Source organism: Carassius carassius, chromosome 33 (assembly GCF_963082965.1).
Source record: "Carassius carassius chromosome 33, fCarCar2.1, whole genome shotgun sequence".
NCBI classification, from domain to species: Eukaryota; Metazoa; Chordata; class Actinopteri; order Cypriniformes; family Cyprinidae; genus Carassius; species Carassius carassius.
In genome coordinates this window covers 19005634-19077722 of record NC_081787.1, presented here as the reverse complement: position 1 = coordinate 19077722, position 72089 = coordinate 19005634, and positions in this window count along the sequence as shown.

Sequence of the window (72089 nt, the reverse complement as noted above, 5' to 3'; positions counted from 1 at the left end):
GCAAAGCCAGGGCTGGGTCTGCTTCTTCCAGGGGCAGCGCTTGCAGGTTCACCACTTGGTCTTTGAAGGGTGTAGTGGGAATCTTGGGCACGTATCCAGGCCGGGGCCTCAGGATTACCTGGGAGTTAGCCGGCCCAAACTCTAGGCACGAATCGTCGACCGAAAATGCATGCAGGTCCCCTACCCTCTTGATGGAGGCCAGTGCAAGCAGGAGCAGAGTTTTCAATGAAAGAAACTTTAGCTCAACTGAATGCAAAGGCTCGAATGGGCCCTGCTGTAATGATTTAAGCGGCAACCTGGACTTTGAGGGTGGAGGGAGACAGCCTTCGCTCCAGCCCTAGCTGCAAAAAGGAAAGCACGACTGCAATCAGGCACCTTCGGGGTCTTCTCTGCGAGAAGAACACCACTCGACGAACAGTCAACTTCAAGGCATAAGCGTGTCTCGTAGATGGTGCTCTTGCCGAAGTGATGGTGTTCACTACCTCTTTGGGTAGGTCACCTTGAACCTCCGCGTCCCGTCCAGGGACCAGACATGGACTTTCTAAAGGTCTGGACGCAGGTGCCAAATGGTGCCCCGTCTCTGAGTCGGTAGATCCTTCCTCAGAGGAATCGGCCAAGGAGGGGCTGTCGAGAGGAGCACTAGTTCGGGGAACCAGTTCCGAGTTGGCCAATACGGTGCCATTAGCAAGACTTGCTCCTCGTCCTCCCGGACTTTGCACAGTGTCTGTGCGAGAAGGCTCACTGGGGGAAACGCATACTTGCGCAGACCACCTTGTCGGTTGATGTACGCAACGGTCGCTGTGTTGTCCGTTCGGACCAGCACATGCTTGCCTTGTAAAAGACCTTTTAGATGGTTCAAGGCAAGGTGCACTGCTAACAACTCTAGGCAACTGATTTGCCACTGCAGCTGCCCGTCCAAACCTCTGAGACTGCATGCCCCTCGTACTTGGCCCCCCAGCTGGTGGTGGAGACATCCGTGTAAACCACAGCATGCCTGGAGATCTGCTCTAGGGGCAGCCCTGCCCGGAGAAATGCAAGATCTGACCACAGGGTGAGGGTTTGGCGACAGGCCGGTGTAACTTGGACCCGGTGTGTGCCGCGCTTCCACGCCCACCTCGGGACTCGGCCATAAAGCCAGTGCTGGAGCGGTCTCATATGTAACAGGCCGAATGGTGTAAATGCCACTGCAGCCGCCATATGCCCCAGGAGCCTCTGAAAAAATTTCAGTGGGACCGCTGTACTGCGCACGTTCCTCTGTGAGGCATGCTGTCTGTTCAACCGAGTCCAACTCCACTGTAGTGAAGCGGATACCGCGGAACTTGGGGGGACACCGGGCGAACTGAATCGCATAGCTTAGGCTGATGGTCGGTAGAAGCCAGCGAGATGGGCTGGGTAGCGCTGACCAGGCGCTTAAAAACCGTACAAGCAGGACCAGCGGAACCACAGCCGTACCCGCAGTGGGGCAGCGAGGTGGAACACAGGGGCCCAACTCGGGCGGCTTGTGAGCAGGCCAGAGTGTGGTGCGAGTGTGGGGTGCAGGGCTCACCTGGTTCCATGGGTTGGCAGAGGGTGCGTGAGTAGGGCCTTTGTTGACGCTCTCGAACCACCCACCGCTGCCATCTGGCGAAGGAGGAGGATGAGTGAGGTCCGGAGCTTGGCCGTCCGCAACTCTCCGTGCCATCCTGGGACCCAGAGATAAGGGAAACTGCTCTATTGTCGAGTATTTGGGTACCGAAAAAATGAAACAAAAGATTCTCCACCCGGCCCTCCTCCGGGGGAGGGAGTGGTGCGTTCACCATCTCCCGAAGAGCAGATCCCTCCATCTCTGGGTCACCTGTCTCAGGGCCGCTTGCTCTTTCGTTTACTGCCAGGTTTGGCAGAGGCCTGGACAGGTGGGGCAGCCCGCCCACGCCCGGCTCCACGGTGCTGCCTTGCTGGAGGCTGCTGCAGATGCGGCGCGGGAGCGGGGGCAGACGCGGACACAGGAGGCTGCCCTCGGCGATGAGCATGCTGGGTCACTGTGGCCGGCAGACGGGAGGAGGCAGAAGGCGACCGCCCTGGCAGGATGTGTTGTATCGCCTCAGTCTGCTTCTGGGCAACTGAGAACTGCTGGGCGAAGCTCTCGACTGTGTCGCCGAAGAGGCCGGTCTGGGACACAGGGGCATTGAGGAACCGGACCTTGTCAGTGTCCCTCATGTCTCCCAGACACAGCCAGAGATGGCGCTCCTGGACCACAAGCATGGACATCGCACGACCCAGGGAACTCGCGGTGACCTTCGTCGCTCGGAGCGCGAGGTCAGTGGCGGTTCGGAGTTCCTTTAGAACTTCTGGGTCATGACCACCCTCGTGCAGGTCCTTCAGTTCCTTAGCCTGGTGCACCTGCAGTAACGCCATGGCTTCCCCGCATGCCACATAGGCACTGCCGGTCAGACCAGGCGAGTGCCTACAGCAGCACCAGCATGCGCCACCCCGATAAAACCAATCATCCAGCCGCAAGGGCTCGGGACTCGGTGGAGGATTCCACTCGAGCTCTACCCTCTCGGAGGCCCGGGAAAACATAGCTGCTATTTCGGGATCCAACTCAGGCTTTGTCACCGTCCCAGAGGGCGGCAGCACAGCTGCGTCTTCATCCGACAGCTCTCCCTCCGATGCTGAGATCAACATTCGGTCAGGGGGAGGCCCATTGGATACCGCTGGTACGCTCCTTGAAGAGGGCCCTGCGCGTTCCATGGGTTGCTCCACTGGTGCAGGAGGAGCGGGGGTCCTCAGAGGGTTGGTTCCCTGCGGGGTTTGCCACCACTGTGACCCTCAAACCACCCGCGCTACTGCCGGAAGTGATACTCCTCTGTCGGCCGCCATAACAAGCTCCAGATCGCGGCAGCGGTAACGGGACTCCGCCCCCCTGAAGGTAGCGGAGCCTGGTTCTCAGCTCCGAGATGGTCATGTTCCCTCAGTGAGAACATGACACATCCACGAAAGCCACCTCAGCATGCTTGACGCCCAGACACGTGAGGCAGCGATCGTGACCATCAACCGGTGCCAGGTATAATAAAGCTGACAGGATTGCGCGATTCCCTCCGCATTTTCTGCATCGCGGAAATCATAGGGCCCTAGTTGTGGTATGCCAGCTCTATCTTGCAATGGATACACGCCACAACATTCTCTTTACGTTTGCCCGCACCATCAAAACGCTGCTGACTCCTTGAAGTTTGTGATTTCGGACGCAGCGCTTGTGTCTCCTTCCGCTTTGTGGGTGATGTAAACGCGTTGTGTCATATTAAAAAAATCATTGCGAAAGAACCTGACGTGAGATTTAAAATAAATTTAAAGAGGCTTCGAGGCAGAGGAATTTGCCTCGATCATTTTTTTGTAAACGAGTTACTCGAGGAATAGTTTCAGCCCTAGTGCATAGTGAGCGTTTTTTCAATAGAAAAAGCTCCGCTCTTGTTCATCTCTCTTCTGAAAGAAAAAGAAAAAGAAAAAAGAAAAAAAGGCAGCCATCTGCTTCCCGGGGTTCAGGACCTGTCGCTGCCGAGGCACAGAGGAGAATGAGCTCGTGAGAATACAGGTGGATCTGTCTGAGTGGTTTAAAGAGGGACTTTCCCTTTCGCGCTCGTAATGGCGGCGGACAAGAGAGAGCCTCGGGAGGATGATGTTATATCTTTAACACTTTCTGATACTGAGGTTAGTGCTCTGCTGGGTTTTTACCCAGGAAAAGCAGGAGATATTTGACGATGGTGAAGACACTGAGGCTGAGCCTTCTCAATTCTCCTGCCCTGTGTATGTAGAGCTGTTGGAGGTTATCTAGCTTTTTGATCATAGTCCTCCAGCTCAGGTGAGCCTTCCATTTCTGCATGATCTCCATACAGAGATCAAAAAAAAAAAAAAGAAAGATGCCGTTTTCTTCTCGCATCCATCGGTTTCGGCATGAAAGTAATCTGCCGACATCGAGGTGATGTGTGAAAGCGGCTATGAGGGGATGCCCCCTGTAGAAAGAGCTAAAAAAAAAATCTGCTTTTTTGCTGAGATGTTTGCTTATTTTAGCACATTTTAGGCACTTTGCTGTAGAAATAACACTTTACAGTCTCATGAGGATTTAAAATCCAAGGATCTTCTGCTGAAGAATCTTCTAGTTCAACAGAAAATCAAACTGAGCTCAAACACAGAGACTGTTTTAAAACCTAGTGGCAGGCCTCGCTGTCTGATGCCTACATAGGAATCTGCTTTTTTAAGGGAGCATCCTTGATAAAATGGAACCTTATAAGTGATTTGGATGAATCTACATACAGGCATGCAGCAATTTAAATAATGCTCCTCATGCCAAAGAAATAAATACTTTTATTCAGCAAGTTAATTTGATCAAAAGAGTAAAGAAATTTATAATGTTGCAAAAGATTTCTATTTGAAATAAATGCTGTTCTTTTGAACTTTCTATTCATCAAAGAATCAAGAAAAAAATATATATATCCTTGTTTTCATAAAGCAGCACAACGGTTTTCAACACTGATAATAATAAAAAATGTTTCTTGAGCTGCAAATCAGCATATTAAAATTATTTTAGAAGGATTGTGTGACACTGAAGCTGAAAATTCAGCTTGGTGTCACAGAAGCAAATTACATTTAAATATTTAAAATAGAAAAAATATATTTTAAATAGTAAATATATTTCACAATGTTAATGTTTTTACTCTATTTTTAATCAAATAAATGCAGCCTTGGTGTGACTTCTTTCAAATTGCTTGAAAAAAAAAAAAAAAAAATTCAACATTAGTGTTTTTTTGTTTTTATTATTATTATTAATTTTGACTAAAATTAGTCAAATCAATAACTAATCAAGCCAAAGCCAGCTTCCAGTTCACTTTCGCTGTAAGAAAAAAAAAATAAAGAAATAAAGAAATAAAGAAAAACACAAGGATATTGTGCAAAATAACTCATTCAGAGTTCAATGAAAATAAATAAACAAATAAATACAATACAAGACAATACAATAAAGTCTTTATTTGGAACATTACGAGCAACTTTCAACTTTTACCTTGTTGAGAGAAAGGAAGAACTGTGCAGTTGTGTGAGAGGATGAGTTCAGTTCATCTGGTGAATTTCCATTTCAGCTGAAGGGATGCAAAAAAGTGACCAACAGATGGAGACAAGCACAAGGACAGTCAGACAGAAAAGAGAGCCACTGAAAGCAGGGTTATTAAAATTACCAGCATATAAATAAGTGTCAGTAATGTACTGCAATATTAAAACTACATTTGTCTAAGGATTATTCAAAAGGGAAATGAGTTATGTACTTAAAATAACTGTTTTATGTATGCTGAGACAACGAAGGAATATATATTTTTTTTTTACCCTCACGCTTCTTCGAGATGAACCCGAGTCCAGCGAACATGACCTCTGCTCAAGTATCCCGACCTCCACTTGGCATCCACCTCTACACACAGATAGATAAGTGATATCTTTCAGAAAAACAAATACAGACCACCACCATTCACTCAATACTAATCCTATGTAATTGTGCGCCGCTGAAAGACTCCTTTACATGTTCGCGGCTCCCAGCATGCTCTCCAACATAAAGAACACATTTTCTAGAAGCTGGAGCACAGCGGTGAACTGCTCTAAGTGGCCACCTTTTGTTGGTTCTTTTAAGCTCACCTTTTCTCTATTGCTTTTTCTTTTTATTTTTGACCATCCAGGCAGCAGCGACAGGGAATCAATCCCTTAGAGACCCCTAGTAGGTAGAGCTCCCGCTGCCTGTCTCTCTCTCTCTCTCTCTCTCAGACTCCCTGTTGATCCGCATTCATCAGGCACATCAAAGGGCAGCTCAGGATGTTGCTGTGTCCCTGGTTTGCGGGCCCCTCCTGGTTGATTCTGCTGCCCATCAGGAAACAATCTCCCCTCTGCCGCACAGACTCATCTAATCAGTGTTGAGGTTTATGACTCTATGCGTTCCTATGAATCGTGCGAAAAGCTAAGGCCTGTGAGGTAGAAAGGGTCTTAGGAGAGAATGACTGCACATCGAGACTCGAGAGAGATTTCCACTGCATCGGATCCAACCCACGAAAAATCACCAGCTCTTTAGTCTCAGCTGTTTCTTCAAGACAGCATTGAGATCAAATTATCCTCAGATTTTTCTTCCGTCAACCTAGTAATGTCACATTTCTTTACTCAGATTTGCCAATAAAGCCTGCAATCAAATGTGTTAATATGAACTCTAGCAATCTGAGCAATCAATCAGTTTTTACCCTGGAAATGTATTTCTCGTAGGAAAACTTAAGGAAGAACATGCAACATATCAATTGTTAATCCTAGATAGCAAAAACTTACAAAAGAAACAGAGAGAGAAGAAAAAGCCAAAAACTAATCTCAAACTGTGCTTAAATCCATCAAAATGTGCAATTAAAACTCTGAGATCTCCATATGAGATAATGGGGTCATGAACTGAGAAATCAAAAATCACTTTGTCTTTTGACAGATACGAGTTCATTATAAAAACATCTTGTAAGTTTCAGAACTTACAATTTTCTCGTTAGTCTAAAAACAGCTTATATCGAAGCCAATCTGTGAAATGACAAGTTGTGGAATGTGACACTATGACATAATAGTGTGACCAAACCCTGCCCCACTGCAGAAGATCAACGCCTGCTTCTCCATCACTGTCCATTGTTTTGAACATGTAGTGGGGAATGCAGTTCTACACAGAAGTCAAACGATAAAGCTGCTCCAAATACATGATGCTATACAGTTGTGCAATAACAGTCTTTGCATTGCCTTCCTTCAGATCCCCACATTAGATACGAATAGATGAACATTATTTTTAAAGATGTTCCAAACCACTTCAGTAAGAACTTGGTCCTTTGATCACTTTATTTTACCACAGCTTCGTTTACATTTAAGAGAAACATATGAGTCAATATTGATCTCTGAATTAATGAAACATAACTGAAAACATCATTAGGTCTTCATCAAATTACTTGAAATTATTTTCTAATAGGGAAGCTTCAGAAAAAAAAAACAGATCCAAAAAATCTCTAGTTCCCTTTCGAGGGAACTTTGAACTGCGTCCTCTAGGGGTCGCTTTGGGGAACACCTCGTTATGACCCGTGTCTGAAGCATACATTGAAAAAACACCAACTTGTTGGCCGGCGACAGCCTCCGACAGCACTAACGCCACGACTATAAACAAGCACCAGGAGAGCATGTCATTCATCTTCTTCATCTTCACTGACTGTTTTGTTTGAAGCGTGCATCTGAAAGAACCGGTAAGAGGGATCTTTCTCTGTTTATCATGGCGACAACTAGCAAGCGTTTAGACAATGTGTGCATCCGTGTTGGCGTTATTTGACACCCGATGACACACGCGATCTTTGCGTCATTTGTTTGGGTGAAGAGCACGCACGCGATGTCTTTGAGGAGGCAATCTGCGTGCATTGTAGGGCTGTAGCTATCAAATATTTTAGTAATCGAGTATTCTACCAAAAATTCCATCGATTAATCGAGTAATCGGATAAAATGTGTTTTTACTTAATTAAAGTGCAATATCAATTATGCAAGAGAAAATACGAAAATAAAATGAACAACTAAGTATGCAATGCATACATCAAAAAATAAACATTTAATTATTACCCATTGTTTCTCTGTCTGTACCTGTACTGTAAACAATGACAATAAAGCTGACAGATAAATTAAGTACATTTAAGTGCCATTCAGTTGGGGTTTTAAATAAAGCATTTTCTGAGATGCACATTAAACATTAAACACATGAGACATTAATTTAATTTATCTTTTAATTATTGAAAATTAAGCAAACTTAACTTTTTGGTAAACAAAGGGGATTTACTATTAAAAATAAAACGTGAAATGAAGTGTGAAAAAAGAAATGTTGTGTGATTAAACCTAAAAAAATGTTTGATTTTTTTTTTTTTTTTGTAGTAGGCTATATACATTCTGCTGAACAACAGTAATACATATCTGGCAAATACTTGTCTTTAACCCTTTCACGCATGAATTATGATAACCTCGGTCAGGATTTTTTTCCTATGTGTTTTTATTGCTCTTAGGGCATGAAAAACAAGAATTGATTTTTATTTTATTTTTTTACAAATTTTTCAAAGAGATCTTCAGATGTCCACTTGAGTGGACAGCATGCGGTTGGTTTAAACTGAAGATATACTGTATTAAATATAAGACAATAATCAAACAGATAAAGTATGTGAATTTAACAAACTAATCAATGCAATTATATCAAATAATGTGAAAACTATAAAATATATGCAAAAAATATAAATGCAAAATATTGCAATGGCTTCATACAACTTCATACAAGTTGCACTTCGCGTATCTATGATATCAGAACATGAGGACGTGATTCCATCAGAATTTTCTACAGCCTGTCAAGGTACAACTGTGGAAACCACTCAGATGCTCCCTCCAGTGCACCAGAGTATGGAGATTTACCCTTATAAGCTGATAATTATGATTATGTTCAAGATGGGCATGCACATTTCTATCATAGCCCTCCTCTGAGAAAACCTAGCGATACTTTTTTTCAATCTCATCTGAAATGATCAGTGTTGGGGGTAACGCATTACAAGTAACATGCATAACCCATTCAGATTACTTTTTTGATGTTACAAGTAAAGTAATGTGTTACAAGTAACATGCATTACCTAATCAGATTACTTTTTGATCTAACAAGTAATTAACTACAAGTAATGTGCATTACCTAATCAGATTACTTTTTGATGTAACGAGTAAAGAAACGCATTAAATGTAACATGCATTACGTAATCAGATTACTTTTTGATGTTATTAGTAAAAAAACGCATTACAATAACATGCATTATAAAATCATATTACTTTTTGATCTAACAAGTAAAGTAATGCATTACAAGTGTCATACATTATGTAATCACATGACTTTTTTCGATGTCAATGAAAATGACATTCTAATAATACAAATACATTTATTTACAGTAGAAAAAGTCAATGCATATTAAGTTTTTAAATTTTAAATTTCAAAAACAATATTCACATTATAATTATGAATTGTAGCTGAAATATAGCCATTGCATGCATGACGTCCACTACAATGGACATGTGATTAATCAGAGTTTTCTCTCAATCTAAAATCAAAACTTGGAAAATTTTACTGTGATATGACTCATTAGATATTGCTTTATGCTGCAATATTTTTTTTACCTACAAGAGTCTCCCAGGATAGAAGGAATGGGTGGATATTCTGGAGCAACTTGGCATGTCTGACTGACCCTTGGCCATCTTGGTTTGGAGGGGGAAAAATCGAAACACAAAGGCTTGCCACTTGGTTGCAATTTATAGGATGATGCACCAGGGTCCAATGAAGAGATTGATGTGCAACTTTGCCATAAAAACCCGTGCAAATTCAAGAAAATGCTTTTTTAATAGCTGTCCACTGTAGTGACCACTATGCGTGAAAGGGTTAAAACTAAACAGGACTTTTATTTTGACGGGTTTATGTACCTTTACAGTTCAGTGTATGTGATGTGACGCTAGTTTTACTCAAATCAAACGGTCAAATGCTCATGAAGTGACTGTCAGAGCAGTTCTGGAGATGTTGTTCATGTGTTCACGTCCTTATTTAGTGAGACAGCAGACGCTGAAATCACTGCAAGCATCACGCGCGCTTCAGTGTGTGTGATAAAGCAAAATGTGCTTCTGCTCCATTCATTTACAGAGACACGCAGAACATGCAGGATTCATAATTAAATAGACTGTTCCAGCTATATCGTGATTTGATGTAAGTTCAATGACCTATTTTTGATAAATTAATTCATAATTTGGCAAATTTCCGTGCCATTCCGCGTTAAACTGTAAAATCTGTTTTTATGACTGGATTGCGCGATTCCCTCCGCGTTTTCTGCATCGCGGAAATCATAGGGCCCTAGTTGTGATATGCCAGCTCTATCTTGCAATGGATACACGCCACGTTCTCTTTACGTTTGCCCGCACCATCAAAACACTGCTGACTCCTTGCAGTTTGCGAGTTCGGACGCAGCGCTTGTGTCTCCTTCCACTTTGTGGGTGATGTAAACGCATTGTGTCACATTAAAAAAATCATTGCGAAAGAACCTGACGTGAGATTTAAAATGAATTTAAAGAGGCTTCGAGGCAGAGGAATTTGCCTCGATCATTTTTTTGTAAATGAGTTACTCGAGGAATAGTTTCAGCCCTAGTGCATTGTGAGCGTTTTTTCAATAGAAAAAGCTCCGCTCTTGTTCGTCTCTCTTCTGAAAAAAAAAAAAAAAAAGGCAGCCATCTGCTTCCCGGGGTTCAGGACCTGTTGCTGCCGAGGCACAGAGGAGAATGAGCTCGTGAGAATACAGGTGGATCTGTCTGAGTGGTTTAAAGAGGGACTTTCCCTTTTGCGCTCGTAAATGGCGGCGGATGAGAGAGAGCCTCGGGAGGATGATGTTATATCTTTAACACTTTCTGATACTGAGGTTAGTGCTTTGCTGGGTTTTTACCCAGGAAAAGCAGGAGATATTTGAGGATGGTGAAGAAGCTGAGGCTGAGCCTTCTCAATTCTCCTGCCCTGCGTATGTAGAGCTGTTGGAGGTTATCTAGTTTTTTGATCATAGCCCTCCAGCTCAGATGAGCCTTCCATTTCTGCATGATCTCCATACAGAGATAGAAAAAAAATAAATAAAAGATGCTGTTTTCTTCTCGCATCCATCGTTTTCGGCATGAAAGTAATCTGCCGACATCGAGATGATGTGTGAAAGCGGCTATGAGGGGATGCCCCCTGTAGAAAGAGCTAAAAAATTTTTTTGCTTTTTCTGCAGGAGAAACATCCTCTCTTAATCTCCCTCCTTGCCATTTAAGCCCCTTCACAAAAATCATCTCGCTTAAATGGCAAGGCATACGCAGTAGCAGGTCAGGCTATGGCTTTATTACACACGATGCTGGTGCTTCAAGCATATCAGACTGATCTGCTAAGAGACCTGGATAGAGGCAGGGGCCTTTTTTCTGATCAGATAGCTGAGCTGCGCCGCACCACGGATCTCTCTCCGTGCTACCAAGCAGGCCGCCTTCGCCATGGGCAGGATTATGGCGGCCATGGTGGCAGTGGAGAGACATCTGTGGATGAACCTGGCAGACATGGGGAGGAAAGAAAAGGCTTTCTTCTCAATGCTCAGGTTTCGCCTTCTGAACTTTTCGGTATTTCGGTTGAGACGGCGATTTGAGAAGTTCAGGGAGACGAAGGAGCGCTCTGCTGTTTTCAGATCCTTCATTACACGAAGGTCCAGGTCTGAGCCCGAACAACATAGGGGTCCTGGCCTGTCTCGATCTGAGGATCAAAGACGGGCACAGAAGGCTAATGTCGCAACTCACTCTCCTCCCTGACCTGCGGGCAGGGGTTAGAGGAATCGTGGGTCACGAGGAGGTAAACAGAAAGTCAAAGTCAGAAATCTGTATCTAAGTAGGAGCTTAACAACTTCTCAACAAAACCTTAAGAAAGCAATAATAATTTAATATTGTATGTCAGTTGTTTCTACCTGACAGCAATTAAATTAAATGATGATCAACTTGAGATTTTAGCTTAAGTCTTTCTGAGAAACTGTGTTCAGATTTGCCAAGACACCAAAGATTGCCATCTATGAACTCACATGCTTCTCATCAAATTATTTTAAGAACTAATGATCTGATTTTTAATTGCAGACTTTGATATCTACTGAGCTCGGGTGATCAGATAGCCTTATGTGTCTGTTTTTATTTCTAATTAGGACTTTAGGAGAAACATCTTTGTAAAGAAATAGCAACATCTGAACAATTAAACGTTGCTCTAGGAAGCCTTTTCTCACAGAAAATATGCGTATCTCTTATCTCAACTGTTTCGTCCTTGACAGCAATACGATTTAAAACGCAGAATCAAATGGAGATCTTACTTAAATCTCCTGAGGAAAATACTCCAAAAAATCTCAAAATGTGCTCAAATCACAGATCTTGATATGAGCAAAAATGCACTTTGGATATTGTATGTCAGTTGTTTCTCTCAGATAGCAATGATATTGAAAGGGATCAAATGTAGACTTTTGGGGTCTCCTGAGAAAAATACCCTGTGTAATCAATGCAATCAAAAAGAAAAAAAAAAACTGCAGTCCGAACTCATATTTCAAATGAAGTCATTTTAACATGAAATCTAAAAGCAGATTCATCCCAAAGATCTTAGCTGCTATTCTTATTGATTTATACCACTTTATATATCAAGAAGGCAATCGTAGGAGAAACATCTGAGACAAAGTTGATTTTGAGTTGAAACAGAACTAAGAGCTCAAGTCTCCAGAGCTATAAAAGAGCAACCTCTGAGCAATAAAACGTTTCTTTGGGGGGTCAGATAGGGAAACAGGTGTGTTGATTGATTGCAGGGTCATGAGATGGTCAAGTTAAGTAGGGATGAGGGTTGTGTAAGAGACTGACTTCATGCTGTGGTCATCTGACCGCGTTTGAGAGGGGAGGAGATCACTGTTCTGTGATCGAGAGACAAGCCGAGACAGAATAAAGCCTGAGAGACAGATTACGCTCAGCTCCAAGAGAAATGAGAAGAAACATCTGAACTCTATCTGCAGGGGCAAACAAAAGGAATGAAGGGATTAGAGCAGCCATGCAGCCCTTCTCTTTCTCTCTCTCTCTCTGTCACACACACACACACAACAAGTTTTTATACCTTGCTCAACCCTTAAAATAAGTTATTGAAAGCACAGAATGTTCCATATGGTTCCAAGAGGATTTGGTGTGTGTGTGTGTGTGTGTGAGAGAGAGAGAGAGAGGCTGACAAAATCAGGAGCGTTTATGCATTAAAGTGTGTTCAAGACATGTCTGTGGGAGTTTATTTATACTTTGGGGACAAATTTGTTCCCAGATGTGAGCTACATTTGAACAAATTTGCATCTAGGGACATTCCTATTTGTAAAAACAAATACGATTTTAATTAAGTATTTGAAGGAAGTGTCTCATGCGTATTTGTGCATATGAGTATATCTTAAAGGCACATATTAGTACCTAAATGGTACATATTAGTGGCTTATGAAAGGGCACAGTCCCAGTGACACCTTTTGGACTTTACTTCTGAAAATGTTCAGGTCTGTAGCACATACAGTGCAGGAATGAGGTTTTAATGAAAAAATATATATATATATCTTAGCAAGCACCACAAAAGACAAATTTAGCACTTATAAAACAAGCAGATAAAGAATTATTTAAAAACTTTTCAATTGTCTCTCAACTACACACCATACTATACCTCTCCCCTTTACTCCTGTCTATAGTATCTTAGCCATACTATAAAATTTTCCAATCTCCAAAAGAACTGCATTTTCAACGCTGTTCAGATAATGCTCTCTGAAGACAGTGGTAAAATACTGAATCTTGAGTTCCTGTTCACTGCCAGAGCATTTTTTTTTATCAGCATGCTCAAACGATCCGGTGTGGAATCTGCGATTGGGCCTCAGTTTGATCAATAATGCAACAGCACTTGCAATCCAGCCACCTTACAAATCAATTAAAACCCATTACTGGCTCCGTGTGCATTCACCCGCAGCTGTGTGTTTATTTAGGTCCGTCAGCTCATGCTGGGAGAGTCTGATCTCTTTGCAGTTTGTGCAGGTGGGACTGAGAGGAGACATGTGAAAAGGAGTCATTGTGCAGATGGGAAAGTTTGAGCCTGAAAAATTCCACAAATGTGCATTTCAACCACACTTCACAATCCACCCGCTTGTTTCGGCTGAGTTTGGTTTGGCCGATCACTTGCTGGTGGCCATGACTTACACACACCTTCCAGCAGGAGCTGTGATTGAGTCCAGGCCTCTCTCTGTTGTTCTCCCAACCATCCACAGGAGTGTCGGCTTTCCTGAGGGGAACGTGTTTGTAACTCTTGGCAGTGGCAAAAAGCCAGAGGCATTACCATGGACCGATGATCAAAACTGAACTCCAAACCACCCTTTAGACCATCTCTCTTGCTCACATGCGATTCACATACACAGGCTTTTTTTTTTTCTTGCATAGAATACCTGAATGACATTTACATTTATGCATTTGCCAGACACTTTTCATTTATCCTATAATGAAACATGCTCAATTTGGATTTCTATTTATATATATATAATTTATTTTTTATTTTTTTATTTTTTTGTAGACAGTCTACTTTAAACTGGAATCGTGTTGCTTCAAGCCTGGTTCAAACAGAGTGTTATACAGCGGTGACAGATACTATTTGAGGCAGAAGCCTGAATTATATTTAGTGTCTGACCTTCTTTTTGTGCTCAGAATATCCAGGCTAAACGTCCCTCAGCCAGACAGCCCAGGCAAATGAGCTAAAACAGTATTGACACTGTATAAACAGAGGAAATTCCTCCCACAATTTAGGTTACCGTTCTCTTAAGTTAGAGATGTTTTTATTTCTGAGCTCTTCAAGCAGTGTTCTCTCTCTCTCTTTCTCTCTCTCTCACACACACACAAAGCACTGATATACATCCCCCCCGCAGGAGATGAACATTGTGCTGGGCTCTCATGATTGACTGGCTGCCCATGTTACTCTGAGAGTGATTGCCATAAATATTTCATTACCAAAATTGCTTTGTGCCATAAATACACAGCAGAGAGAGATAGAGAGAGAGAGAGAAAGGACATACTTCCTCCTTATCACCTCAGACAATTAACACACTACTTCATACATCATTCTAGAGCCATTTAAGTGGACATTTCTCACTCTTGCCTTCCTTTCTGCTCGTTCACACTCACGTTTCCTTTAAAATACACAAACACAAAACACTTTTAACAGTCAAGCCTCGTTTACAAGCATGAACACAAAGGCGCAAAAGAATAAATTATTATTTATACTGCACCATAATCCATTTTAAAATGTCTATTTTATTTTAAATTATATTTAGAAAAATAATTAAATAAAAGTATAACAAAACAAATAGATATTTTCTGAACAATTAAACAATACATTTCTGCTCATTCACTCACGTTTCCTTTTATATGTACAAACACAACACGTTTAACATGCAAGTCATACATATAAAAAAATAAAATAAAAAATAAATAAATATTAACTATTAATATTAATAAACTAAGGTTTTTATACTGAAACTTAGTTTATTATTTTTTTAATGATTTTTTTATAATAATTTTTTTAGATACAAAAATATAATTCTCTATTTAACATTCTAATACAGAAACATAATAAAATAAAATAGTAAAATAAAATAACAAAAGTATTTTTTTTTATTAAATCTCAAATTTCCTTTTAATTACATAAGCAGAACACTTTAAAAAGCCAAGCCACACACACACACACACACACACACACACACACACACACACACATAATCCTATAGGAGAGTGTATATATATATATATATACATACATAAGAACACAAATGCACAAAAATATTTTGTTTGTTTGTTTGTTTTTTAGTGTTATATCATGCAACATAAACATTAACAACATTAACAAACATAACATTTTAACCGTGTACTTTATAAAATAATGAAGTAAATTATAAATTATTTACATAACTATTGTGAACAATTGCTCGTTCACACTCACATGTCCTTTTAATTACACAAACACAACACTTTTAACAGTCAAACCTGATATATGCATAAACATGAACATAAATGCACACAGACGTGTAGTTCTTCATTGCCACTTGACTAAAGAATAGAGCCTGACATATCTGCTCTCCGTAGCTCCTCTGGGTACCAGATACAGTCCTTGTGAGTTTATTAAACACATGAAATCTCAATGTCATAAAGCCAAATTATACTGTAAGTGTTCGGCTGAACGCCTACCAATAATCCTACTCTCAACTCTGGCGGAGGTCTGTCCAGCACTTGAGTTTGAGATAGAGACAATTCCATTTCCATACAGCTCTTGCTACATAGAACTGTCTCTGCAGCAATAAATGAGTTTAAAATTATGCTTTTTTTTATAACAAAATAATTAAAATTAATAATTAAAATAACAAAAGCCATCAAAATACATAACACAGTGTGACATCCCAGAGAAACACTTCAGTAACGATTCACATGTATGCATGCATTATAAAGAAATGCATAAAAAAGTCTTCATAATGCATTGCAATGAGACGTTCTTTTGAATAATCGAAACCACAGGTAAAATGCATTAAAATACATAAACATTATACATGTATTTTTTTTAATTATTATTATTATTTTTTTTTTACTGCAAAACAAATCATTTTATGTGAACCTTTTAAATACTTTTAAAAATTATAATATAATGTAATATGATATTTTTAATATTATATTATAGATAAAGCAATAGAATAAAATAAAAAAAAATGTTTGTTTACTCATTGAACAATTATTGTATGCTTGGAGCACATTTCATGCTTGTAATAGGTCAGTTTTTTGAGGAGACAGAATGCTAAATTCAAATGTTTTTTATGCTTCAAATGAATTTAGATTGTGCAACATTCTAATGCATAATAATTCTTATACTAATAAATCAGTTTAAGATTTGCTATGGATTACAATTAACAATGTTATAAAAAATATAAGTGTTTTTAATAATTTAAGTTCATATTAGATGAAGAAAAAGGAATTCTAAAGAGGATGCATTATTAGATATTAAACTCTAAATTAATGCATTAGATTGTGTCAATGTTGGGGGTAACGCTTTACAAGTAAAGCAAGTTATATAAACAGATTACTTTTTTCAGTGATTTAGTATTAATCAAAATAAAATGCAGACTCAGAATATGACGCAAACCTGCAACAATTAAATGTTAAATAACAGAAAAGTATCTAATCTCATTCTATTAACTAATGTCTTTGCTGCTGACCTTTGATTGTTTTTACATTTGCTATAAATAAAACTTCTTACATTAAAAACAATCAAGGACTACTCATATTTAAAAAGTAATGCAAAAGTAAAGCAAAAGTAATGTAACGCATTACTTTTCATAAAAAGTAATTAAGTAACGTGATTAGTTACTTTTTTAGGGAGTATCGCAATATTGTAATGCATTACTTTTCAAAGCAACTTTCCCCAACACTGGATTGTGTATTATAAAGCATTGTGCATGTCTTTATATAATGCCTTCAAGGAAAGTGTAACAGGGACCTCTAACACAATCATTACACAATGCAGGAGAGGAAAGTATCAGAACCATAAGGGAGAACCTCTACTAATACAGGGATTATCAAACTTCATAATCACAGGCAAACTGCACTCAACTCTGGTCAGCTATATTTGCCCAGGTGTGTTAATTTGATGTAAACTGCTTTGGTATACAAGGACAGCATTTAGTGAGTGTTTCTGAAGAACACAGCAAACTTCATCCACAGGAGCTACCTGAACACATGCTTTCATGTTTGTAAATAATTTGCATCATGCATTCAGCTCTGCAGCCACCAGGCAAATGACTATGAGCTTTAACACACACACACACATGATCTATTATGTATGGATCTTCTATTGTTTTACTGAGCTAATGGTATTTTCTATCCCCTAACCCTTCCACAAACTGTAGCTATCTAAGCTATCTTTTAGCTATCTAATTGGGGACATTCCATAGGTGTAATGTTTTTTTTATACTGTACAAACTGTATATTCTATCACCCTACGCCAGGGCTATTCAATTGGCGGCCCGCGGGCCACATGCGGCCCGGAAGCAACCTCCAAATGGCCCAGCCCGTGGTCCCGCCAAAAACGCACATCCCTATGTAAACTCATTCAGTAGTACAGACCACGTAGCCTAGCAACAACGCAAACAATGCAGAGCGCGTGCCGGTAATGTTAGTAGCCTAGATTACTATCAATATGTCTTTCTCAACACTGAAACGTAAAATTGCCAATGAAAACCGCCAGTTTAACCCTGCCTGGACTGACAAATACTTGTTTATTTTACCGCCACATCCAAACGCCAAACCGATGTGTTTAATTTGTAACGAGTGCGTCGCAGTATTTAAAGATTACAATGTGCGGAGGCACCACGTTGAGAAACACCAGACTTTCCGCACCAATTTTCCCGAGGGATCTCAAGAGAGGGCAGCAAAAGTGCAAAGTTTGATTGCATCTTACAACCGGAGCAGTACTACCATGGTGCGGTCATTTACTGCCCAAGAGAGAGCTACCGCAGCATCCCTTCGTGTTTCCTGGATTTTGGCAAAAAAGAAAAGGCCATTCACAGACTCTGAAACCGTGAAGGACTGTATGCTGGCTGTCGTGGATGAGGTGATAAATGACGATAAAATCAAAACGAGCGTGGTATCTGCTATAAAAAACGTACCCCTGTCAGATACTTCCAACATTCGTAGGGTTGAAATTCTTGCTGCAGATGTGTATGAAACACTGTTAGGAGACCTGGTGAAAGCTGATACTATGTCTATAGCAGTAGATGAGTCCACAGACAAAACTGATACTGCTCAGTTGTGCATATATGTCCGTTTTTTTGACAGCAAATGCTTCAGAGAGGAGCTGCTCTGCCTACTGCCTTTAGAAGGACACACAACGGGCGATATAGTCTTTGGGAAAATTTCTGCTTTTTTTAAAGACAATGGTCTGGATATGACGCATGTGTGCATGCTTGTAACAGATGGGGCTCCATCCATGACAGGGAAAGTGAATGGTTTGGCAGCACGTTGGTCCGCTGTTGCACCTCAGTTGATCTCGTTACACTGCATTGTGCATCAGGCGGTGTTGTGCGCAAAACTAAGCGGGACGCTCAAAACGATCATGGACAACATGATGGCTACAATTAATTTTATTCGCTCCACATCAAGCCTCCAACACCGCTTGTTCCGCATGCTGCTCTCAGAAATGTCTGCTGAGCACCATGACCTGCTTTTGCATAATGACGTGAGGTGGCTGTCAAAAGGCAAAGCACTGGAGCGTTTCTGTGGTCTCAGAGAGGAGATCATAACTTTTCTCCGCAACAGCAAGCAAAAAAAGGCAGAAACACACTTGAGTCGCATACTGGACGACAACTTCATGGCAGATGCCTGCTTTCTGAGCAACATATTCAAACACCTGAATGATCTCAATTTGGCACTACAAGGCAGAGACAAAACTGTAATCGACCTTGTGGAACAGATGCGCGCATTCCCAGTTAAACTGGACCTTTTCGCAACAGATTTGAGCACAGGCCGAATGCTGCATTTTCCGACACTCCGCAAATGCACCTCATCCCCCGCTCAAATCACGGATGTGATGACAGAATTCATTGCGAGGTTGAAAATGAACTTTGCTGCTCGATTGGATGGAATTGTTCTGCCCACAGAGATGGCAGTTTTTGTCAGAGACCCGTTCACTGTTGCAATAGAAGGGGACTTATCCGCCAGAGCAAAGCAACTGGTTCCTTCCATTGACGAGGGGAAATTCGCACTCGAACTTGTTGACATGCGGTCATCTGTAACCATGGCACAGGAGCTTTGCACTAACGGGCCTACAGTGTTTTGGACTAATGTCAACGTACATCAGTTCCCTAACGTTAAGAAAGTAGCGATCGTCATGCTCAGTATGTTTGGATCAACTTACACATGTGAGTCAAGTTTTTCACACATGAACTCCATAAAAAGCAACTCTCGTTGTTCCCTGACTGATCGAACTCTCCACCAATGCCTTCGGATTGCATTGACAACTTACGAGCCTAAAGTCACTGCTCTCGTTCAAAACAAAAATTGTCACTTCTCCCACTAAATTAGCTGGGTAATTGTAGCCTACATTAATATAATGTTGGATGTGTAACAAATGCATGCCTAATCACAAATGTGGTGATTTAAAATATGTTCCCTCAGTATGTGCAATATGTGCAGTAGTCCACCTTGTATTCATGTGTTAGTTTTAGCCTAGTCGTGAATACTGTGCACTTTTTATTTTATGCACTTTGTGATGTTCCTGGGTCAAATGTGAGCAAGATGAGTATTTTGTTTCAAAAGGAAACTTAATGTTATTGCTTATCTACTACTGTGCAGTATTTGTTTTTTGTTTTTTTACTTTTTTTTTTTTGCACTTTGAGATGTTCCTGGGTCAAATGTGAGCAAGATGAGTATTTTGTTTCAAAAGGAAACTTAATGTTATTGCTTATCTACTACTGTGCAGTATTTTTTTATGCACTTTGAGATGTTCCTGGGTCAAATGTGAGCAAGATGAGTATTTTGTTTCAAAAGGAAACTTAATGTTATTGCTTATCTACTACTGTGCAGTATTTTTTTTTTTGCACTTTGTGATCAGATAGGTCAGTTATGTAGCCTAGGTAGGCCAAGGCAAGAGATGCTTAGGTCAGTTTTGTTTTTTGTTTTTTTTGTAAGTGGAAAAATTAGGGGCTACCTCAGATTCTGTTCAGTTAGCTCTTTTATTGTATTTGTATGCACCTTTTGATATGCAAACTGACCAAAGTTAAAAGAGAAACAATGAATAAACCTTACATGTATTCAATACATTTGTTTGTGTTGGTTTAGAAATGTGTCATTACGAGTTTATTTCGCCGCTGAAATAACTGGCCCAGCTAACCTTCTTGGTTTGAAAATCTGGCCCAATTGAATTTGTAATTGAATAGCCCTGCCCTACGCCTAAACCTACTCCTCATAGAAAAACCTTCTACATTTGTTTATTTTATTTGTATACCAGTTTCACAAATGAAGACATCCCCAAAGGGACATTTTTTTAGATTTTTTTCAGGTTTAGCTCACTTTTGGGTACAAGTTTGTCCCCAAAATATGGCTAAGTAGGTACACGCTCGCACATGCACACACTCACAGCAGTCCATTTCGGGAGTAATGAGAAGAGGCTTTCAAATGAATTCAAAACAGGTGTGAATCTAATTCAGGAGCACAGGGGGGTGTTGATTAAGAGAGACAGAGCTTATGCCAGAGAATAGAGATGAAGTCATTTCTCTCTGTCTGTCTCTGCTGGTGTACCAGACAGAAGCTGGATGCAAGATGACACCATTACAGATAGTGAGAAAGAGCTACTCTTTCATAGTGAGATCATCATACAGAAAACACAAGCTGATACAAATGTTATATATACTTTCTATTGCAAAATAAAAAGTGCACGATTGAGATTTACAAAATCAGAATTGCATGATAAAAACTCTCAAAAGAAGTCCCCCCCCCCACCCCTCTTCAGGACTGAACTTTACAACTCTCAATAGTGAGTTTATTTCTCAAAATTCTGAGAAAGGAAGTCATAATTGCTGAATGCGAATTTAGAATTGCGAGAAAAAAGTCTTAAGTGTGAATATCAATTATTTTGCTTTTATCTTTTAAGAGTAAAAATTTTCTGGCGTGTTTTTGCCTAAAACAGTAAAGGTCAAAGGTCACTTTTAGCAGGGCAACAGCCCCTCTGAGTTAAAACACAGGAAAATACCATTACTGAAGACTTTCCCGAACTTAGAGGTGAACTGCTGCCTTTCAAAGAACAAATGAGACTTTTTGAATGCCGAGGGCTTAAATCAGCATACCGAGATGACCTTCCTTTCGTTATTTACAAGCCAGAGTGCAGCTGTCATCATTAATTAGTTCTTTTCATTAGTGAGACGATGGATACATACACTTTCCTCTCACCTTGTATTTTATTCTCTATCCTCTAGTGGTCTAATGAGAGCTAGATATAGAGACATCCATTGGGCTGTTTTTATATGCATAAGTAATGTCTGAACTGGTTTCAGATGCAGCTTTAATGATTTCAGCACAATAGGAGAAAAATAAAAAAAACAGAATCCAGAACTCCAGAGACATAAAGCCTAGTTGGAAAGTCCTTTTAAGTGTGTGTGTGTTCTGGAGGTGGCCTTTCTCAGGCCTGTGTCATTTATGGGTCGTAAGCAAAGAACCACTGCTCCATTAACTGTACAAACGCCCATATATTCTTGTGAAGGAAATGTCTGCTGTTTTTACATACATCTTCCAATGGTACCAATAACTCAAACACACAACACACACAAAAACAATTTCTCACAATTTACACCTGTTTTATTGGGCCAGTTTTGACACTAGTGTTCATGATGGATGGTTGTGTTTTCTTTCTGGCTTTCCTCTTTTTGGGGCTATAGTAAAGTGGGCAAGCCAAAAAACACGCACACATGGCCCTTTCCGTCCACCTGTTCTCAAACAAAGGAAAAGGAAGTGACTCAAAGAATGTGGAGGTTTAGTGTGTAACTGATAAGATGAAAGTACGCAGATAAGCATGAAACCGCTCTTAAGGCTCTTAATTTGTCATTGATACCTTGCAGCACTTCAACACGACAGCAGAGAATACCTCCAAATAAGAGTCTGATTGTCTAATTGGTCACTGTGAGTTCCATTAATTTGGTTTTAATTGCATGCAGTATCGGGTTTGATTCAGACTTATGAGGAATAATTACCATTTAAGACTTTGGGGGAGGAAAGTGATTTAATACAATTAAATATATATAAGATAAAATATTAAAACAAAATATAAAATGTGCCCGGATCAAATTTCTCTTGCCCACCTCTTCCAATCGAGCCAAGAACGTCTAAACGGAATTATCACCCTAGTCAAATGAACCAGGCTTTGGGGGTCAAACATGCTCCGGCACGGTTAAGATTGCCTAGTATGAGCACACCCTAATTATCCTCCCGGATATTTAATTTAATAACAGTAATGTTATATAACAGTTCTTATATGTTATATAATGTTATATATTTGTTCATATAACAGTAGGCCTACTTAAAAAAAAAGCACATTACACTGTTTTTGAATGCATAGTTAGTTTTGTGCATGACAATGCGATTCATTACGATTTAAGCATTTTTTTATTGTTGCCCATCACTATATAGATAGATAGATAGATAGATAGATAGATAGATAGATAGATAGATAGATAGATAGATAGATAGATAGCCTAGACATGATCTTGATAAACTCATAAAATATTCAGTGGTGTTTAATCCACAATTATAAATTTAAATGCTGACTCGCACAGAAACGAAACATTAAATCTAATTAGTTTGTCCTCTCTAGAGCATCGCATGTTTAATCTAATCATGCTTCAATGAGTATGATTATAAAGTTAAAAAGTTAAACATTCATTCTGCCATGAGTGTTTTTATTCTGAATCATGCATATGGGGCCTGAAATTTGAAATGCATCAATTACTGCAGTCTTTGCTAAACTGTTTATATTCTGCTCAATTCCAAATCCATGTAAACATCACAGACAATCAAAGACCTCCAGGTATTTCAAATGTTCAAGATTTCAACTCTTATCCGTACTGGATTGTACGATTGGATACGGCCTCCCAGCTTTGAGAAAACTAAGATGTGTCAGGCAGGTCTGAACAAGATAAAGGAAAGCTGGTTCTCTCCTCCTCGTTAGTGGAAAAATTTTAATAATAGCGCAGAAAACTGCAGGCCTCCCAGACCCAGTGACAGCCGTAGAAGAATGAATAATAAGAAGTTAATTTACAGTTCCTCCAACAGATGTATTAAGACAAACAGCACAAACACCCAGCTCTCAAAGTTCATTTTAGAGCCTGAAAGCCTCGGGGACCCTCCTCTTGTTGGAATGTCATGGTCTTGCATGCAGCAGGCAGCATTCAGGGATTTGCAAATAGATTCCCTTTGAGGCAGATTAGTGAATATGTATGTGCTCTCTCTCTTGCTTTCTTTCGTTCATCAATGCACTCTCCTCATTCAGCTCACTGTGCCATGGAAACACTGAAACCAGAGGAGGAAGCCTTGAACTGGAGGATGGCCGAGGTCACACCATTCAGTGGTGTTAATCTCCAGTCATTTATTTGTAAAGCAGAAATAAATGGGAAGAAAAATCATTATGTGTTCCCTATAACATGATTCCTTTTGAATGTTATCCCAGGGCATTTTCTTATCAAATTAGTAAGTGACACATGTCATTTCTTTAGCTGTAATTTTTAAAGTCAATGCAAATTATTGCAACTCATTGTACTCATACCGTACTGAAGCTTGTTTCTGCCGTCATCTATCTATCTATCTATCTATCTATCTATCTATCTATCTATAATCAGACTAATTTTGTGGACTCAATGGAGCTACGCTTTAATGCATTTCTGACTCAAATTCAATTCTTTCTTTCTTTCTTTCTTTCTTTCTTTCTTTCTTTTTTTTAGGTTTTGCAGAATTTAGTTTTGGGTTTAGATATCTGAGTGCACAATAGAATAGAATAGAACAATGTTTTTTTTTTTTTACCTCTTTTTTTACCTTGTATCTTCAACTGAGATTTTTAAAAGGATTGTTTGGAACAGAACATTTCTATTTCTATTTCATGATTCAGCATGTCCAAAATGCTGATTACTCATTTCATCCACATATTTCATGGTGCAGACAACCTCTTTTATCAATGAAATGCATAAGTCATTTACAGAATGAATCAAGAAAATGCAGAAATTCCAGAATAACTCCTCCTTTTGTGCTTTCATGAAAGCAAGCAATACCTTTGAATGACATAAGTAAATAATGAATTTAAAATGTGGGTGACCTATTCCTTTAAGAAGATGGTCCTGAGCTACATGATTGTGTCTCAAGGCATAAAGGACTTTATTCTCTATTGCTTCTGCCCCTGTGCCCCTTTCATTTTGTTTATTAAGTTCCCCTTGACAGCTGATGGGTCTCCCTGTATTTCTGAATCCCTCGGGAGATTCCTTTCTTTCAAGCTCAAATGTGAATGTTCAAAATCAAATGCTATTGGGGTCTGGAGCCAGCACTCAAACGCTCTTGGCGAGAGCATCGCAGGCATGGACTCAAGTCCACTGACAGCCGTGATTTGGTTTTGCAACTGCAGGGGGAAAAAAATGTAATTAATAAATGAAATCAAATCAGTCTGGAGTGGGTGAATCTGAATTATTCATGATGATCTCCTTCACCCTGTATAATTCCCCCAGTTTTTATGTCTTTCACAAAACAAAATGTGCCAACAGACTCAAAAATTCAGGGCATGATGACAACTGATAAAATATTAATTGCCTTTCAGTTGTTGCAGTTAGCTGCCATCCTCTTCTCCTCACTAACCGTCCCTGAGCTGAGGCAACCACTGCTTTATTTGATAGGTCATTTCAACAGTCAATGTTGGGAACATTACATCAAGAACTGGTGCATTACAATGGTGTATTAATGTAATTAACAAAGACTATGATTGTTGACAAGCTTTTTTCCCATGACTAAGGCCAGACGAAGAAGAGACGACAATAAGGTCAGTAAACAATAACTATGACTATATCAACATGCAATTCTGTTGACGAAATAAGACGAGACTATGATATACTATAATAAAAAAAAATATTAAATAAAAAAATAAAACTAACATAAACCTCTTTATTTTTTTCCAAAAAATGAGACAAAATGTTATTGTGGACTGCTCTACCTCTATACGCGAGCTTTCATGAGTGCGGTTGCCAAAAGTTCAAATCCCCGAATCAGGGCTTTGCTGTTACAAGTATACATTTTCTGCCTGGTGTTTTCTTTATTTGAAGCATTGCAGAAGTCCCACCACCAATGATCTGAAAACGCCGACAAGCAAGCTGAAGTTTTGCGATCTACATGAAAATGGTTAAAGTGCAATGCCTGAAATGCAAAAGTAAATTTCTCAAATGACAACAATCATTACGATTATAAATTTGAGCAAAATCATTTATATCAGTTTAACCATTATACAGCATGATGAAAATGTGACTAAGATTTGACTAAAACCTTACTAAAATCCTCATACATTTACATTTGCATTTAATCCTTTAGCAGATGCTTTTATCCAAAGCGACTTACAAATGAGAACAATAGAAGCAATCGGATCAACAAGAAAACAACAACAGTATGCTACAACAGTATACATTTCATTGACTTATACTTGACAAAACAAAAACAGGACAAGGTTGACTAAATGATATCTAACATTTACATTTGAGTAAGAATTAATAATAAATGGCTGCCAAAATTAATACTCCTGTACGGTTAATAATAATTAATTATTATTATTATTATATATATATAAAAAATATATATATATATATATATATATATAAGCAATTCCAGTCTCATTGGAAAAACATGCTTGTGGCATTATTTTGTAAAATTATCTAACATTGCTTCTTGCATGTTTTACAACATTTTAAAAGTGTAATGTCTAGTAAAATAAGCATGTAAAATTTTACAAAAATGTGGATCTGACAACATTTTATTACATTGGTTGTTGTACTAAAAGCTAAAAGGATATTGCTCTATCCCTTTCAAAAATAATGTACCACTTAACCTAAACTGTTTAACCAGTAAATTTATTGTGACTCATGTTTCATGCACTTACTCAAGTACTTCTCATTGCAAGTGAATGCTGTACCAGGTGAGCTATCAAGCAAGTTTACTGCATCAGAAAAGCCACACATAAAGAGATTGTTATTCAATACAGACATCATGTTGCATTAATTTACAAACATTGGGAAAGTGTCTTGAGGCCATAACATAAGACATAAAACATTTCTGACAACAAAAGGAACCACTAAAATAAATCTTTTCACACAAAAATATGATTAAAAGGCAGATTATTGATTAATAAAGGAGCTGTTCTACTGCTTAGTGTTAATTTAAAATGGAATGATACATTTTTATAATTAAAAATAAATAAAAAGAAAAATAAATAAAAAATATATATATATATATTATGAAACTTGTGTATTAAATAAATTCAATGCACACAGACTGAAGTACTTTAAAGGGTACGTGACATACACCATTTCACATAATCTCATGTTAATCATGAGTACCTATAGAGTAGTACTGCATCCTTCATATATACAAAAAAATCTTTAGTTTTATCATATTTATAAAAGAAAAATACAGCTTTCCGATCTTTTCCAGAAAAAGTAGAGTTCCTGGAGGCATGCCATGTGGGGAGCTACAATACTGATGTTTCGTGTTGTTTCCATTATCATATATTCACTTATGTGCTGATTTCCAACAAAAAAACAGAAATCTGATGCAATTGTACTTACAGTCATCAACTGCAGAATTTAAATCATATTATCACATTATATGTCATATTATCACACCTATTCAGTATTTTCAGCCATTTAATGCTTATTTAAAATTTCCGACATTTAATTAGCAAAACCATACATTTACAGTTTGTAAAATATACACTGATGTCTTTGGAAAAGGCAATAATGATCCATACAAATATAATCTGACGACATGTTTTTATTGATATCATATACAGATTTTGAAGGTAACTAAAGTTTACTCTGCTTTTCTCCCAGTTTACCGTGGGCTTACTTTTATGTGTTTTCGGGAGAAGAGGATGAATGTGCGTGTTGTGAATCCCACAGCTTGGATTCAGCGTGAACTAACATGGCGTCATCCATCACCCGGTATAGATCAACTATCCACACGGTCGATATAAAAGTGTTTCAGCTACCAAATATATTTACTTGCACATATTTCTGAATCGGAATATCAGAAATTTCATAATATAGTGGGCATGTTTTGGGAACATTTTGAATAAAACAGGAAAAACTAAATAAAAGCGATCCATATGTCATACAGATCTATTTTTGCTGTGTTGTGTCAAATGACAAGCATGACACGTCGCCATGTGACCAGAACACACAAAAACACTTGATACACTCTGTTGCTGCCCCAGAAACAAAAACAAAAACCCACCAATTCGCTGTCTCAACAAATTCGAACATTGTGACATGCCAATCAGCTAATCAACCCAAAACAGCTGCAAAGGTTTCCTGAGCCTTCAAAATGGTCTCTCATTTTGGTTCACTGGGCCACACAATCATGGGGAAGACTGTTGATCTGACAGTTGTCCAGAAGACCATCATTGACACCCTCCACAAGGAGGGTAAGCCACAAACATTCATTGCCAAAGAAACTGGCTGTTCACAGAGTGCTATATCCAAGCATGTTAACAGAAAGTTGAGTGGAAGGAAAAAGTTGCACAACCAACAGAGAGAACCGCAGCCTTATGAGGATTGTCAAGCAAAATCGATTCAAGAATTTGAGTGAACTTCACAAGGGATGGACTGAGGCTGGGGTCAAGGCATCAAGAGCCACCACACACAGACATGTCAAGGAATTTGCTGAATCACAGACAATGTCAGAGGCATCTTACCCGGGCTAAGGGCTAAGTTCTTTGAAGTCCAGTGTTAAGTTTCCACAGTGATGATTTGGGGTGCAATGTCATCTGCTGGTGTTGGTCCATTGTGTTTTTTGAAAACCAAAGTCACTGCACCCGTTTACCAAAAGCACTTCATGCTTCCTTCTGCTGTCCAGCTTTTTGAAGATGCTGATTTCATTTTCCAGCAGGATTTGGCACCTGCCCACACTGCAAAAGGCAACAAAAGTTAAATGACCATGATGTTGGTATGCTTGACCTGCCAGCAAACTCACCAGACCTGAACCCCATAGAGAATCTATGGGATATTGTCAAGAGGAAAATGAGAAACAAGAGACCAAAAAATGCAGATGAGCTGAAGGCCACTGACAAAGAAACATGGGCTTCAATACGACCTCAGCAGTGCCACAAACTGATCACCTCCATGCCACGCAAAATTGAGGTAGTAATTAAAGTAAAAGGAGGCCCTACCAAGTATTGAGTACATGTACAGTAAATGAACTTACTTTCCAGAAGGCCACCAATTCACTAATTTTTATTTTTTATCTTTTTATTTTATTTTTTATTTTATTTTTTATTGGTCTTGTGAAGTATTCTAATTTGTTGAGATAGGTAGGTTTTTGTTAAATGTAAGCCAAAATCATCACAATTAAAAGAACTAAAGACTTAAACTAATTCAGTCTTTGTGCACTAAATGTATTTAATAGGAGTTTCAGTTGAACTACTGAAATAAATGAACTTTTCCATGACATTCTAATTTATTGAGATGCACCTGTACATTTTGGTTTAGGATGAAAGAAAACTCTGTTCTGTTGCTCTGTTCTGTGAATCACTGATAAGCATGACACACTTTGACAAATTTTTAAACTTCATGCTGCAGCTTGATTCCTTTCGAACTTGCGTCTGATTCATTTTAACAGCATATGGACAGTTTATAGGACAGGCCAGTCTTTCTCTTCTACAACTCTGGCTGATTGCCCTGACTTTTTGCCCCTCAAATAATCAATATGCCTGATGAAAGGCACTTTTAGCCTAAAACCATGCTTTTGGAGTGAGCAAGCGAGAGAGAGAAACTCAATATTGAATATTTTCTTGTGAGCACTAGACTTGCTATAATGAGTGTCTTTGCCGCTTTGCGAGACCTGAATACTTCAGTGCATGGTTCTTGCAAAGGAACAAAAGGAGGCTTCTTCTGCACCACAGTGCCGTATCACTCATGACATCCAAAACCGGAGACACAAAATATTCCGTAACTGGAATGTCATTTCCCAGTGGACCAGCATCAAATGTAAACATAAAGTATCTGCAAGGCTCTGAAATGTTTTGACAATGGTAATCTAAATTTTACCTTCACATTGTTTAAAAAAGGGCTAGATGGAAATTCCCACTCTTACTATGCACACGTCACTGGTGATTCATGCCAAATCAGCTGTCAGGCTTTTATTAGACATCTGAAAAATAGAACAAATGTGTGTTACATACAGACTTAACAAGAGCTAAATTGGATATGAGGTTCTAAATGGTGAACAAACATATACCATCATTTGCAAACATTAAAACCATGATGCTTCAAAACCATTGCAAATCATGCGGTTCAACCAGTGATTGCAGAGTGCATATCAAACTGCGAAAGCCACATGATTTTAGTAAACAAGGTTTCAATACATCATAAGGACGTCTGTGTAACTATGACAACAAGCTTCTATAAAGTTTTTACCAGATCTTAGATCAGTTTTATATATTTGTATAGAATAGAATAAGGGGAAACTCGGATGACGAGAATGCTGCATACACGAAGGGTAAGGACTCCATACAAACAACAGGGAAAGACAGGTATTTATAAGGAGACTAATGACAATCAAGTGACTGCACCTGGTGCAATTAACCGGAGTGCAATTACTGTGAAGACAGGACCAGACTAGAGGAATTCTAGTGCCTACGGTGAAGTGCCTAAGGGGAAGTGAGCCCACTAGTGGACACCCAGGGAAACAGAGACTAGACAGCGTGACAAGAATAGAATAGAATGAGCTTTTATTGCCTTGCATGAATACACATACAAGGAATTAGTTTTTGTGACAGAATCTTCCACAGTGTAACAGGATGACCGTAACAGAACAAAACACACACACACACACACACACACACAAATAATAATAGAAATAGAAATAGTAAGTAAATAAGGAATAAAAATATACAAATTGACAATTGTATGTACACATATATAACAATAGACAGTTGTATGAACAGGTATATTTATATGTGCAAATTGAAATGTAGACTAAGTATGTGTGTTAGATAAATAAGTGTATAAGTGTATAAATAGTGTGTGTTCCACGTTTATTGTTAAATATTCATGAGATGGATTGCCTGAGGGAAGAATCTGTTCCTGTGTCTGGGCGTTCTGGTGCTCAGAGCTCTGTAGCACGGACCAGATGGCAACCATTCAAAGAGAGAGTGTGCTGGATGTGAAGGGTCCAGAGTGATTTTGCCAGCCCTTTATGCCCAATCTGGATGAGTCCAGTTCTTGGAGAGAAGGGAGGGCTGTACCATTGATTTGCTCAGCAGTCTGGACTACCCTCTGTATTCTTCTGAGTTCACATTTGGTAGCTGAGCTGAATAAGACCGTTATTGAAGTGCAGAGGACGGATTCAGTGATGGCAGAGTAGAACTGTTTCAGCAGCTCCTGTGGTAGGTTGAACTCCCTCAGCTGGCGAAGGAAGTACAACCTCTGCTGGGCCTTTTTAACAATTGAGTCAATGTGATTGTCTCACTTCAGGTCCTGGAAGATGTTAGTGTCCAGGAACCTAAATGACTCCACTGCAGTCACAGTGTTGTTAATGATGGTGAGTGATGGGAGAGCAGGGGAGTTTCTCCTGAAATCTATGATCATCTCCACAGTTTTGAGCGTGTTTTGAACCTCCAGGTTGTTAAGACTGCACCAGACAGCCAGCTCTTTAACCCTCTGGAGTCGATCCCTGCGTATACACTTTGAGGCATTTTCCCCTGATAACCCCAAAAATAACTTAAATTACACTTACAGCTGTGATCGTACAGATAAGCGCAATACAACAATTGAATCTGTAAAGGGTCTACTTTTATTTTTATACAGACATAATAACAACAAAACTTTGTGCATTTATAAAATAAAGATAACAAACGAGGTGTGCCGTCTGTAGCCTTCGTCTGTTGTGATCTTCATTTAGAAATGGTTATTTAAAATGAACTGTAATTCAGTGAATACTCAATGAAGAGGCCTGAGAGATATATCTATAGAAAAATTACATGTCTACTTTTAAACTAAACAAGTGCTATTTGTAGTAAGGAAGAGCTAGGATCCAAGTGCAAATGAAAGAGTTTATTGAGAGAGCGATGACACAAGTCTCTGCAAACGGGAACACAAGTAGCTGCAGGTTATGCAGAAAAAAGTCACTCTTAACTGAAACGGCAGATAGCTAAGGACAAAGGAAAGATCACAGGACGGTCTCCGTAGAGCAGTGTTTCTCAACCTTTTTGGAGTATTGGACCCCCATAATATCTGAAACCAGCCTCATGGACCCCCTACCCCAGTTCTCATCTGCCATCCACTGTTTTCTTTCCAACCACAATGATTTTCACAGTTAAACGCTATGAATGCAATATCAGTGAATGCAAGTTAAGTAATTAAATTTTTTTTAATGACTGGCAACTTGAATTGCATCTGGCCATTTAATTTGATTGCATTGAAATGGCACAACACATTACACAATCAATCACAACAACATTGTCAATTTCAGAACAATATTCTACTGTATTCTGTAAAACATTACATGTCCATTAATGTCCAATTTGAGATTAATATTTTAACAACGTCCATTTGAATGTTACTTTCTTTTGTAAAATTTACACTTTTTAATACTAAAATTTAATTTTACTGCATTAAAATTACACAACACATGCTTCATCTACAACCAATTCTTTGGAACAACATTCTCTTTCAACACATGGAACAGTTTCAACACTGCCATCTATCTAATTTGGCTTTAACTTTTTAACACATCCATCTGAATGTTATTTTGCTTGAATCTTTTGTTTAATGTGAAATTTGCACCTGTTTATCACAAATAAGCTTTTGCATCCTGGGGTGAAGTGTAGCAACAGCAGCAATAAGGTTCCTCTCCAAGCTGAGTCTGTTTCTCTGTTTTGTTTTTATGTGTGCCATGGCTGAAAATGTGACCTCACACAGATAGGTTGATCCAAAAGGCAGCAGTTCATACAGAGCATGTTTCCCAACATCAGGGTACTCCTTTTCAACATTGCACCAAAACTGTGTCAGTGATGTTTCTGAAAACATTATTTTCAAACCCCTATCTGAGGACAAATCAATAAGTCTTTCCTGGAGGGTAACAGGAGCGGTCTGGGTGCAGGTAGACACAAAAGGGTTCCTTATCCAGTCAAGTGCAGAATTATGAACCTCAATGTCAGGAAAATATGATCTGAATTCAGAGGAAATTTTGTCCAAGTGTGCCTGTACTGTCTGCAGAATGCTCACTTTTTCAGCTCTAGCATTAACAAGGCACATGTCCAGCTGAGGGAAACTACTGACATCCCCATTCTGGCATTTCTGACACCAGAGCTCAATTTTCTTCATGAACCCTGAAACTCGATCATACAGGTGTAGGACAGTTGTGTCTTTTCCTTGCAATTCCAAGTTCAAGTCATTCAGCCTGCTGAAAACATCTGCCAGGTAAGCTAAATATGCCAGCCAGCTGTTGTTCTTCAGCAGTGGTGCAAGTGAATGCAAGTGCTCAGTAAGAAAGTCACTGACTTGATCCCGTAACTCAAACAGTCTCTGGAGTGTTTTCCCCTTGAGAGCCAGCGTATATCAGTGTGAAGCAATAATTGCTGGTGTTCAGAATTTGCTCCATCACATAGTTTTTCAAACAATCTGGCATTTACAGGTCGGGATTTAATGAAGTTGATGATTTTAACAGCATCATTAAGGACTTCGTGTAATTTGGGGCACATACGTTTTGAAGCTAAAGCTTCCCTGTGAATTATGCAGTGAACTGTCTTAATGCCAGGGTTTACCTGTTTTGCGCGTGCGAGGAATCCACGGGTGCGCCCCGTCATTGACGCTGCACCGTCCGTGCAGATATGTGAGCAGCGCTGCCAGTTCAACGAGTGCTCCGTGAAAAAAGAGTCCACAACATTAAAAACATCCTCGCCGGTAGTTCTGGCCAGCATTGGCTTGCAGAAAAGAATATGTTCGGTGATATTATCTGTGTCCTTGAAGCGAACAAACGCTACCAGTTGTGATTTGCCACTAACGTCAGTTGACTCATCTAATTGCAAAGCAAAATAGTCAGACCGCTTTAATTTTTCCACCACTTGCGCAAGGATATCCGCAGACATATCATCAATCCGACGGCATACAGTGTCGTTGGATAAAGGCACCGTTTTAATTGCATCTGCTGCCTTCTTGTCCAACATTGTTTCTGCTAGGATGGCAGCTGCTGGCACAATTAATTCCTCAGCAACTGAGTATGGTTTTTTCGATTTGGCTACAAGCAAAGATACCTCATATGAAGCAAGCAGGGAAGAACTGTTCATCTGTGTTGCCTCTTTTAGTGTGTCTTGACTTTTCCGAAATTCGGAAAGTTTTCTGTAAAAAAAGTCTGCAGATTTACCTACATATGAAGCATGTCTCGTTGTCAGATGTCGCTGTAAATGGGATGGTTTCATTGCGTGGTTAGACAGGACCTCACCACACAGAAAACATAATGGCTGTGGAGGCTCAGTCGTTGTCATGGTAAACCCAAACATTTTGTAACTGTCTTGATATTGACGTTCTTTTGGTCTGTCCTTTTTAATTCGCTTTTCTGGTGGGCTGGAATTTTCCTGTCTTGTGTCAGACCCGCTGGTAGATGGCCCATCATTTTTTTTAAGCCACCTGTCCATGATTGCTGCTCTCCCCTATGTGACAGTTCTCTGACTGAAATCAACGCGCTGTAAACATACTGGATTGAGTAAAATGGCGGCAAATCGCGGCAAAAATAAATTAGGTCATTTAAAATAATTTGTAATTTCAACCTTAATTCTGGTTTTAGTAATACTAAACAATAAAGCTAAAAAATAAATTTAGGATATTTAAAATATATATATTTTTAAATGGTTTTACGGACCCCCTGCAATTATGCCACGGACCACTTGGGGTCCGCGTACCCCCGGTTGAGAAACACTGCCGTAGAGGGTCCTCGATGAATGGGTCAGTGGCTCTCTCTCTTGGTTTAGTGAACGGCTGGAATGCAGCAGGTTAACAGGGAGACCGGCTAGTGGAACTTTGACTTCTCGTCCCCATGTACTGAGCGGCCGCTATGCTCTGAGCGCAGCTCAGGGATATCGTCGACAGCGGGAGGGCTGGACACAGTAGAAGAGAGGTTAATAGGCAGTGATAAGGTGTAGCTGACCTGAACCTGACTGTAGACAGAACTGCGACAAGACTGTGACAAGACTGTGACAAGACAAGACAGATACAGCAGGGTTTGTAGAAAGCCACCAGCATCATACTCCGATGAAATAATCCGAAAACTAGCAAGAAAACAGAGGACATTAAATAGCAAGCGGGTTAGAGAGGGAACAGGTGGAACGGATCAGCGAAAAGGATACAAATGAGAAACAGCTGAAGAGGGAAAGGGAAAGAGTGAGGTAATGACCAGCAGAGGGAGGAAAAGGAAAGGAGAAGTCAGAGGGAAAAACCAGACTCATAACACTATTGAAAACAAATATTCTGTGATAAAGTAATCCATATGAAAACAATGCGATGTCCGTTTGTCATGTCTCCCTTCATTATCTCTAATGCGACTACGCCCACGTGCTGAACAGCTATTGTGATTATAATGTTTCACTTGAAGTTGCAGCTTGTAAACGCCCATACAACAGAAAACAAAGCAGCGAGAATGTTCTTCAAGATTTTTTTATTTTATTGTTTGCTTCACAATGAGAGGAATAAGACATAATTCACCCCAAGAAGATGTGATGAGGATTACCTCAGGATTTGAGTTTTGGATTTCCTCAGAAAAAAAATAAGGAAGCGCTTTTTTACAGCAGAGATCATAAACATGAGTAAGTCTTTTTTTATGTATACAATTGTACTAGTTTCACATAACATGTAAACATTTTACTAGTTAGACTTTTTCCAAACTATAATTCCTGACTAAGTGTATAATCAAGTGAAACATGAAGTTTCAATAACAATATACACTATACCAATACCAACCACATACTTCAAAAGCTTGATGTAAATAATAAAAATGTAGCAAATAAATGTAAATGTAACAAATGTAACAAACAATGCTGTTCTATCAATTTATCCCCCCAAAAGACAAGAAAAAAATATTCTCAGCTCTTTTCAACATTAATAATAATAATAATAATAATAATAAAAAAAGTGTTTTTTTAATAATTTTTGTTTTTTGGGGGGATAAAATCTAATTGTTAAAAGGATTTCTGAAGGATTATGTGACTGGAGTAATGATGCTAAAAATCCAACTTTAAAAGTCAGCTTTGATTGTTCCTAATAAACTGTTTATCTGCACTACAAGTTAATATCAAATTATTTTGTGGGATAATTAAATATATTCTAAATAAACTACAAACATACAATTAAATACATTTATTTTGTCCTTACATTCTTTCTTGTAACTCTTCCCTCTCAGTCACACACCTGACTGAAAGGTTCATCATGCAGCTCATTATGCGGGTCTTTTTTGTCTTCTCAGGTCTAAATCACAATATAACGCTGATAGTTCACGCCCTCTCGCACAGACCCTTTCTACACAAAAAGTTTCTTAGAAAATTTAAATCAATATATATTTTTTTGTGAGTGAGTAAACAAGATGATTTTCACATAATTTAGAAAGAAAAAATCTAGGCTACAAGCTCCATTTCTCAAAAGCCCCGGGAACCAATGTTCTGTATGTGTTTTATGGCCTTATTTAAGTGATTTAACGTTTTTAGTTTTTCACTAACCACGCATAAACATTGTTTTCTCAAAAACTCAATCATGTACATACATGCTGCTCTCATATTATTATAGCCCAGTTTGTGTTGATTACAGTGATATTAGACATTTAGATGTTTATAAGCAACTGAAAAAAGCACAGATGTTAGGGCATGGCAAAACTTCTCCAGTCCCCCAAAATACCCTTAGACCTCAGTGGGTTAACCTCCTGTCTGTATGCAGTCTGTCACTGTCTTGAATGAGGCAGATGAGTGTGGTTTCATCTGCAAACTTCAGGAGCTTGACAGAGGGGTCTTTAGATGTGCAGTCATTGGTGTAAAGGGGGAAGAGCAGTGGGGAGAGAACACCGCTCTGAGGAGCTCCAGTGCTGATCATATTAGTACTGGATGTGAGTTTTCCCAGCCTCACTAGCTTCTGTCTGTCTATCAGGAAGCTGTTGATCTACTGACAGACGGAGGTGGGCATGGAGAGCTGCGTTAGTTTGGACAGGAGTAGGTTTGGAATAATAGTGTTAAAGGCCTAGCTGAAGTTCTCAAACATGATCCTTACATATAGGTCCCTGGTAGTCTAGATCAGTGGTTCCCCTGCCCTGCCAAATTTTGCATGTCTCCCTAATCAGACACACTTAATCTAGTTCTTGCAGTCTCTACTAACAAACTGATGAGTGGAATCAGGTGTCTTGGATAAGGGAGAATACAAAAGGTGCAGGGCAGGGGGGCCTCCATGACAGATTTGGGAAGCACTTGTCAAGAACAGGAACAGAAGAGGATGTCTTTCTTCTCTTGTTCTTTCTGAAGACCTGATGCACATCTTCTTCTCTGATGACTGGTGATCTCCTTCAGACATGTCCACACTGATGCTGAGTTGCTGTAAGTGAACTGAGTCCTTAGTTTTTCAGAATAATTGATTTTTGCCACTCTGATCTCCTTCTCCAGTGGTATTTAGCCTGTTTATATGGTTCCTTATGGGGGTTCTTGCTCCCAATTTAATTGAACATACAAAAACTTACACATTAACCCCCCAAACATAATGAGAGGGATTACTGCCTGAAGAAGAACCCCCCAAAACCATCCTTTTTCCATTCCTGCAAAAGAGAAAAGAAAATATTATTGAGATATTCTTAATGCAGCCTACTGGCTAGCAAAGGGGTATTCTCCCCTCAAAAGGAGGGAAAGAATAGCAGTCCCCTCTTTAATTAAAGTAGCGAGGGGATGAACAGCGGCCCCTGCAGTCAAAGCAGCAAAGGGTGTTCTCTCCAGCGGGAGAATACAGCGGCTCTTTTCTTTTTATCCCTCGCTGAGGGATAGAACAGCAGACACCTGTAGTTATAGCAGCAAGGGTGTTCTCTCCAGTGGGAAAAACAGCAGGCCCTTTTCTTTTCATCAGTCGCTGAGGGATAGAACAGCAGACACCTGTAGTTATAGCAGCAAGGATGTTCTCTCCAGCGGGAGAAAACAGCAGGCGCTTTTTCCTTTTTGAGGGGAGTTCGTCCCTCGCTGAGGGATAGAAGAGCAGGCCCCTAGTTATAGCAACAAGGGTGTCCTCTCCAGCAGGAAAAAACAGCAGGCCCTTTTCTTTTTGTGGGGTGTTCGACCCTCCCTGCAGGATAGAACAGCAGACCCCTACAGTTATAGCAAAGAGCAGGCCCTATTTATTTATTTGTTTATTTATTTATTGTGTAAATGTACGTTTTATACGAAATATCCACTTAGTCATCACCAACTTTCTACATTTAGCTGTAGATCATGCTGTATATCATTACTCTGCCCCAGAAGCCTGTCCAAAATCAGTTCATGAGGTGACTTCATGCAAAAAAACGCTGCCTGCAAGTCATGGTGTGCGTTCAACTTGTTCAACTACAGACAGCGATCATCGAGAGCAGTCAGTGACAGTGTTTGCATACTTTATCACAGATGAAGTAAATAAAATGCAGTATTTGTCAAATATACAGACGTTTCAGAAACGGTTTCATGAGCAACAGAAACACTTTTTATATACTGCTTAATACAGCGCCATATTTTCAAGAATAAAGTTCACCATAATCAAACTATTTAAATAATAATACAGTGGGGTATATACACTTTTATCTGTGTTGTATGATAAACGTGACTCAATACGAAAGTGCTACTACAATAAAAAAAGCTTTTACTATTCTAAAAACAAAGATTTGTGGCCATTATTGGAACTGCAAATGTTGAATACACCCTGAATCACACGTGATCGCTGTATGTAATGTGATGAATGGCCAATCGTGAAACAGCTGTGTCATCATCAGCGCTCCTGCAGTCACTCTGGAGAAACTGTGGCGAAACTTATTTCGGACGCCGCTACGAATATGGGCGGGAGCAAGATTAACAGTCTCTCCTCAATTATCACAACATGGATTAATATGTGCTTGTATTGTGTCTTTTGGGACGGCGTCGAAAGCGTCTTATTATATTGTACTCTCTGTATCTCTCTCTATATAAATAGATACACACTAAGCTATAAAAAATTATAAAACATCCTCATTCAAATGTATCTGTTCCATCCATCTGTTCCTGTTTCCACTGACACTGCGAAACATGCACCTTCTTTTTTTTTATAATCTTTTAAATATGTATTATATAAAATAGGATGCTGCGCTACAGCTAAGTTATAGCGATTCCTTAGTTTTGGAATTTCTGTACAGAGAGGTCACGCGGTGACGTATCTGTCTTCTACTGGTCCCACATCTTCACATGATGCGAATTTGCAGGTCAGAGTTTACCCAACTTGAACTTTGGAACGCAGCGAAATGCGATTTTTTTTTTTCGCATGAGCTTGCGTTTCCGATCTGACGCATTCGCATGCGTATGAATGGAAGTCAATGGAGATAAAAGTGCAGTGTGACCGCCCCATCAGCCGGCTGCTCTCGGAACACTGTCGTGGTACTTTTTATGACTTTTTTTTTGGTGGGGGAATGACAAGTCATATTCATACATCCTTCAAAAGGTAATTTTTGTAGCATAAAACAAGATGGTTATTCCATTCGGGATTTAAACGTACAGAACAAACATTGCGTATCGATATGGATGATTGATGTATTGATACGGCAGCAAATGCTGTGATGCAGTTTTGAAAAATAAACAGATTAGAAAAGACAATTTTAAGATTTAAAAGTAAATATATATATATATATATATATATATATATATATTATTTCCACCTAATAATAACTCTGGGATTAGAAACTGAAATGTCTTAAATTGGCCCAACCTAATGGCTTTTCTCTGTTCTACAGAATAATTAAGAAGAGCTGTTATAGTAAAAACTATAGAAAACACTCGTGCCTCTACATTTCCCTCTTTCTCACCAGCCTCTGACTCCTGGCTTGCTGTTCCCTGCTCTCTTTCTGTCACTTGTGCCTCTACATTTCCCTCTTTTTCTTCCTCTATCTCCATCTCCTCATCTGACCTATTACTTTCCACTCTATGTCCATCTAGGAACAAGGCTCAATTTACTATTTCAGCATTAATCTATTATTTTAACCATCACTACTACTCTTGCACCTAATCAATAAGTCCACCTTAAATATTGATACAAAACATTAAACAACTGATACACTGGAATTTAGTGATTAATATTATTATTACTGTTGTCTGAAATTGAACACATTTGCAATGTTAACAAATGACAGGCTACAAGTGTTATTCATCTCCTTCACAATGCACTTTGATGTCATGTCAGGTATATTATTCATTTTATATTGACATTGATATTTTTACATTTATTTCCAGAGAGATATTATTGAGTTTACAGGCTAAAGTGGTCTTGCTGTTGTAAACACTTTTGCTATTATAGAAAAAAAAAATATTTGTGTTACATTTAAAATATAATTCTATTTTAATTCATTTCTGAATTGTTTTTATTTTCATAATGATAATTCAGAGAATGAAAAAATCTGAATAAGCCTTACCAATGTTGGGATAATTATTTTTAAGGCACTCTATGTGTTAAAAAATAAATAAATATTGTAATATAATAATAGTTTAGTCAAATAACATAAAAAGACCAGGCCCCTCGATCAGGGGCGTCATGCATTCATGATTTTTGAGGGGGCACATTTGGGGGAGGGGGGGGGGTATAAGTCATTCTACGAAAGCACTGTATAACTGATAGGCTTCTGTTTTTTTTTTTTTTTATTAATTTTTCCTTTTTATTCAAAACAATTCCAAACATGCTTAATATATCAGGAAATAAACTCCCATTAAAATCACTGAAGCACTTTACATTATGAAACGAATATCTTACCTTCGTACGCACATCTGCACTTTTTGTTGTTTCTGATGAGAGAATTCGCTAAATAATTCAGTCAGCGATCAAGTGAAGAAAACACCGCATTTCAGTGATGACTCTTCTGGACGTCTCTGATTGGCCATTGCATCCATAAGCGCAACAGAATAGTTTCTGATTGGTTATCATGAAGCATTGTACAAACGCGTCCTTCTCTGGCTCAGCGCCAGTCAGTGAACGCAGATTTGAATTTAGCAGCTGATGCTGTGCACTGAACGGTCTAATCACACTGCTGTGATTGTATCAAATATATAAAAAAATATTATTCTGCAATTTTTTTTTTTTTTTTTTTGTCGTTTGGAAGCTACATTTAAAATCCACTTGGCTCAGAAATCAGCATGACGCCTCTGCCCTCGATGCCTGTGAAACGTTTCTCCCTCAAACAGCACGCTAACATTACTTCTACACTACAGGCTACACACAGCAATATAAACAACATATCTGCATGTTCTCACATCTTATTGTTCTTGTAAAATAATAATAAGTAAATAAACATCAAAATCACTTCGCTGAGAATGAAACACCACTTACCAGCTTGTTGCAAATATATCCTCTGGCAATTAAAAAATGCGTGCGCGGCGTGAGAAAACATCACGGTCGAATGAGGTCGTCAGCGTCAGGTGAAAGGTCATCATGTGGGTCATTTTATTGATCGTTAAATTATTATTCAGAAATTGTACGAATATTTAGATTGGGCATGGGCAGGAATTCACAAAATTGTATGTTATGACAAAAAAAAATTGAGGAAATTTTGCTTTGACAAAAGGGCACTTTGGGCACCAAGGTACTTTGAAAAAGGTAGATTTTTTTTTAGAGTGTCAAATCAAATCAAGTTTTTCTCATTGTCAAATCAAATGACATTCGAGAGGAGTGATTAAAAAGCACTTTAATACTGTTGATTTGCTATAAAACTCAGTTTATTCTGGACTTTCTTTGCTTATCATAGGCTTTCAGTATGTGTGTTTTTTGCCTTGGCCATAGAGGGATGTTTCATTGGCGAAAGAAAAAAAAAGAATAAATTTGGTCATAAAAATACATTATTCAATATCTAATCAGCAATGTTCAATGAATCTTTAAAATGTAACTTTGTAGAACTGAATAAGCTGAATAACTGTTGATTTGCCATTCACCCATTTTCCTCACATACACATGTGCAGTACGTGTTGTTTAAAAAAAAAAATAATAATAAAAATATGAAGGATTTACTTTGAAACAATTTTTAGAAATTGCTAGTAAATTTCACAAATAATTAGAAAGAAACAGCAAGTAACACATTGAATTATACATTACATTTTGAAGTAGAATGATTAAAATTGATATTTTTTCTTGTCAAATGTACTGCAGTAATATTTTATTTACAACTTTGAAAAAATATTTTACAGTGTATATTTTTGCTTATCAATACATTTCACATTCTTATTAAAACTGTGTGTTGTTACATTCAGTGTGCATTAAAGTGATTTAATTTACAACAAATTTTGGGTTCATTTAAATATTCTAACCTAGCGGTTTAGTCATTTTTAAGTTCAGCATTTTTAAGAGTATGATGTTTTCAGCAGGGAAGTGAAGTAAAATCAGGCTTCTGTCAACTGAGAAGTTTAGCTGTCATTAAACCTGCTATTTTATCTCAGAAAAACTTTTTTTGTTGTTGTTATCCTCTTTAAAAGTTAATTATTTTTCCACTACACAAAAGATAGTCTGCTAGTCTGCTGATTTCAGCTATACTTTTCCAGAGAGGTTGTGGCAGTTTAACTCAAAACATAATGGACACAGTACAGACATCCCATTGAAAAGTCTGCTTATGACAGTTCTGTCCCATGGGAGGACAAGGAGCAACTTTCGAAAAACCTATTTAGCAAAGTGCCCCGTTTGTAGTAGCATCTCCCATTGGAGCGAGCACAACCTCACGAAATGCCTTGAGCACATTCACAGCTAAAAAACCAAAAGACGTCAATACCTGCTGTAGATGTCCTTCGGGGGACTAACAGAGAACATGATGTGTCAATCCTTATAATCAGAGACAAACAGGAGCTGAGAGGATCAACCAAACCTAGAGAATGGGGGAACATCTCACACACTCTGTTCTAGGAGCACCAAAATGACGACACTGTCATAAACATATAAACATACAAAAGGAGGACGTGACCATATACTCTTAAAAATAAATGTTCAAAAAGTTTTATGTATATATTTTAGTTCAAAAGTTTGTGGTCAGTGCATTTTTTTTTTTTTTAAGAAAATAAATATTTTTTATTTAGCAAGGATGAATTAAATTAATCAGAAGTAACAGTAAAGACATTTTGTAATTTTAAGTTTCCACTGCTATGCTGATGATAGTAATATAATTTATCATGACCAGATTCCTAACCTATTTATGTTGACAAAATGTGTTAAAGATATAAAATATTGGATGACTCCTGCTAAATTCAAACAAAACTGAAGTGAAACCTGAACACAGAATTTCTGGACTTTTTTTAGTGCCTAGGATATCCACTAAATCCCTTTAGTCCACTAAAGGAGGGAGATCATTTTCTCATCTGGCTCCCAAACTCTGTAATAGTCTTCCTGATAATGTCCTGGACCTGAACGAACAAATACAAATCGCAGTTGTTTAAACCAACAGAAAAGGATGTAAAAGAGCCCAATTCAGCACCCGCGGTGTTCTGGTGTTCAGGGCTCATGCAGAAAGAAACCCAGAATTTGCCTCTTTTTGCTCTTAAAACATACAAAACATGTTGAAATACCCGTCTTGGAAAGTATGTTAAAAAAATATATACCATATACCATAAGATGTATACACTAGGATTATAAGGAACACCTGTTCATTTTCTCATTAATGGAATTATCTAATCAACCAATCACATGGCAGTTGCTTCAATGCATTTAGGGATGTGGTCCTGGTCAAGAAAATCTCCTGAACTCCAAACTGAATGTCAGAATGGGAAAGAAAGGTGATTTAAGCAATTCTGAGCGTGGCATGGTTGTTGGTGCCAGACGGGCAGGTCTGAGTATTCCACAATCTGCTCAGTTACTGGGATTTTCACCCACAACAATTTCTAGGGTTTACAAAGGATGGTGTGAAAAGGGAAAAACATCCACTATTCAGCAGTCCTGTGGGCTAAAATGCCTTGTTGATGCTAGAGGTCAGAGGAGAATGGGCCGACTGATTCAAGCTGATAGAAGAGCAACTTTGACTGAAATAACCACTTGTTACAACCGAGGTATACAGCAAAGCATTTGTGAAGCCACAACACGCACAACCTTGAGGCGGATGGGCTACAACAGCAGAAGACCCCACAGGGTACCACTCATCTTCACTACAAATAGGAAAAAGAGGCTACAATTTGCACGAGCTCACCAAAATTGGACAGATGAAGACTGGAAAAATGTTGCCTGGTCTGATGAGTCTCGATTTCTTATGAGACATTCAGATGGTAGAGTCAGAATTTGGCGTAAACAGAATGAGAACATGGATCCATCATGCCTTGTTACCACTGTGCAGGCTGGTGGTGGTGGTGTAATGGTGTGGGGGATGTTTTCTTGGCACACTTTAGGCCCCTTAGTGCCAATTGGGCATCGTTTAAATGCCACGGCCTACCTGAGCATTGTTTCTGACCATGTCCATCCCTTTATGACCACCATGTACCAATCCTCTGATGGCTACTTCCAGGAGGATAATGCACCATGTCACAAAGCTCGAATCATTTCAAATTGGTTTCTTGAACATGACAGTGAGTTCACTGTACTAAAATGGCCTCCACAGTCACCAGATCTCAACCCAATAGAGCATCTTTGGGATGTGGTGGAACGGGAGCTTCGTGCCCTGGATGTGCATCCCACAAATCTCCATCAACTGCAAGATGCTATCTTATCAATATGGGCCAACATTTCTAAAGATTGCTTTCAGTACCTTGTTGAATCAATGCCACGTAGAATTAAGGCAGTTCTGAAGGCGAAAGGGGGTCAAACACAGTATTTTCAAACAGCACTTTTATTTTTATTTTTATTTTTTTTTTTTTTTGCTTTCATATTTCTTTCTATATGTCTCTGGGTGGCACAGAGGAGCTGCTCTTGATTAATGCAGCAGAGGAAGATTTCAGGTGGCACAGATAAGAATTGAACGTCACCTGTGGCAGTGCCACAGATTCAAGAGATTTTTATCAGGATTCAGATAAAACTGAGAATATGAGCAAAGAGAGGCAAGGGAGCAAGAGGAACTGCTAAAGACAGTGATTTTGCATAGATTATCTGAGACGAGGCTGAACTGCAGGAGAATGCTATTGCATATAAAAAGCTCCACATGTGGAATGGGTTGAATTCACTTTTTTTTTTAATTCTCTCTCTTTCTTCTTTTTGGTCTATCCGCAAATCATTCAAGGCATGTACTGAGCTGCAGTAAACTCCAGATCTGAGCCATGTAGAGTAATGAAGTTATGTGTACTGGGAGCTAAATAAATGCTTCCAGGTGTCTGTGCTTGCTCTGTCCTTCAAAGATTAATGAATAGAGGGGCAACAAATGCTGCTGAGATTTAGATCTGTTTGTGATCATACACAGAACTGAAGCAGAACAAAAAGATAAGTAATTAAAAAGAAAAGAAAAAATAGTTAAATGCAAATGTAACAATTTACATCTTCTGTAAATTCTTATCAGGTTGATAACAATGTATTGGTTTCTTGTTCAAATCGTTCCTATATAGTGTAACAAAAACAAACAAACAAACAAAAAGTTAATAAAAAATGGTTAAATGATTTTCTTCAAATCAAAAAATATTATTTAGCATCACTGAATTAACCAACACTCCCTCACCTGAATATTAATCATCAGCACCAGTTCACCAATTATCAATCTTCCCCAGCACTATTAAGGAACACACCTCGGATCCTCACTTGTCCGATCTCGTGACTACCCAGCGGAACATTACCCTGCTAGTTACTTGAGTTGACTCCTACTAATACTAACCTATTGTGTTTACCTTCTCTCTCAGTGATCTGCCTTCTCCATCCCGTGGTCCCAGTTTTTCTCCAGTGTTACCTCTATCAGTATCTCCTCTACTCACCATCACCGAGGTGTGTGCTCATCATCCTCCACTCTGGTCACCTTCCCCGATTACTCTGGTCACCCCATCCGGCAAGTTCATACCCATTGTCAAGGATCCTCCTTTTACCTCCACTTACTATTCAGCTACTGTTGCATTCTGCCTCCATCAATAAATACCAGTTTTTATAAATCCTCTGTCGCAGTCAGTTTGTTACATATATATTATTTTATGGGTTAAATCAGGTAAAAATCGATTGTTAGCAATTGCAGTTTAAAACTTTTTAACCTGTGTTCAATTTGCACAATCGTTTCTATAAATTCTGCAATGTAAATACATGTAGAAGAAGCTACCCTTGGCAATTTATCGTGTTCACCTGCTAATGCATAGGAGAGAGAGAGAGGGAAAAAGAGAGAGATTAGAGACCACCCCCCCCCCCCCCCCCCAATACACACACACAGATTAGAACATTGAGACTGTCATATGATGCTAGATGATCATAATGCATCATTGAGAATGAAAGGGAAACATCTGCTTGCTTAAATGTGATATGCATGACAACTTCTCTCTCTCATGCTTTCTCTCTCTTTATAATTTCTGTTCTCGGTCAACTTACAGTATATTTATGTCTACAGAATTGACATAATTCTGAAGGAATGCTTGTTTTACAGCTAAGCACACATGCAAAAGGATTAATCTCACATAAATATTTCTAAATAGGAAATATTTCTAAAAGGAAAAACAAAGCCTATACTTAGGAACTTCACAGTATATATGTAGCATTGTAACATTAGTACCCTCCTAAACATTATTAACCCTCCAAATTGGCATTATTAAAATACAGCTACATATATATATATATATATATATATATATATATATATATATATAGTACAAAAACAAACATATAGTGCCTATACACACACACATACACAGAGATAAAGTGAGAGAGACTCTCCACCATTTCTTGATTAACTGGATTGAGGTAAAATATATATAGAAATTGGAGGGCTGGGTGATGGGAGAGACAAATACATTAAATTATAGAGAAAGTGTGAGAAAAAGGTGAAGACAGAGGTGAAAGAGTGACAGGAAAATTATGAAGTGAGGGAGAAGGTGGGAGGAAGAAAATAATGAAATAAAGGAATGAATGGAGAGGCAGAAAAAAAAATTGAGGGAGACAGGAAAGAAAGAGAAAGCCGATATTTGAGTGTTGTAGGAGGGCTGAGGAAGCGATTAACCCCTCTGTTCTCTGGACGTTGCTCTAGGGGAGGAACTCTACAGGGTGGCTCGTCATGAGGCATCTTCTCAACCAGGGGTCATGACCTCATCCTCTGAAGATTCAATTCACCTGTTTTCATTTGATTTTCTCTTCTCCCTCTTTCACCTGAACCTCCACGACAGCCCTGCAATCCTAAACTGAATGCATGCTTTGTAAAAGTAAATTTTGTTTAAATAATAAATATGCATTTTGAACAAAACAATAGACAGTGCTGAATATATCAGTCTGCTCCATTTAAATGCTCACCTATCTCTCAAGTTGACCATTGACACATGACTTTTGATTTCACAGCAGTCTTACTTTCATGAAATAACTGCTCAGAGAGGCACTGCTGATTTTTCCCTCTTATTACCTTTCATTCTTTTCTTTTTTAGAAGCTGAAACCATTCTATACTTGCTCTTTACCTCACGAACAACCTTAATACCTCAGGCACTATATCCTCAGGCCAGTGTGTGCGCTTCAGCTTTTAATCCAACCTAGAAAAGTATTCACTCAGTCAGCATTTCTCCTAGCTCCTGGCATGATGTTTGTCTAGGCTGGACAACGGGCTGAAAGGCTCGGATAAATATCCACAGACCCCCGGAGGCTTCAACCATCAGGACCTGTCACAACATGAAAAAGAGCTAGCGGAGTGCTGGGCCCTCGTCTCGTTTGCCCCAGATTCCTCTCAGCTCACGGATCAACAGGCCCAGAATGGTTTCAGGGCCAGTTTTTGAGGTCCTGCTGGCATGAGTGCTGAGCGAAATTGCACAAAGCCATGACATCTGCTCAGGGTCAAGACTCAGACAGCAAACCACATTACAAGACCTGCTGATGTTTCATACAAGATTATATTTACACTAAAAAGATTGTGTTTGATGCATATTGAAAATAGATCAAAAGTAACACATTGAACAATGAAATTCCTCATTTAAATCAAATGCAAATATCCACTAGAGCAATCTAAATAAGAGTTTGTGAGATTCACCGAGCAGAAATTCAGGATATGTATATAAACAAATCACTGTTTTCAAGATTTCAAGATTCAGTGGCTACAGTGCACCCAAAAAATTGGATTGATGACTCAATCTGACTGGAAAGCCTTCAAGTCAGTTGATCTAATTGAGCTGGCTCTGAATGTAATTTTCATTGCATTGAAATAATCCAAACAAATAAGCATGTAAATTCTCAGTCAGATTCAAAAATACCCTGCTAAATACCTATCTTGTACTGTTTAGTAGCATGCACTTATACAGCTAAATTGCTACATACTGTACTACATACAAATAATAAGCTGTAATATACTATTTATTACAGCTTATTAATTGGTCAGTGGAATATTTAATAAATTAGCTTTTCTAACATAGTTGTCAGCTTTCTTTTTAGGTATGTCACCGTTAGGGTTCATATAAAGAGAACTTTCAAAATCTGAAACTGGATGCAGATGGGAATTAGTGCATGTAAATACATCTAGTGTTGCCAGATCTCACAACAAAAACAAGCAAACGTTTAAGACAAAACAAAATAAGTGAAAAAACAAAGCCTACATTCTTAAAAATAAAGGCTCAAAAATGGTGTTTTCTCAGCAATGCCAAAAAAAAAAAAAAATCCAAACAAAAAGTCATTGAAAAGTTGAGTCACTTTTTCATCTATAGCAATTAAAATAAAACAACCATAACTGTGCAACACCAGTTGTCATATCCTCTATTATGTTCTTGGTGCTTTGGGCTATGTTTTGCCTCATATAGCAAGCTTTGTTTTTCAAATCCATGTAAACTGTCAGAGCTCAATCACATCTTAAACAAACAGCTGGATGCCGTTTTTCCTCAAAGAACACTGAAATTTGTGATTTGCAACTACTCAAAGCAAGTATCAAAAGTGCAAACACTAAGCAGCTACAATTTAGGGCTTTTAAAGAAATAAATACTTTTAATCACCAAGGATTCATTAGAATTTTCAGAAGATACAGTAAAGACATTTAAAATGGTATAAAAAAAAAAATATCTTTCAAATAAATCCTGTTATTTTGAACTTCAGAATCATCAAAGAGTCCTGGAAAGAAAAAAGAGAGAGACACACAAAAAAAGACAGAAAAAATCCACAGTTTAAAAAGGTTAAGTAGCACAACTGTTTTCAACATTGATAATAAGAAATGTTTCTTGAGCATCAAATCAGCATATTGAAAGGATTCTCTGAAGGATCATATGGCAATGAATGAATGATGATGAGAATTCAGATTTGCATCAGTTATAAATTACATTTTAAATATATATTCAAATAGAAAACAGTTATTTTAAATGATAATAATATTTTATATTATTATTTTTGTTCAAGTAAATGCATCCTTGGGGAGCATAAAAGAAAATCACATGACCCCAAACTATTAAATGTTTGAGGTTTTGTCAATTTGTAAAATGCATGTATATAAAGTGTAATGAAAATATCTTATGTATGTAACTAGATGATTTCCTCAAAGATCTGCATCAGGGTCCACTGGCACCTTTGATCTTCCAAAGACTCCCTGTGTGTGTGAATGCGAGCACTCTTTCCCAGGATGCATTGCTCAGTCTGGGGAAGTAATGGATGGTTTTGTAGGGGCTTCCCAACCACTGAAGTCATTCAGTTCACACGTCAAGGCAATCAGGCGTTTCTCTCAGGTGACTGTGCTTCCTCAGATCACCTCACGACTCCTTTATATGCCTCCGCTCTTGTTTTGAGTCAGATTCCACTTGATGCAATAGTACATGACATCAGCAAGCCGAGTTCAGCAGGTTTGCGCAGGTGTCCCTTTACTGAGCTAAAAAGCTTTTTTAGGCATTAGTGAAGGCCTTGCAGTAAGAGAATTGGTGATATTTAAAGCTGCAGCAAAACACTGGTTGATGTAAGTGTTGACATAGAGAAGATGTTTCAAACTTACCAAAGTTACAATGTTGTAAAAAGAAACAAAATGTACATTCGAGTCGACCACACTTGAGATGAATTCTGTATGTGCCAAGTTTTTTTTTTTTTTTTAAACCATTAAATCAGTTACATTAGCCAGCAGCCAAAGAGCTACACCACTAGTCAAATTTTGAATACCTATTCATTTGTTAGGATTTTCATTTTTGGATTATAGCAAATCCATCAGAAGAAGTGACATAAAAAGAGTTTTGGTTACATTACAGACATACATAAACACATAAACAAATGTTTAATTAATATATATAATTAATTAGCTAATTAAGAATCAGTATATATATATATATATATATATAATGTTTAAATGTAAATAAATATATGTATAATTCATTCAAATTGAGCTTATTTTTCTTGATTCTGAAAAAGAAAAAGAGAAAATATTTTAAAACTTAAAAGATTAAAAAAAATGCTTTGGTGACTAACTTAAAATAAGTACAAAAAATTATAAGCTATATAATAAGCTAAAAAAAACTAATAAACATTACAAATGCATATAACAAATATTAATAAATACTGTAAAAGTACATAAATACTAAAATAACTCTCTCAAAAAACGTTATTTTATTTTAAATAAAATAAAGAAAATGTATTTAAAATAAAATTAATACATTTTAATGTTAGAATGTAAAGAAAATATGTGGGTGGATTTTGATCTTTGTTTAACTGATTTAAAAGAAAAAGGAACAACATTTGTTACTGGGGCAGTACCTTTTCAAAAGGCACAGCTTTGTACCTAAAGAGTCCATATTGGTAAAGAACTGCACAGATACAGATATTCTAACAATCTATCGATAAACACACACCTTGTGTCCTCTGTTTCTGTTTGAGTCCACTCGCGCTGCTCTGCGCGGTCTGCGGATTGAAGAGCGCGCTGAAAGACGTAGAGGAGACTGGTCTGATGCCGGTTTTTATATGAAATTTAAGTGGACTGACTCTGAGGCGATCACAAATTTGAGTATAGTTTATTAAGCTAAATGCTGTAGCCCCGCTAAAAAAAGCCTAACGACGCCCATGCTTCTTGTGTACATTTCAGAGAACCAGGTCAAATATTTCAAGCAATCGCTCAGGCATTTAAGAGGCACCGAAATGAGGCACCGAAATCGGTACCCAACCCTGTTTCGGTACCCAACCCTACTTAGAAGTAGCGCACTCAGTGCACCCCCTGACGAACCGTCTTACATCTCCTGCCATGTTGGGCCACCAGAAGTGGTCTTTCAGCAGCGACAGAGTAGCGTCAGCCCCAGGGTGGCCAGTGCCTAAGGAGGTATGAGTGGTCAGAATGAATGGAGTGTGTTGGGTTCGTGGAACATACTGACGTCCAGGGGGGCAGCCCGGCAGAGCAGCAGGAGGAGCCTCTGCAACGACTGGCGGTGAGGTCCACTGAATAGGGCTAGACATTAGTTGTGTGGGGATTATGTTTTCAGGCTCATCCGTACCATCCTCAGGAGCATGGAGTCGGGACAGGGCAGCCCCTTGATGTTACGAGGACCAGGTCTATAGGAGATGAAGAAGAGAGCCCATCTAGCTTGGCGGGGATTTAGAAGTTTTGCTTCTCTAAGGTATTGTAGATTTTCATGGTCAGTAAATACGGAGAACGGATGAGCCACGCCTTCCAGCCAATGTCGCCACTCTTCTAAGGCTAACTTGATAGCCAGTAGTTCCCGATTCCCGATGTCGTAATTCCTTTCCGCCGGGCTGAGCTTCCTAGAGAAGAAGGCGCATGGATGAAGTTGAGAAGGAGAGCCTTGCCGCTGAGAAAAGAACAGCTCCCACTCCAGTGGTAGAGTAGTAAATGCTTGCTTCAAGGTGGCGAAGGCTTCAGTTGCAGCTGGAGTCCAGGACAGAGACTTGGGCATGTTACAAAGGAGGCTGGTGATGAGACTAGTGATGGTTATGTAGTTCTTGATAAAACGGTGGTAGAAATGTGCAAAACCTAGGAATCTTTGGAGTTCTTTGATTGTGGAGGGTTGTGGCCAGGAGGCAATTGCTTCTATCTTCCCCTCGTCCATGTGGATACCTAACTTGCTGATGATGTACCCTATGAAGTGCACTGATGATTGGTGAAATGATAGGACTCATCTTTTGGCCTTGAGGAAGAGTTGGAACTGTCTGGGTTTGGCTAGGATGGTCCTTACATGCACGCAATGTTCTTCCAGGCTCCGGGAGTAAATGAAGATGTTGATATATACTATGACAAAGCGGTTGAGGTACTCCCGGAGCACTGCGTGTATGGATTCCTGGAAGATAGAGGGAGCGTTTACAAGGCCATTTGGCATGACCCTGTATTCATAGTGGCCAGTAGGGGTCACAAATGCCGTTTTCCATTCATCCCTTTCTCGTATGTGGATGAGATTGTATGCACTGCGTAAGTCTAGTTTGGAGAATATGGTGACTCGTCGGAGTTGTTCCAGTGCAGCTGGGACCAGGGGAATATTGATAGAATGTTTCTCAGGAGGGCTTTCAAATGGAGGTGGGGTTCAAGGTTAAATCTTGCTGGGGTGATTTCACAGGAGCTGAGTGATTGGGAAAACATGAAGGGAAACACTGATCACCCCACCGTAAGATCTCGCCAGAGGTCCATGATATTATAGGGTTATGTTGCACCAGCCAGGGATGATAAAAAAACAACATCAGCCATCGAGCCTTCGAGGACTAGGAGCGCAATGGATTCTGTGAGTAATAGGCTGAGTGTTAAGTGGACTAGACCCACACATGACTGGACATTCTGATTTGTTTGCCTGTGATGGATGCCACAGTAGAGGCATAAAACTTGAGTCAATCTTCTTTGATGTTCTGTGGTTGTCAGCCGATTGCTATCAATCTGCATGGGTTCTGGGTAAGTTTCAGGAGGATTGTAGATATCAGCTTGGTGGAAATGAGATGTTACGCTGGCTGGTGAGCATTCCTGGAGGGAAGATCTTAAGCGGTTGGAACATCTGGTGGCTTGTAGGATGAAGTTTTCAAAACCCTTCGAGTCATTGAATGACACCATCTGGAGGCGGAGTCAGTGTTCGAGACCTTGGTGAAAAGCGGTCATCAAGGATGCTTCATTCCACCTGCTGGCTGCTGCAAGAGTTCTGAACTGCAGGGTATATTCATGCATAGACAGTTTGTTTTGATTAAGTTGGTACAATTGCTCACCAATTGAAGAATCACCCCTTGTAGTACCAAATACCTCCCGGAAGTGTGTGATGATGTGGTCAAAGGATTGTGTGGCGGGACCATATTGTTTCTGCCCACATGAGTGCGGGACCTGTAAGGGAGGAAATCACAAAAGGGATTTTAGCTTGCTCGGTGGAATATAGTTGAGGCTGGGAGTGTATAGTGAGGGAACATTGAGGAAGAAACACGAATCAATGCTGGTAGCATTATACAGGAGAGGTCCCGTGTAATGGCTACGAGATCGGACAAAGGTAATGACTGAGGTGTGAGCTTATGCAGGGGTGAGCTGATGAGATGATCGTAAAGAGGTGCTGGTGATTATGGGGGGAGAAATGGGGGGAGAACCACCAGCACCAATGACAGATGAAGAGACAGTCAAGTAGTAGAACTTTAAAATTCAAAAGAAGAAAGAATAACTGTTGCTTTTGTATTTGTAGAAAATAATCCTCTTTGACGGATTTGTGACCAGGAAATTCTCAGAAAGAGTGTAAGATTGACGCACACTTTCCTTATCAGTCTGCATAGAGTAGCCTTACTAATATGCAGTGTTGGGAAGGTTACTTTGGAAATGTAATAGGTTACAGATTACAAGTTACACTGTTTAAAATGTAATAGTAGTGTAACTTTTTCAATTACTTTATTAAAGTAATGTAACTAATTACTTTTGAGTACTTTTTGATTACTTTTCTAATTTTGTGAAAATTAAAGAATAATAAATAAAAGCATATACATCAACTTAAATACAGTTATCTAATAAGCATGTGATGTATTCTGTGTAATAAACTCCTAAACATTGGTGTTTTTTTGAAACTGCTGTCTCTGTATATGATGATAGTTTTCTCAAAATAAGTAAAATGCACATGAAGTGACACAGAGCAGTTCTAGAAATTATGTTTATGTGCTCGTGTACTCCTATATTGAGGCGGCAGAGGTTGAAAACACTGCGAGCTTCAGTAGGCCAATGTGTAGTAAATGAAACCATGTCTTTGCCATTAATTTACAGGAGGGGCGGACTGGGAAAAAAATTCAGACTGGAAAATTCAAACTCATACAAACAAATTCATGGACAAAACTATTTTTTGTATGGACCTGACATAAAAAAGGTTTAAATATTTAATTTGGGGACATGCAAAATAATTAAAAGTTCTCTCCTGAACTGCACCTTCACTTCCACAGTCTCTTTATTTTGCCCTGTTATCCATCTCTCTCATGACTTTAATACTCAAGATTGAACAAAACTATACTTTACAATACAATACTCTACAATACTACAATATCTTTATAGAAAAATCCTAATACTGTACACGAGTTATGTTTTTCCCTTACAAAAAATTACCATGCTTTTATTAGCCTATATAAAAGTAAAATAACCTTGTTTTGTTTTTGTTTTTTTGCAAATTGATTTGTATTTATTTTTAAATAAATACATTTGCAAAATAATTTTACATTTTTGGTTATCACAGTTAAACAATAGTAACCATTTTCTCTGGATTTATAGTTAAATATTAAAATGTTAATTTTCGTAAGGGTTGCGTTGTTGTCTGTCGTAGCTCCCCCTAAACCTATAAAAAAAAAAATCTGAATTTTTTTTCAGCTAAATTACTACTGTAACATTACAACTGATAATAATGATGTCCTTTATATAGTATTTTGAGTGATGACTGATGAGCAACGTGCTGCTGCTTGATTAAATAAATAAAAAAACAAAGACATAAAAGCATCTTTACAGATGAAACTGACCTGAAACCCTGAACAGTAGTTCTGCTTCTCTGCTCCAGCTGTGCGCTTCCACAGTCCACTCTATCTCTCTCTCTGAGTCTGATCCAAACCGTTTGGCGGAGGCGCGGAGAGCGCGGGAGTCATGACTAACACTTCATGACTTATTAGAGATTTAATTATCAAATGGCGGATTCGCAAATGATCGCTTTAGTAGGCTACATTCGGCAGGCAATTATACAATAATGATATTAAATAGTGGGGCAAAATCGGCTGCCAGGACACCGGGAATTGTCCCGGTTCTCCCGGTGTCCAGTCCGCGCCTGACCACAGACACGCAGAATGTGCAAGTCATATATTGCATTTTTGGGGCTTTATATTCACAGACACTAGTCGATGTCATGTTTTGATTCAAGTGTACTGACTTACTTTTGATTTAGTCATCCAAAATGTGGCATATTCCGTCCGCGTTAGGCATTTCGTTTTTATGACTGGATTCTACAGACTGTATTTCCGCATCCCGGAAATTATTAGGGCGGTATTTCTCAGAATAGTCAGCGCAATTTGGGAAAGAAATCAGTTAAATCTGTATGTGGATGTGTGTTAATATTCAAATGTAATCCCCTTTGTAATCGTAAGAAATTTCATAAGTAACTGTAATTTAATTACTCATTTTTTCGTAGTAACTGTAACTAATTACAGTTACAACAATTTTGTAATTAAATTACGTAACGCCATTACATGTAACTAGTTACTCCCCAACACTGCTAATATGCTCTGCATCTCTGATGTTTTTTTTTTTTTTTCTGGAGTCGATTAACGCGGATACACGTTTTGAGTCATTTTCTCCTGATAACCCCAAAAAGAACTTAAATTACACTTTCAGTTTTAATCGTACATATAAGAGCAATACATCAATCGGATCTGTAAAGGGTCTACTTTTTTTGGATACAGACATAATAACAACAAAACTTTGTGCACTTATACAATAAAGATAACAAACAAGGTGTGCCGTCTGCAGCCTTTGTCTGCGCTGATCTTCATTTACAAACACGTCATTAAAATTAACAGTAACTCTGTGAATACTCAACGAAGAGACATGAGAGAGATATCTATAGAAAGCTTGACATGTCTACTTTTAAACTAAACAAGTGCCGCCGAAAACAGATATTCTGTGATAAAGTAATCCATATGAAAACAACGCGATGTCTGTTTTTCATGTCTCCCTTCATTATATCTAATGTGACCACACCCCCGCGCCTAATGCTCTATTCAGATTCAAACTGAAGCGGGCGGCTTGAATACGCCCACACAGAAGAAAAAGCAGCAAGACTGTTCTTCAAGTTCTTTTTATTTTACTGTTTGCTTCGCAATGAGAGGAATAAGACATAATTCACCCCAAAAAGATGTGATGTGGTTGAGGATTTGAGAAATGGATTTCCTCAGAAAAAAAAGAATGAAGCACTTTATTCAGCAGAGATCATAAACATGAGTAAGTCTCTTTTTATTTATTTATATACTTGTACTAGTTTTCACATATAGTGTAAACATTTTACTAGTTAGACTTTTTCCAAATACTTTTTCCAAACTATAATTCCTGACTAAATATATAATCAAGTGAAACATTATGAAGTTTCAATAACAATATACAATACTATGCCAATCAAAAGCTTGATGTAAATAACATAAATGTAACAAATAAATAACTGTAACAAATGTAAAAACAATGCTGTTCTTTCAATTTATTCCCCCTAAAAAACCTAAAAAATATTCTCAGCTCATTTCAACATTAATAATAATAATAATAATACTGATAATATTAACAACAATAATTTTTTTTGTAGAAAATAAAATTGTTAAAAGGATTTCTGAAGGATTGTGTGACTTGAGTAATGATGTTTAACTGCTCCCCCAAGTGGATATTAAAGTATGTTGTGGGATAATTAAATATATTCTAAATAAACTACAAACATAAAATTATATAGATTTATTTTGTTCTCACATTCTTTCTTGTAACTCTTCCCTCTCAGTGGCACAGATGACTGAAAGGCTCATTATGCAGCTCATTATGCAGGCCTTTGTCTTCTCAGGTGTAAATCACAATGATGATATTCATGATAGTTGACGCCTACTCGCCTATGACTTTTACCAACAAAAAGTGTCTTAGAAAATTTAAATCAATATATTGTTTTCTGTGAGTGAGTAAACAAGATGATTTTCACATCATTTAGAAAGAAAAATTGTAGGCTACATGCTGCAGTTCTCAAAAATCCCGGGAACCAATGTTCTTTATGTGTGTTATGGCCTTATTCAAGTGATTTAACATTTTTAGTTTTTCACTAACCACGCATAACATTTTTTTTTTCTTAAAAATACAATCATGTACATGCATGCATTTCACATATTATTATAGCCCAGTTTGTGCTGATTACAGTGAGATTAGACTTTACCCATTTAGATATTTATAAGAAACTGAAAAAAGCACAAATGTCAGGGTATGACAAAACTTCTCCAAGCCCCAAACATACCCTTAGACTCCAGAGGGTTAAAGAAAACTACCATTTAAAATGCTACCATTCAAATAAATACACATGTGAATTTGAAGTGTTATTTGAAGAGTGCAATGTGTGGGAGTGAGGAGGAAGAAACAGGGAGAAAGATGGTAAAAAAAGAAGAACTGACACGGAGATAGCAGTGAAACTCTTGTAAGAACAACTGAACAGGTGTTAGATGGTGTAGGATTTCAGCTGCAGTGAGAGAGAGAGGGAGACAGAGAAAGAGTAGAGTAAAGATTTGTTGATCTTCACAGTTGACAGAATCGAACAGGTCATGGAGCAATCTGCTTTTCTAGAGGGAAATATGTTGGCAGTACTCATCTTTAACAGAAGAATGAAAACATCTAATTTCTTTAGCATGAAACTGATTTAGTTTTTCTCATTCTGTCTTCATTTTAATATGCCACAAACTAATGGAAACTTCTATTTCTTCAGACCTGTTTTTGGTTCTTGGGTTCTTCAAAGCACCAAAACTTAATTTTTTTTCTAAGTACCTCTTAAAAATAAAGTTTCTCCTATGACAACAGACTGGAAAATCATTTTTATTTCTGAATGAGTTGAACCATGAATAACTCGTTAATCATTTAAAGAGCCTCTGGCGTTCTTTCATAAACAGTCATTTGTGAGATAACTGAAAGCAGCTGTTGCAGTGAACTGAGATCCAGTGCATGTATTAATGTGACTCGTATTAGAGAAGCAAGAGATTTACTGGAGTTTGTAACACAAACAGAACTCAAGATGCCCAGAACTCAAGATGCTCAAAACATAATAAACAGGAAACACTTGACAGACTGTGTTTGTTATATGTTACTTTTTTTCCTTCTCCATTATGGTGGATGTATACAAAATCTGTCTGGCACTGAAAGATAAGAGGTGGCTTTACAGAAGAAACCCATTAAGGAAAGCTCCATAAAAACTAGCACTACAAAAATACATTACGTAAAAGCATCTTAAAGGAACGTCTATAGACTGGCACTTTGTTCCTTTCACGAAATGTCTCACATTTGAGTTTATAAAAGTCCTTTTCTGGTTTTGTTCCCATTTTTCTTCTTTATTATAGCCTGCTGTGATAAGAGAGCCTTGTTAAGATTAATTGTTCTTAAGAAAACATCTATGACTAGCGCTGCAAAGAATCCGGGAGGTTTCAGTTTGTTAATGGTTGAAACCAGTACTTTGATCTGATCTGAAGAACATGCAGACATCAAGGACATTTTTTATGTTCAAAGAACCATATATAGCTCAGCCAAAAATGGTTAATCTTAAGAAGCTGGGTCTTTGCTGAATCTAATCTGCTCAGGGTAATGTGTTTTTCAGTGTTAAAATACCTTCTCATATCTTTGATACATATATAACTAGTAAGCTATCTTGTATAGGTCAATTTCCTGGTGTCTCTGTTGTGGCATCAGAATATTGATCCAGGAAGGTTTTTTTTTTTTTTATTAATTTTGTTTTATTATTATTGACTATCCCAAATAAAGCAACATTATCTCAAGACCTGTTTGTCTGACCATTATAGTGATGCATATTTTTGTAGGCCAAACTGTAAGTTAGCATCCCTCTGGTTCCCTTAACTAAAATCCAATAGAAATAATAAAAAAAAGCTTCAATTCGATGGAACTGGAAGTGATTTCATCATGATTAAGCTTTGCATTGCATGATGAGAAAACATGCAATTTACAATCTCAGATTCCCCAACCGTAACAACAGCATGCATAAAGACCAAACTGGCCAAACTCCTCATTTCTGGCTAAACACCACATTTCTTGCACTCTATGACCGATGGATGGTGTGCTCGGGAAACCTGTTTGAAAACAGTTATTTTTTGGTAAACCCAGTGCTCCAGTACAATATTAGACATTTAAGGGTATTATTTTTTTTCTGCAAACAGCATGAGATGAGAAATTAAGGTGAAATATGTAGTAGATGCCACTGTAGTGTGTTATAAAAGAGCTTGTGTACGTGTGAGCTCTAATTGTGTTGGTGGTTTTAAGGGCAACAGCTGTTGAGTGAGTTGGCCGATCCCTGTCCTTTGAGAACATCGAACACACACACACACACACACACACACACACACACACACACACACACACGTTTGTTTTTGTGAAAAGTGGGGGCATCCCATAGGCGTAATGGTTTTTATACTGTACAAACTGTGTATTCTATGGCCTTACACCAACCCTACACCTAACCCTAACCCTCACAGGAAACTTTGTGCATTTTTACTTTCTCAAAAAAAAAACTCATTCTGTATGGTTTATAAGCATTTTGAAAAACGGGGACATCGGTTATGTCCTCATAAGTCACCCTCTCCTTGTAATACCTGTGTCATACCCATGTCATTATACAAAGTTGTTTTGTTATACAAAACTATGGCCTTGTCCACACTAGTACATTTTCCTTTGTCTGTCAGTTGTTGCCTTCAACCGACACTGAGATCGTGTTTGTCAAAGAAAACAACGCTTTTTGAAAACGCTTCCCACAGTGGATAAATTTGAAAATTTAAGAGTGGACTGTGAAAACTGAGGTATTTGGAAATAATGAGGAGTTCAGTCATGTTATGCATATGGTACCAATAGATATCTATGTTATCTATGTGCCTGTTATGTGCTATTCACTGTTACACAGTTGCTAAAGTTATGTTACTTCGTACAGTTCTCTTACGAGAGTTCTCTCGTACTGCGTCTTAGCTAAGACGCTACGGGAAAAGTCTCTTTTCACGAAATACTGAAGCAAAAAATTATCCTTAATTTTGAATTTTTGTAAAGCGCATTTGCAGCAGTACACAGCCATAGGCGAGACGGCTCGCTCGCTCATTGGCTGCTCTGCAGCAAGTGCACAGCCTATCGAGCACAGGCTGATGCAATATCAGACCAATTAGGACGCTTCGCGCCCATCACGCCACTTCCCGCCGAAACGGGTGTGGCCCAACCCTATAAAAGGAGCTCGAAAAGGCTTACTCACCTGATTTTTCATCTCTTCAGTGAAGCTCACGCATCGCTGGATCACGGAGGAAGCAAGCGCCGTCTGAGAGGCATATCAGCGAGATGAGCCATTCTGAAGCTGCTGGCCTCGCCGCCTTCCACTGCCGTTCCTGCTGCGCTGTCCGGCGCCTATATCCTTTGTATCCTTTATATCCTCGTGCGGCTCGTGCAGAGCCCCGCTCAGCAAAGGAGATCGTCATGTCATCTGCGTCTCCTGCCTGGGTGAGGACCATGCAGCGCTCGCTGACGGCGGCTGCCCTCATTGCGTGCTAATGCCTATGGTGACTCTGAGGACTCGCCGGGCGTTCTTCTCGAAGCCTGCATCATCTGCTGCGCCGCAGCGCCGTAAGAAGCGCCGCTCGCAGCGTCTACCAGAACCGCCTCCAGCTCTGCGGAGCTCGCCGGTTCCCTCCGCTTCGCCGGCCTCCCCGGTCCACTGTCTGCCGACGCGTCATCTGAGGAAGTGGATCTCAGGCCCGCGTCGGAGGAAGAGGACACGTGCTCTCTGCTTGCTTCGGGCAGTGAGGGTTGGGCGAGCTCCGTGGATCTCGCGCCCTCTGCTCAGAGGCCCAGCAGACGGGCGGATATCGATAAGGAGCTGATACGAGTGCTCGCGCTGGCCGCGGCGAGCCTTGGCCTCGAGTGGTCTGCACCAGCGCCCCCTTCTCGTTCCCGGCTGGATGGTAGCTTTCTCCCGGATGAGCGTTTTTCTCCAAGCTCAAAGCACACCACCTTTCTTCCTGAGCTTCACGAAGAAGTGGCGAAAGCTTGGAACGCTCCCTTTTCGGCGAGAGTCCGTTCATCTGTTTCACCATCATTCTCCACACTGGACGGTGCTAAAAACAGAGGCTACCTGTCACTTTCGCCGGTGGAACAGGCTATAGCAGCGCACCTTTGCCCGCCCTCTGCTGGACGGCGGACTAAGGCGGCGTTGCCATCCAAAGCCTGCCGCATGACGTCATCGCTGCTCGCAAGGATCTTCTCTGCTGCTGGGCAGGCTGTGTCTGCGCTGCACACCATGGCCACGCTGCAGATTTTCCAGGGCGATCTCCTCCGCAAGCTGGATGAGATGGGACCTGAAGCAATCTGTCTCGCGGATCTGAGGAGTGCTTCGGATCTCTCCCTCCGCGCTGCTAAGTCTGCTGCACAGGCCATGGGGCGGGTTATGGCTTCCGCTACGGTGGCTGAGAGGCATTTGTGGCTGACGCTTTCTGACATCAAGGAGTCTGAGCGCGCTGCGTTCCTCGACGCGCCGCTGACTCCTGCTGGCCTCTTCGGATCATCTGTCAACGAGTTTGTGGAGAGATTCGCCGAGGACCAGAAAGCTTCGCAGGCGTTCAAGCACTTCTTGCCAAAGCGCTCCGGTTCTGCAACTAGCCGCTCTAGACCGGCCCCACAGAGCACTCAGCCATGCCCACCGCCTCCAGCTGCGTCATCGCGACAGCATCAGCAACGCAGCTCGGGACCCCGTTCTCGTTCTTCAAGCCGTCGCCCCGCGCCGCGGGAGCCGCGGCAGAGGATTGCGGTGAAGCCAGAAGCCCCGAAAACGTCCTAGCACTGCTAGGAAAGCGCCGGTGTACAAGTTCCGCTGCGGCCGAGCTCTCACCCAAGCGCGCCGCTGTTGCAGTTCCAAGAATTGTGACTGCCTCAGCGTCTTCTGCAATGCGCAAGCCTGCACGAGTGCCCGCTTGCCTGCACACAAAAGCCGTTATCACGGCTACCCAGATGTTTCACGAAAAGAGTGTTATTTCTGGTGTTCCGGCCATGGCCGATGGTGCTATAAATGTAGTGACGATGCCCACTCCTCAGTGCCCATCTCCGCATATAAGCACAGCCCTGCACACAGGGCTCGCGCCTATAAGATCGACTCAGATCGGTCACACGCACCACAAACTTGCCCACTCCTCAGTGCCCACAAACACTATGTCACACACGGCGCGTGGTTTCTGTAAAAACGAAGCCCGTGCTCGTACGATCTGCCCAGGCAGACAGCGAGTCAAAAGCAGTAAATGTGCACATTTGCAGCCCACAGTTACTCGCAGACATCATGAGTCCCATGGGACCCGCTTAGCCCTCCCTCGATCGGTTAAGCGCCGAAACGGAGTCGAGGAGGAGCGATCTGCCCGTTGTGATCAGCGCGCTCCCCGCCTCAAATGCCACAGGCGCGACGCCCATGTTGCAGCACACCGAAGCGCCGCCGTTGCCCAGGCAACAGAGCGCGCTTCGCATCCAGCCCTTAGCCATTCATGCGGATGCATGGTCAGCGCTTCCAGGGGTTTCGGATTGGGTGCTAGGCATTATAAAGAGAGGCTACTCGCTACAATTTTCTTGACGCCCTCCGCGCTTTTTAGCGCGCGTCGAAACCACGGTAAAAACAGAAGTAGCACACCTACTTCGGGCCGAAATATCAAAACTGTTGAGCAAAGGGGCTATAGAGCCTGTGTCTCAAGCTCAAAGCGAGGGGGGGCTGTACAGCAGATATTTTCTGGTGCCCAAGAGAGACAGGGGTCTCAGGCCCATACTGGATCTAAGACAGCTGAACAGGGCGTTGATGAAACGCAGTTTCAGAATGCTTACGACCAGGAAGCTCCTCGCGCATGTTTGCAGAGGAGACTGGTTCATGTCAATAGATCTGAAGGACGCGTATTTTCAAATACAGATAGCGTCAAATCACAGGCGATATTTGAGATTTGCCTTTGAGGGCCAGGCATACCAGTTTACAGTCCTGCCGTTTGGCTTGTCCGTAGCTCCTCGTAGGTTTACGAGGTGCATGGACGCAGCGCTCGCTCCTCTCAGACTCAGAGGCATGCGAGTGCTGAACTATTTGGACGACTGGCTAATTCTGGCTCAAACACGGGCGGAGCTCGTGGAGCACAGGGCCGTTCTACTCGATCACCTCGAGAGACTCGGTCTCAGTGTCAACTGGGCAAAGAGTTCGCTGAACCCCAGCCAGATGATACTGTTCTTGGGTTTAGCTCTGGACTCGCGTTCCATGACGGCGCGGCTGTCACCACAGCGCGAGTTGAGCATGCAGCGCGCGGCGAATTCTCTCCGCTGCGGCGTGCCTTTTCGCTCAGAGAATGTCAGAGGATGCTGGGTCTCATGGCCTCAGCATCTCCGGTCCTGCAGCTGGGCCTGCTCCGCATGCGCCCCTTACAGTTCTGGCTGAAAGCGCGGGTATCTGGTCGACTGCGTCTCAAGGTCAATCAAGGCTGCATTGCAGCCCTGAAACCCTGGACAGAGATCGACTGGTACCAATCAGGTGTAAGCCTGGGGACTTCCTCGACAGTGAAGATGGTGTCGACGGACGCCTCCACGTCGGGATGGGGAGCCCTGCTCGAGGGCAGACCGTCCTTTGGCCTGTGGTCAGAACGGGAAAAGCTCCAACATATCAACTGTCTGGAAATGTTGGCAGTGGAAATCAAATCCCCAAATCAAAGGCCACCACAACTTAGTCCGTTCGGACAACATGTCTGTGGTGTCCTACATAAATCGCCAGGGCGGTCTCGGGTCCTGAAACCTGTACAGGCTGACGGAACGCCTCCTGGTTTGGGCTCAGTGCAACTTGCGCTCGCTGAGAGCAGTGCATGTGCCTGGGCTACAGAATCTGGGGCCAGACAGGCTGTCCAGAAACAACATTCCCACGGGCGAATGGTCTCTACACCCGCAAACAGTCCGGCTGTTGTGGGAGAGATTTGGCAGGGCGGAGGTGGACCTCTTCGCGTCCCACGAAAACGCTCGCTGCCCCGCGTTCTTTTCCAAGAACGAAAGCGCACTGTCACGGAGATGGCCGTGCTGCCCGCTTTATGCTTTCCCTCCCGTCTCCCTTCTTCCGCAGGTGATAGAACGGGTGAGAGAAACGAGATGTTCCATACTGCTTGTAGAGATTTGAGAGCCCAGATTTGATGCGGTTAGCAGATATCGCCCCGTGGCCAGTGCCTTGGAGGAGGGACCTCCTATCGCAGGCCAGGGGCTCGATTTGGCACCCTCAACCGGAGTTGTGGTCCCTCCATGTGTGGGCGCTCAACGGTTACCCGCTGATCTCTCAGTGGGAGTGCTAAATACTATCACTCAGGCTAGGGCTCCGTCGACGGCTATATGCCTCGAAGTGGTCGGTGTTCTCCAGCTGGTGTACAGCTCGGGGATGTTCACCCCTTAGTTGTGAGGTGACGGAGGTTCTCTCCTTCCTGCAGGAGCTGTTGGATAAGGGCAGAGCCCCATCCACGCTCAAAGTCTATGTGGCGGCCATCGCAGCGTTTTCTGGAACGCCGCTGGGTCAGTCAATAGGAAGGAACGATTTGGTCATCCGCTTCCTTAGAGGAGCTAGGAGGCTGTATCCTCCCAGACCTCCATCAGTCCCTGTATGGGACCTCGCGACGGTTTTGGAGGCCATGAAGGGTTCCCCCTTTGAGCCTATCCAATCGATTAGCCTCCAGCATCTGTCGTTCAAGACGGTATTCTTGTTGGCTCTCGCTTCAGTGAAGCGTGTGGGTGACCTGCACGCGCTCTCGGGGAGCCAGTCGTGCTTGGAGTTTGGGCCTAATGACTCTAAGGTCATTCTCAAACCTAGGCACCGTTATGTGCCAAAGTCCCTCAACACGCCGTTTCGGGCCCAGGTTATTGCCCTGTTGGTGTCAGGAGAGCATGGAGACTCGAGTCTTCTTTGCCCTGTTAGGGTTTTAAGAGCTTATGTGTCTCGCTCTGCTGTTTTTCGACAGACTGAGCAGCTGTTTGTCTCGTTCAGTGGACGTTCCAAGGGAATGGCTGTTTCGAGACAGACTCTATCCAGATGGATAGTCGACGCCATAGCGTTAGCTTACGCTTCCAAGGGCCTTCAGTGCCCACTGGGCGTCAGAGCACACTCCACAAGAGGCGTCGCCTCGTCGTAGGGGCGTGGTCTACTGGGGTCTCCTTGCAGGATATTTGTATGGCGGCAGGTTGGGCCTCGCCGTCTACATTTATCAGGTTTTATAACCTGGAGGTTCCCGCCTTGCAAGCAAGGCTGCTGTCGGTGTAGCCGAATCAGGGCCCTGATGGGAATTCTGAGTTTGTGAGCGTTATGCGCTACCGACTGTTATATGGGCAGTATTGTGTAATACCCGTATTGCCACATTGGTCAGGCCTTGCCTCGACTGTGTGATGATTGTATTGCCGCATCTACGGATGCTGCTAGATATGGGACGGAAGGCTTCCCCCCCCTCTCCTGTCCTGGGCTCTCTGTGAGTCCCTCGGGTGACTGTGCACTGTAAATCCTGGGCGTTGCTTCAGGTTTATTGGTGTGTGATTCCTGCGCGCACGGCGTTTTACATGGGGTTCCCGTAGCGTCTTAGCTAAGACGCAGTATGAGAGAACTCTTGTAAGAGAACGTACTCGGTTACTTACGTAACCTCGGTTCTCTCTAGAAGAGGGAACGAGTACTGCATTCTCTGCCGTGCATACGATTCACTCTGGTTCGCTTCGGCGATGAAATAAATCAGGTGAGTCAGCCTTTTCGAGCTCCTTTCATAGGGTTGGGCCACACCCGTTTCAGTGGGAAGTGGCGTGATGGGCGCGAAGCGTCCTAATTGGTCTGATATTGCATCAGCCTGTGCTCGATAAGCTGTGCACTTGCTGCAGAGCAGCCAATGAGCGAGCAAGCCGTCTCGCCTATGGCTGTGTATTGCTGCAAATGCGCTTTACAAAAATTCTAAATTAAGGATAATTTTTTGCTTCAGTATTTCGTGAAAGGAGACTTTTCCCGTAGCGTCTTAGCTAAGACGCAGTACTCGTGCCCTCTTCTAGAGAGAACCGAGGTTACGTAAGTAACCGAGTACATTTTCAATTCACAGTCCTACAGAGATGACAAAGTTCACTCATAATTGCTGTCTTGCGGCAAAACATGAGAACACTGTAGACCAAACAAACAACTTTGATTCAGTGCAACCTGTTTTTTCAGCATTTTCCGACATTTCAGTGTTGATTTAAAACTTCTGGAAAACACTTGTTTCTATAAAGATTGTTTTTAAATGATAGCTTTTTTTATATAATTGTTTTTATATATCTGGAAAAAAAAGAATAAATAAAAATTAAGAAGCTTGTGTTTCTAAAAGTTTGAATTAAGAGAAAAACTGCAATAAATAGCACAATGCATTTAATTCTACAGCATTATTATTTATCTAAGAATGTCAGGACAGATAAGGACCCAAGAGCAGATGAGGCTGAAAATGGTAACTTTATTAACAGATGGAACATCCTAAGGTCCAAAAAACCCAACTCTGGAAAAAACTCAGTCTTAACTTCCAACTGCACAGCGGGCAGGTCGTGCACTCAGCCTCCGAGAGCGCCAGGAGAGGAGGAGCAACAAATCCAAAATGGCAGGCAGGAGAATGGTCGAACAGACAAGGGGTCAAGCGAGGTGCAGACAGGGCGGAGAACGGCGGGCAGTATCAAGGTCAAAAACAGTCCAGGTCGAGTACCAGAAGAGCAGTCCGAAATCCTCTGAGGGCAAAGCACACATTACACCAACCGGGCAGACAAACCAACGAGCGTACTGACCAGAAAGAAGGAACAGGACAGAACCGAAGCCAAACGCCAAAACATCACAGAACACACTGACAAGGAGGAGTGAAAATCAATCAGAATAAGGAGGGTGAGTAACGAGATAGAGGGAACAGGTGCGTCAGACAAGTCGCAGCCTAGATTGCTGAGCGAGATCAGCTGGCGCTAGAGCGAAGGGAAGAAAAACCAGAGAAAATATATAAAAAGTCAAAGAGAGAAAAAATGGAAACAAAACAAATACAAGTGTAGACAAATGAGTAGAAACTGAAAAAAATATAAAAAATAAACAAAGTAAAAAAAAGGAAGAAAAAAGGACAGATCATACCCGAGTCCTGACAAAGAATCATTTTACATTATCTTAGCCTGTGGTTTTCTTCCTTCTTTCTCTCTTTCTATGAAAGCATGTCTTTGTGGTTGTGTCTTCGGGTTCAGCTCTCACTCTTTTCATCAGCAGATATTTGTAATCTAACTAACCCTATTCATGGTCTGCCAGCTCAGCCTTTCTCTTGCCTTCACTCAGCCAGTGTTCATGCCACACAAAACAGATGGCCTGGTGCAGGGGAATCTCAGGAATTTGGTCCAGGAGGCGCATGCGGCTGACAGCTGGTTTCAGCACTTTTTTCTCCATCCCACTGTAAGGTAACAGCTCACCGACCACTGACCATCAACCACCGCAGTTCGACACCATCTGTACACCTATCGTGTTTGGCTCAGATCTGACTTTCCCAGGTTTAGTATTACAATCTGCACTTTTATGCAGCTTCTTACAGAGCATCCTGATAATGTGCATGTGATGGTTTCAGATTCTAAATGCTTAACTGAGCTAATTAGGATCATGGTTCTGATATCAGTACAACATATTTCGTCTGCAGATTTCTGTTGAAGGTTCAAACAGTACAAATTAGTTTAGTGAACAGATGGGGGAACAGAGACCAGTTCTGTTGTTTAAGAGGCACAACGACAACCTTTAATAATGGAGGACGATGCGACAGCCAGCCATAACTTCTGAAAACTCTTTATTCTATATTTCTTTCAGTACCGTAACACACACAGTATATGTCACTCCCATTTCCTGTGTATTCAAAACTATCGTATAGAACCTAATACTACATCCCCATCTCCAAATAATACTTCTCCTTTAATCCTTGAGGGGAGCAACATAAACTTGCAATGCAGAAATATTTATCTTCTCATTAGACAATTACCATTCTTAAACAAAAGGGTTCAAATAACAATTCTGTACATTTTGAACAATACAACAATGTTTTTTTTTCCACAGCAAAATGTGTTCTGTATTTATTGTTTCTCTAAACTAGAAGGATGGGGTAGACTGCCCAAAACCTTCAACTGAGTGTGGGGATTATTCTACCCCATTGGCCACTCAGTGTTTATCCGGGGTATCTCTAACTACATTCAAAGTCCTTTAGATACCCAGGAGGTGCTCTAATCCTGGAAGGATATCGTCTTGTACCTTGTGCAGTCGGCTGGCATACCTTCTGACTTTCTGGTGTGACCATTAAACCTGCAGAGTGTGAAGATGCCTGCATCTCTGTCAGGTCTGGAAGATCCGAAGAGATCACAGGAGAATTCGGAGTTGGAGATAGGTGAAACCTGTTTCTCCTCAGTGTACCCCTTGGAGTCTCTACAAGATAAGATCTGGGTGTGCCAGCTGTAGACACCACAGTACCCCTTTCAGACATGTCTTTGACCCATACATGATCCCCTGGTTTGTGTCTTCTGTCGAAATTTTGTTTCTGTTTACGTTTGTATATCAGCTCTTTCTTTTTCAGCTTTTCCAAATCTGGACACTTTGGACTGAGCTGAGACGGGATCAAAGGAACTAGTGTCCTTATGTTCCTTCCCATGAGGAGCTCAGCAGGACATAACCATTAGCAAGAGGAGATGCACGGTAAGCCATAAGTGCAAGGTAGGGATCACTTGCCTTTTTGAGGAGATTTTTAATTGTCCTCACCGCACACTCTGCCTGTCCGTTACTTTGCGGAAAATGAGGACTCGACGTGACATGGTTGAAACCCCAGTCCTGTGCAAACACGCGGAAACTCTCCGAAGCAAACTGTGGCCCATTATCTGAGTGCACCACCTCTGGGATTCCATGACGTGCAAAGATGGATTTAAAGTGTTCAACCACAGCCTCCGAAGTTGTTGACGTCAATTTCGCAATCTCAAAGAACCTGGAAAAGTAGTCCACAATGACCAAGTACTGCTTGCTGTCTTTTTGAAACAGATCCGCTCCTACTGTGGACCATGGCCTTGATGGAAAATCAGTAGGCATCATTGTTTCTCTGAGGTTAGTTCTCTCACGTGCACAAGTGTCACAGTTCTCAATCATTTTTGTTAGCTCTTTACTGAGACCTGGCCACCAAACTGATTGTTTGCCCTCTCCCTGCACTTTGTTATGCCCAGATGTCCCTCATGCAGTTTCTTTAGTATCTCGGGTTGGAGTGAAGCTGGAATTACAATCCTGATTCCATTCAACAATAGTCCATTTTGCACAGAAAGTTCTCCTGCAAATGACAAGTAAGACTGAAAAACTTTGTCAATTGAGAACTTATCTGGCCATCCTGACACACAGTATTTCTTTAGCTGCTGGAGTATGGAATCATCATCTTGATGTTTTTGGATCTCTCTTAGTCTTTTTTCTGTAGCTGGCAAACTCGCCATAACAGAGTCAGCATACAGATTGATGTCCTCTTCAGGAAGCCCTACTGCTGTACTGCTTATGGGAGCTCTAGACCAGGGGTTTTCAAACTGTGGGTCGCGACCCACTCGTGGGTCACGGAATGGAACAAGGTGGGTCGCACAAAGTCACTTGGCTGCAGCTAATTTTGCGTTTCAATGACACACAGACACTAACACAGTTCAGTCTAGGGCTGCACGAATGTGACGAGTGGGGCGGGGCCTAGTGCCATGGGAACAGAGCTAGGCCGGTGGAGTGATTGGGAAATGAGCAACACTCACCGGTCTCAAGAACCACGGAGGAGATCGGAAAGATACAAAAGAGGAGCGATGACAGTGAAGGACGAGAGAGGACCAGGCCTGGGTTTTATTTTGTGTTTGTTTTTTATTTGTGCACGGCAGTCATCCGAGAGGGGCTGTCGCGCTGTTTTGTGTTTATTTGGTTATTAAAACTTTGTTTGATTGTCCGCCGGTTCCCACCTCTTTCCACGAAGGAGTCATCGAGGCGGTGGGCTGGAGTGAGTTCGCCCCCCACCCCCCCCCCCCGGCAACTCACTCCAGCCCACCACATCGAGCACCCTCGGCGGCAGACTCCTTCGCCCTGCTCGATGGCACTGCGGATTCACCCCAGCGGCGAAGGATCTTCGGCAGCGCGCCCCTCCTTCCTCCCTGGCTTCGGCACCAGTGTAAAACATTAAAATCTTCACAATCACAGGAAGAAGGAGGCGGGAACTGGGAACCCACTCATCACAACGATATAGCCCACCAACATTAATAATGAACTGCAATATCCTTAGTGTGATTTTCAAATTGCAATTAAGTCCGTGTGCGTTGCGTGTTTTGAAGGTCTCAGAGCAATGTCATTAAAAGGTTCAATCGGTCTTTTTTTACCTATTTCACAATTATTTTAATCTCCAAACTGTTTTAGATAGTTCTGCTTTGCTTCTTATGCTTTTCTAAAAAAGTGTTGGATTGTGCTCCGTTCTCGCCGACACACACGGAAGGATCATGAATGCAACAAAACACAGCAGCGCAGATCACACTTCACTGGAGTGAGCCTGCTTCACGTTTTTATGGACACTACATATTTTAACGCCAGTAAACAAAAATTAAAACTTGTAAATTTGTAGTGAAATTTTCAGTTGTACTCTAAAATAAAATGGTTATTTTTCTTAAATACTTAATTTCTGTCATAAAAATTTTAAGTAAGATTAGGTTTAAAGTAATTTCACTCGTTGTTTTTTTTTTTTTTTTAATATTTTGGTGGGTCGTGAAATATATTACACTTGTCTAGGTGGGTCGTGGAATGGAAAAGTTTGGGAACCACTGCTCTAGACAACACATCCGCTGTTGCAATGTTTTTGCCCGCCACATGAGATATAGTGTATGAGAATCTCAACAACCGCATACGAAGCCGCTGAATGCGTGGAGGGAGTTCATCCAATTTCTTTGAGCTAAGCAGAGGAACTAGAGGTTTATGATCGGTTTCGATGTGGAAATTTTTCCCAATGAGAAACTCGGCAAACCTCTCACAGGCCCATGTGGAAGCCAGCGCCTCCTTTTCTATTTGTGCATACCGTTGCTCTGTATCACTGAGAGACTTTGAAGCAAATGGATGTCAAATGGATGACGTGCTTGTCTGGAGGTCCACTCAGAGTGAACACGACGAGAGGCTGTGAAGGGCGCTCTCAAGACTTCAGGAAGCAGGTGTAACACTAAATGAGAAATGTGAGTTTTCCAAGCGAAAAATAAAGTTTCTTGGACAAATCATTGAGGAGAAAGGGGTGAGTGCAGAACATCGTAATCAGCCGCTTCTTCTGGACTCAAATGCATGGAAGTTAGTATGTCTTCTGCTTCCTCACCCATCACGTAGATCAAGGCATTCACTTGATTTTCATCCGCCTGCGTCTCCAATCCTGACGCAATTCGAAATCTTTCGAAGCGTTTTATCCATTTCAACCAGTCATCCGCTTTAAATGTGAATTTTTCTGGCGGAGAAACCTGAAACTGATTCATTATGGTGCCGCTAACTTGTCCAGGCAGCCCCCCCTCAGCTGACAGAACAAAACGAAACTGAGACTAATCGAACTTCACAACTTCAATAACTCACTTGAAAGTTGCATGTCTGCACTTCTGACACCATGTTCTGTTGTTTAATAGGCACAACGACAACCTTTAATAATGGAGGACGATGCGACAGCCAGCCATAACTTCTGAAAACTCTTTATTCTATATTTCTTTCAGTACCGTAACACACACAGTATATGTCACTCCCATTTCCTGTGTATTCAAAACTATCGTATAGAACCTAATACTACAAGACCAACAGAGATGCTAGCTGATGCTAGCTGACGCTAACGTTTATGCATTTGGGAGACACCTTTTTTCATATACCATTTACTTATGTATACTTTATATAATGCACATATATTTCAAAAGTATTAATTTGTGACATTTAGGGGTAAATAAGATTTAATTTTTTTTACTGAGAAAGTAGTACATAACAATAACTAAGAATAGCATATAATAAATAACGTAAGTGTTAGGAATCAAGAACGTCTCGATTTACGTATATAACCCTCGTTCCCTGATGGAAGGAACAGAGACATTATGTCAAACGACATATGGGGACTCACTTGGAAGGCCAATCATCTCTGAGTTTAAGAGAAAACACCAATGAAATTTGGCTAGTAGAGTTTGCATGCTGGGCCACTCCCCGTGCCTACGGGTATATAAGGCAACAGCATGAACCCACTCA